The 72089-nt window shown below is 44.3% G+C and overlaps 2 protein-coding genes across 3 annotated transcripts; both read left to right on the top strand.

Moving 5' to 3' along the window:
* Positions 1-28739: 28739 nt before the first annotated feature.
* On the top strand, positions 28740-32249 carry LOC124412617 (septin-interacting protein 1). The gene is made up of 8 exons (XM_046892641.1): positions 28740-28959; positions 29053-29284; positions 29516-29696; positions 29779-30734; positions 30816-31012; positions 31138-31566; positions 31654-31811; positions 31905-32249. Exons 1-8 carry the CDS (start codon positions 28851-28853, stop codon positions 32151-32153), a joined length of 2511 nt encoding a protein of 836 aa, XP_046748597.1. The 5' UTR covers positions 28740-28850; the 3' UTR covers positions 32154-32249.
* Positions 32250-43412: 11163 nt separating this feature from the next.
* On the top strand, positions 43413-62149 carry LOC124412618. Of its 2 annotated transcripts, none has more exons than XM_046892643.1 (4): positions 43413-43676; positions 59208-59436; positions 59517-59660; positions 60002-62149. In XM_046892643.1, the coding sequence occupies exons 2-4, from the start codon at positions 59216-59218 to the stop codon at positions 61968-61970; spliced, it is 2334 nt and encodes a 777-aa protein (XP_046748599.1). In that variant the 5' UTR covers positions 43413-43676; positions 59208-59215; the 3' UTR covers positions 61971-62149. The 2 variants fall into 2 exon arrangements, with proteins under 2 accessions (XP_046748599.1, XP_046748598.1); XM_046892642.1 differs by lacking the exon at positions 43413-43676 and adding an exon at positions 56611-56773.
* The last annotated feature ends 9940 nt before the right edge of the window (positions 62150-72089 follow it).

Here is a 72089-nt window from a genome sequence, read left to right as displayed (position 1 = left end):
CATTTTTAGAGTAATTTGACCCCCAGGAACTCAGAAAACACATGAAAAAGAGCGTCAGACGAACAGGAAAGAAATGGCGTTCGAAATTCTCAGTTTTTCGGCCGTAACTTCTCAGCCATCGCTCGCAGCGTATTGGGACTGCGCTCAATCGATTTCTCTCGCAAAATTACGTCGGAATAGGGCGTGCTAAAATTTATTGCAGCTCTTCTCAGAATCGCCGAAATTTTCGCAAAAAATCCAAAGGGGTTAGCCTTACTTTTTTGGTCATTTTTGGAGCCCAGAAATTTTTGTCTCGGATTTGATTTGTATGACCATTTTTAGAGTAATCCGAACATCAGGAACTCAGAAAACACATGAAAAAGAGCGTCAGACGAACAGGAAAGAAATGGCGTTCGAAATTCTCAGTTTTTCGGCCGTAACTTCTCAGCTATCGCTCGCAGCGTACTGGGACTGCGCTCAATCGATTTCTCTCGCAAAATTACGTGGGAATAGGGCGTGCTAAAATTTATTGCAGCTCTTCTCAGAATCGCCGAAATTTTCGCAAAAAATCCAAAGGGGTTAGCCTTACTTTTTTGGTCGTTTTTGGAGCCGAGGAATTTTTGTCTCAGATTTGATTTGTATGACCATTTTTAGAGTAATTCGACCCCCAGGAACTCAGAAAACACGTGAAAAAGAGCGTCAGACGAACAGGAAAGAAATGGCGTTCGAAATTCTCAGTTTTTCGGCCGTAACTTCTCAGCCATCGCTCGCAGCGTATTGGGACTGCGCTCAATCGATTTCTCTCGCAAAATTACGTGGGAATAGGGCGTGCTAAAATTTATTGCAGCTCTTCTCAGAATCGCCGAAATTTTCGCAAAAAATCCAAAGGGGTTAGCCTTACTTTTTTGGTCGTTTTTGGAGCCGAGGAATTTTTGTCTCAGATTTGATTTGTATGACCATTTTTAGAGTAATTCGACCCCCAGGAACTCAGAAAACACGTGAAAAAGAGCGTCAGACGAACAGGAAAGAAATGGCGTTCGAAATTCTCAGTTTTTCGGCCGTAACTTCTCAGCCATCGCTCGCAGCGTATTGGGACTGCGCTCAATCGATTTCTCTCGCAAAATTACGTCGGAATAGGGCGTGCTCAAATTTATTGCAGCTCTTCTCAGAATCGCCGAAATTTTCGCAAAAAATCCAAAGGGGTTAGCCTTACTTTTTTGGTCATTTTTGGAGCCGAGAAATTTTTGTCTCGGATTTGATTTGTATGACCATTTTTAGAGTAATTCGACCCCCAGGAACTCAGAAAACAAATGAAAAAGAGCGTCAGACGAACAGGAAAGAAATGGCGTTTGAAATTCTCAGTTTTTCGGCCGTAACTTCTCAGCTATCGCTCGCAGCGTACTGGGACTGCGCTCAATCGATTTCTTTCGCAAAATTACGTAGGAATAGGGCGTGCTAAAATTTATTGCAGCTCTTCTCAGAATCGCCGAAATTTTCGCAAAAAATCCAAAGGGGTTAGCCTTACTTTTTTGGTCATTTTTGGAGCCGAGAAATTTTTGTCTCGGATTTGATTTGTATGACCATTTTGAGAGTAATTCGACCCCCAGGAACTCAGAAAACACATGAAAAAGAGCGTCAGAGGAACAGGAAAGAAATGGCGTTCGAAATTCTCAGTTTTTCGGCCGTAACTTCTCAGCTATCGCTCGCAGCGTACTGGGACTGCGCTCAATCGATTTCTCTCGCAAAATTACGTAGGAATAGGGCGTGCTAAAATTTATTGCAGCTCTTCTCAGAATCGCCGAAATTTTCGCAAAAAATCCAAAGGGGTTAGCCTTACTTTTTTGGTCATTTTTGGAGCCAAGAAATTTTTGTCTCGGATTTGATTTGTATGACCATTTTTAAAGTAATTCGACCCCCAGGAACTCAGAAAACACATGTAAAAGAGCGTCAGACGAACGGGAAAGAAATGGCGATCGAAATCCGCAGTTTTTCGGCCGTAACTTTTCAGCTATCGCTCGCAGCGTATTGGGACTGCGCTCAATCGATTTCTCTCGCAAAATTACGTCGGAATAGTGCATGCAAAAATTTATTGCAGCTCTTCTCAGAATCGCCGAAATTTTCGCAAAAAATCCAAAGGGGTTAGCCTTACTTTTTTGGTCATTTTTGAAGCCCAGAAATTTTTGTCTCGGATTTGGATTGTATGACCATTTTTAGAGTAATTCGACCCCCAGGAACTCAAAAAACACATGAAAAAGAGCGTCAGACGAACAGGAAAGAAATGGCGTTCAAAATTCTCAGTTTTTCGGCCGTAACTTTTCAGCTATCGCTCGCAGCGTATTGGAACTGCGCTCAATCGATTTCTCTCGCAAAATTACGTCGGAATAGTGCATGCAAAAATTTATTGCAGCTCTTCTTAGAATCGCCAAAATTTTCGCAAAAAATCCAAAGGGGTTAGCCTTACTTTTTTGGTCGTTTTTGGAGCCGAGGAATTTTTGTCTCAGATTTGATTTGTATGACCATTTCTAGAGTAATTCGACCCCCAGGAACTCAGAAAACACATGAAAAAGAGCGTCAGACGAACAGGAAAAAAATGGCGTTTGAAATTCTCAGTTTTTCGGCCGTAACTTCTCAGCCATCAGTCGCAGCGTATTGGGACTGCGCTCAATCGATTTCTCTCGCAAAATTACGTCGGAATAGGGCGTGCTAGAATTTATTGCAGCTCTTCTCAGAATCGCCGAAATTTTCGCAAAAAATCCAAAGGGGTTAGCCTTACTTTTTTGGTCATTTTTGGAGCCGAGAAATTTTTGTCTCGGATTCGATTTGTATGACCATTTTGAGAGTAATTCGACCCCCAGGAACTCAGAAAACACATGAAAAAGAGCGTCAGAGGAACAGGAAAGAAATGGCGTTCGAAATTCTCAGTTTTTCGGCCGTAACTTCTCAGCTATCGCTCGCAGCGTACTGGGACTGCGCTCAATCGATTTCTCTCGCAAAATTACGTAGGAATAGGGCGTGCTAAAATTTATTGCAGCTCTTCTCAGAATCGCCGAAATTTTCGCAAAAAATCCAAAGGGGTTAGCCTTACTTTTTTGGTCATTTTTGGAGCCAAGAAATTTTTGTCTCGGATTTGATTTGTATGACCATTTCTAAAGTAATTCGACCCCCAGGAACTCAGAAAACACATGTAAAAGAGCGTCAGACGAACAGGAAAGAAATGGCGATCGAAATCCGCAGTTTTTCGGCCGTAACTTTTCAGCTATCGCTCGCAGCGTATTGGGACTGCGCTCAATCGATTTCTCTCGCAAAATTACGTCGGAATAGTGCATGCAAAAATTTATCGCAGCTCTTCTCAGAATCGCCGAAATTTTCGCAAAAAATCCAAAGGGGTTAGCCTTACTTTTTTGGTCATTTTCGAAGCCCAGAAATTTTTGTCTCGGATTTGATTTGTATGACCATTTATAGAGTAATTCGACCCCCAGGAACTCAAAAAACACATGAAAAAGAGCGTCAGACGAACAGGAAAGAAATGGCGTTCAAAATTCTCAGTTTTTCGGCCGTAACTTTTCAGCTATCGCTCGCAGCGTATTGAAACTGCGCTCAATCGATTTCTCTCGCAAAATTACGTCGGAATAGTGCATGCAAAAATTTATTGCAGCTCTTCTTAGAATCGCCAAAATTTTCGCAAAAAATCCAAAGGGGTTAGCCTTACTTTTTTGGTCGTTTTTGGAGCCGAGGAATTTTTGTCTCAGATTTGATTTGTATGACCATTTCTAGAGTAATTCGACCCCCAGGAACTCAGAAAACACATGAAAAAGAGCGTCAGACGAACAGGAAAAAAATGGCGTTTGAAATTCTCAGTTTTCCGGCCGTAACTTCTCAGCCATCAGTCGCAGCGTATTGGGACTGCGCTCAATCGATTTCTCTCGCAAAATTACGTCGGAATAGGGCGTGCTAGAATTTATTGCAGCTCTTCTCAGAATCGCCGAAATTTTCGCAAAAAATCCAAAGGGGTTAGCCTTACTTTTTTGGTCATTTTTGGAGCCGAGAAATTTTTGTCTCGGATTCGATTTGTATGACCATTTTGAGAGTAATTCGACCCCCAGGAACTCAGAAAACACATGAAAAAGAGCGTCAGAGGAACAGGAAAGAAATGGCGTTCGAAATTCTCAGTTTTTCGGCCGTAACTTCTCAGCTATCGCTCGCAGCGTACTGGGACTGCGCTCAATCGATTTCTCTCGCAAAATTACGTAGGAATAGGGCGTGCTAAAATTTATTGCAGCTCTTCTCAGAATCGCCGAAATTTTCGCAAAAAATCCAAAGGGGTTAGCCTTACGTTTTTGGTCATTTTTGGAGCCAAGAAATTTTTGTCTCGGATTTGATTTGTATGACCATTTCTAAAGTAATTCGACCCCCAGGAACTCAGAAAACACATGTAAAAGAGCGTCAGACGAACAGGAAAGAAATAGCGATCGAAATCCGCAGTTTTTCGGCCGTAACTTTTCAGCTATCGCTCGCAGCGTATTGGGACTGCGCTCAATCGATTTCTCTCGCAAAATTACGTCGGAATAGTGCATGCAAAAATTTATTGCAGCTCTTCTCAGAATCGCCGAAATTTTCGCAAAAAATCCAAAGGGGTTAGCCTTACTTTTTTGGTCATTTTCGAAGCCCAGAAATTTTTGTCTCGGATTTGATTTGTATGACCATTTATAGAGTAATTCAACCCCCAGGAACTCAAAAAACACATGAAAAAGAGCGTCAGACGAACAGGAAAGAAATGGCGTTCAAAATTCTCAGTTTTTCGGCCGTAACTTTTCAGCTATCGCTCGCAGCGTATTGAAACTGCGCTCAATCGATTTCTCTCGCAAAATTACGTCGGAATAGTGCATGCAAAAATTTATTGCAGCTCTTCTCAGAATCGCCAAAATTTTCGCAAAAAATCCAAAGGGGTTAGCCTTACTTTTTTGGTCGTTTTTGGAGCCGAGGAATTTTTGTCTCGGATTTGATTTGTATGACCATTTTTAGAGTAATTCGACCCCCAGGAACTCAGAAAACACATGAAAAAGAGCGTCAGACGAACAGGAAAAAAATGGCGTTTGAAATTCTCAGTTTTTCGGCCGTAACTTCTCAGCCATCAGTCGCAGCGTATTGGGACTGCGCTCAATCGATTTCTCTCGCAAAATTACGTCGGAATAGGGCGTGCTAGAATTTATTGCAGCTCTTCTCAGAATCGCCGAAATTTTCGCAAAAAATCCAAAGGGGTTAGCCTTACTTTTTTGGTCATTTTTGGAGCCGAGAAATTTTTGTCTCGGATTCGATTTGTATGACCATTTTGAGAGTAATTCGACCCCCAGGAACTCAGAAAACACATGAAAAAGAGCGTCAGAGGAACAGGAAAGAAATGGCGTTCGAAATTCTCAGTTTTTCGGCCGTAACTTCTCAGCTATCGCTCGCAGCGTACTGGGACTGCGCTCAATCGATTTCTCTCGCAAAATTACGTAGGAATAGGGCGTGCTAAAATTTATTGCAGCTCTTCTCAGAATCGCCGAAATTTTCGCAAAAAATCCAAAGGGGTTAGCCTTACTTTTTTGGTCATTTTTGGAGCCAAGAAATTTTTGTCTCGGATTTGATTTGTATGACCATTTCTAAAGTAATTCGACCCCCAGGAACTCAGAAAACACATGTAAAAGAGCGTCAGACGAACAGGAAAGAAATGGCGATCGAAATCCGCAGTTTTTCGGCCGTAACTTTTCAGCTATCGCTCGCAGCGTATTGGGACTGCGCTCAATCGATTTCTCTCGCAAAATTACGTCGGAATAGTGCATGCAAAAATTTATTGCAGCTCTTCTCAGAATCGCCGAAATTTTCGCAAAAAATCCAAAGGGGTTAGCCTTACTTTTTTGGTCATGTTTGAAGCCCAGAAATTTTTGTCTCGGATTTGATTTGTATGACCATTTTTAGAGTAATTCGACCCCCAGGAACTCAAAAAACACATGAAAAAGAGCGTCAGACGAACAGGAAAGAAATGGCGTTTGAAATTCTCAGTTTTTCGGCCGTAACTTCTCAGCCATCAGTCGCAGCGTATTGGGACTGCGCTCAATCGATTTCTCTCGCAAAATTACGTCGGAATAGGGCGTGCTAGAACTTATTGCAGCTCTTCTCAGAATCGCTGAAATTTTCGCAAAAAATCCAAAGGGGTTAGCCTTACTTCTTTGGTCATTTTTGGAGCCGAGAAATTTTTGTCTCGGATTTGATTTGTATGACCATTTTGAGAGTAATTCGACCCCCAGGAACTCAGAAAACACATGAAAAAGAGCGTCAGAGGAACAGGAAAGAAATGGCGTTCGAAATTCTCAGTTTTTCGGCCGTAACTTCTCAGCTATCGCTCGCAGCGTACTGGGACTGCGCTCAATCGATTTCTCTCGCAAAATTACGTAGGAATAGGGCGTGCTAAAATTTATTGCAGCTCTTCTCAGAATCGCCGAAATTTTCGCAAAAAATCCAAAGGGGTTAGCCTTACTTTTTTGGTCATTTTTGGAGCCAAGAAATTTTTGTCTCGGATTTGATTTGTATGACCATTTTTGAAGTAATTCGACCCCCAGGAACTCAGAAAACACATGTAAAAGAGCGTCAGACGAACAGGAAAGAAATGGCGATCGAAATCCGCAGTTTTTCGGCCGTAACTTTTCAGCTATCGCTCGCAGCGTATTGGGACTGCGCTCAATCGATTTCTCTCGCAAAATTACGTCGGAATAGGGCATGCAAAAATTTATTGCAGCTCTTCTCAGAATCGCCGAAATTTTCGCAAAAAATCCAAAGGGGTTAGCCTTACTTTTTTGGTCATTTTCAAAGCCGAGAAATTTTTGTCTGGGATTTGATTTGTATGACCATTTATAGAGTAATTCGACCCCCAGGAACTCAGAAAACACATGAAAAAGAGCGTCAGACGAACAGGAAAGAAATAGCGTTCGAAATTCTCAGTTTTTCGGCCGTAACTTCTCAGCTATCGCTCGCAGCGTACTGGGACTGCGCTCAATCGATTTCTCTCCCAAATTACGTAGGAATAGGGCGTGCTAAAATTTATTGCAGCTCTTCTCAGAATCGCCGAAATTTTCGCAAAAAATCCAAAGGGGTTAGCCTTACTTTTTTGGTCATTTTTGGAGCCAAGAAATTTTTGTCTCGGATTTGATTTGTATGACCATTTCTAAAGTAATTCGACCCCCAGGAACTCAGAAAACACATGTAAAAGAGCGTCAGACGAACAGGAAAGAAATGGCGATCGAAATCCGCAGTTTTTCGGCCGTAACTTTTCAGCTATCGCTCGCAGCGTATTGGGACTGCGCTCAATCGATTTCTCTCGCAAAATTACGTCGGAATAGTGCATGCAAAAATTTATTGCAGCTCTTCTCAGAATCGCCGAAATTTTCGCAAAAAATCCAAAGCGGTTAGCCTTACTTTTTTGGTCATTTTCGAAGCCCAGAAATTTTTGTCTCGGATTTGATTTGTATGACCATTTATAGAGTAATTCGACCCCCAGGAACTCAAAAAACACATGAAAAAGAGCGTCAGACGAACAGGAAAGAAATGGCGTTCAAAATTCTCAGTTTTTCGGCCGTAACTTTTCAGCTATCGCTCGCAGCGTATTGAAACTGCGCTCAATCGATTTCTCTCGCAAAATTACGTCGGAATAGTGCATGCAAAAATTTATTGCAGCTCTTCTCAGAATCGCCAAAATTTTCGCAAAAAATCCAAAGGGGTTAGCCTTACTTTTTTGGTCGTTTTTGGAGCCGAGGAATTTTTGTCTCGGATTTGATTTGTATGACCATTTTTAGAGTAATTCGACCCCCAGGAACTCAGAAAACACATGAAAAAGAGCGTCAGACGAACAGGAAAGAAATGGCGTTCGAAGTTCTCAGTTTTTCGGCCGTAACTTCTCAGCTATCGCTCGCAGCGTACTGGGACTGCGCTCAATCGATTTCTCTCGCAAAATTACGTCGGAATAGGGCGTGCTAAAATTTATTGCAGCTCTTCTCAGAATCGCCAAAATTTTCGCAAAAAATCCAAAGGGGTTAGCCTTACTTTTTTGGTCATTTTTGGAGCCGAGAAATTTTTGTCTCGGATTTGATTTGTATGACCATTTTTAGAGTAATTTGACCCCCAGGAACTCAGAAAACACATGAAAAAGAGCGTCAGACGAACAGGAAAGAAATGGCGTTCGAAATTCTCAGTTTTTCGGCCGTAACTTCTCAGCCATCGCTCGCAGCGTATTGGGACTGCGCTCAATCGATTTCTCTCGCAAAATTACGTCGGAATAGGGCGTGCTAAAATTTATTGCAGCTCTTCTCAGAATCGCCGAAATTTTCGCAAAAAATCCAAAGGGGTTAGCCTTACTTTTTTGGTCATTTTTGGAGCCCAGAAATTTTTGTCTCGGATTTGATTTGTATGACCATTTTTAGAGTAATCCGAACATCAGGAACTCAGAAAACACATGAAAAAGAGCGTCAGACGAACAGGAAAGAAATGGCGTTCGAAATTCTCAGTTTTTCGGCCGTAACTTCTCAGCTATCGCTCGCAGCGTACTGGGACTGCGCTCAATCGATTTCTCTCGCAAAATTACGTGGGAATAGGGCGTGCTAAAATTTATTGCAGCTCTTCTCAGAATCGCCGAAATTTTCGCAAAAAATCCAAAGGGGTTAGCCTTACTTTTTTGGTCGTTTTTGGAGCCGAGGAATTTTTGTCTCAGATTTGATTTGTATGACCATTTTTAGAGTAATTCGACCCCCAGGAACTCAGAAAACACGTGAAAAAGAGCGTCAGACGAACAGGAAAGAAATGGCGTTCGAAATTCTCAGTTTTTCGGCCGTAACTTCTCAGCCATCGCTCGCAGCGTATTGGGACTGCGCTCAATCGATTTCTCTCGCAAAATTACGTGGGAATAGGGCGTGCTAAAATTTATTGCAGCTCTTCTCAGAATCGCCGAAATTTTCGCAAAAAATCCAAAGGGGTTAGCCTTACTTTTTTGGTCGTTTTTGGAGCCGAGGAATTTTTGTCTCAGATTTGATTTGTATGACCATTTTTAGAGTAATTCGACCCCCAGGAACTCAGAAAACACGTGAAAAAGAGCGTCAGACGAACAGGAAAGAAATGGCGTTCGAAATTCTCAGTTTTTCGGCCGTAACTTCTCAGCCATCGCTCGCAGCGTATTGGGACTGCGCTCAATCGATTTCTCTCGCAAAATTACGTCGGAATAGGGCGTGCTCAAATTTATTGCAGCTCTTCTCAGAATCGCCGAAATTTTCGCAAAAAATCCAAAGGGGTTAGCCTTACTTTTTTGGTCATTTTTGGAGCCGAGAAATTTTTGTCTCGGATTTGATTTGTATGACCATTTTTAGAGTAATTCGACCCCCAGGAACTCAGAAAACAAATGAAAAAGAGCGTCAGACGAACAGGAAAGAAATGGCGTTTGAAATTCTCAGTTTTTCGGCCGTAACTTCTCAGCTATCGCTCGCAGCGTACTGGGACTGCGCTCAATCGATTTCTTTCGCAAAATTACGTAGGAATAGGGCGTGCTAAAATTTATTGCAGCTCTTCTCAGAATCGCCGAAATTTTCGCAAAAAATCCAAAGGGGTTAGCCTTACTTTTTTGGTCATTTTTGGAGCCGAGAAATTTTTGTCTCGGATTTGATTTGTATGACCATTTTGAGAGTAATTCGACCCCCAGGAACTCAGAAAACACATGAAAAAGAGCGTCAGAGGAACAGGAAAGAAATGGCGTTCGAAATTCTCAGTTTTTCGGCCGTAACTTCTCAGCTATCGCTCGCAGCGTACTGGGACTGCGCTCAATCGATTTCTCTCGCAAAATTACGTAGGAATAGGGCGTGCTAAAATTTATTGCAGCTCTTCTCAGAATCGCCGAAATTTTCGCAAAAAATCCAAAGGGGTTAGCCTTACTTTTTTGGTCATTTTTGGAGCCAAGAAATTTTTGTCTCGGATTTGATTTGTATGACCATTTTTAAAGTAATTCGACCCCCAGGAACTCAGAAAACACATGTAGAAGAGCGTCAGACGAACGGGAAAGAAATGGCGATCGAAATCCGCAGTTTTTCGGCCGTAACTTTTCAGCTATCGCTCGCAGCGTATTGGGACTGCGCTCAATCGATTTCTCTCGCAAAATTACGTCGGAATAGTGCATGCAAAAATTTATTGCAGCTCTTCTCAGAATCGCCGAAATTTTCGCAAAAAATCCAAAGGGGTTAGCCTTACTTTTTTGGTCATTGTTGAAGCCCAGAAATTTTTGTCTCGGATTTGGATTGTATGACCATTTTTAGAGTAATTCGACCCCCAGGAACTCAAAAAACACATGAAAAAGAGCGTCAGACGAACAGGAAAGAAATGGCGTTCAAAATTCTCAGTTTTTCGGCCGTAACTTTTCAGCTATCGCTCGCAGCGTATTGGAACTGCGCTCAATCGATTTCGCTCGCAAAATTACGTCGGAATAGTGCATGCAAAAATTTATTGCAGCTCTTCTTAGAATCGCCAAAATTTTCGCAAAAAATCCAAAGGGGTTAGCCTTACTTTTTTGGTCGTTTTTGGAGCCGAGGAATTTTTGTCTCAGATTTGATTTGTATGACCATTTCTAGAGTAATTCGACCCCCAGGAACTCAGAAAACACATGAAAAAGAGCGTCAGACGAACAGGAAAAAAATGGCGTTTGAAATTCTCAGTTTTTCGGCCGTAACTTCTCAGCCATCAGTCGCAGCGTATTGGGACTGCGCTCAATCGATTTCTCTCGCAAAATTACGTCGGAATAGGGCGTGCTAGAATTTATTGCAGCTCTTCTCAGAATCGCCGAAATTTTCGCAAAAAATCCAAAGGGGTTAGCCTTACTTTTTTGGTCATTTTCGAAGCCCAGAAATTTTTGTCTCGGATTTGATTTGTATGACCATTTATAGAGTAATTCGACCCCCAGGAACTCAAAAAACACATGAAAAAGAGCGTCAGACGAACAGGAAAGAAATGGCGTTCAAAATTCTCAGTTTTTCGGCCGTAACTTTTCAGCTATCGCTCGCAGCGTATTGAAACTGCGCTCAATCGATTTCTCTCGCAAAATTACGTCGGAATAGTGCATGCAAAAATTTATTGCAGCTCTTCTTAGAATCGCCAAAATTTTCGCAAAAAATCCAAAGGGGTTAGCCTTACTTTTTTGGTCGTTTTTGGAGCCGAGGAATTTTTGTCTCAGATTTGATTTGTATGACCATTTCTAGAGTAATTCGACCCCCAGGAACTCAGAAAACACATGAAAAAGAGCGTCAGACGAACGGGAAAAAAATGGCGTTTGAAATTCTCAGTTTTCCGGCCGTAACTTCTCAGCCATCAGTCGCAGCGTATTGGGACTGCGCTCAATCGATTTCTCTCGCAAAATTACGTCGGAATAGGGCGTGCTAGAATTTATTGCAGCTCTTCTCAGAATCGCCGAAATTTTCGCAAAAAATCCAAAGGGGTTAGCCTTACTTTTTTGGTCATTTTTGGAGCCGAGAAATTTTTGTCTCGGATTCGATTTGTATGACCATTTTGAGAGTAATTCGACCCCCAGGAACTCAGAAAACACATGAAAAAGAGCGTCAGAGGAACAGGAAAGAAATGGCGTTCGAAATTCTCAGTTTTTCGGCCGTAACTTCTCAGCTATCGCTCGCAGCGTACTGGGACTGCGCTCAATCGATTTCTCTCGCAAAATTACGTAGGAATAGGGCGTGCTAAAATTTATTGCAGCTCTTCTCAGAATCGCCGAAATTTTCGCAAAAAATCCAAAGGGGTTAGCCTTACGTTTTTGGTCATTTTTGGAGCCAAGAAATTTTTGTCTCGGATTTGATTTGTATGACCATTTCTAAAGTAATTCGACCCCCAGGAACTCAGAAAACACATGTAAAAGAGCGTCAGACAAACAGGAAAGAAATAGCGATCGAAATCCGCAGTTTTTCGGCCGTAACTTTTCAGCTATCGCTCGCAGCGTATTGGGACTGCGCTCAATCGATTTCTCTCGCAAAATTACGTCGGAATAGTGCATGCAAAAATTTATTGCAGCTCTTCTCAGAATCGCCGAAATTTTCGCAAAAAATCCAAAGGGGTTAGCCTTACTTTTTTGGTCATTTTCGAAGCCCAGAAATTTTTGTCTCGGATTTGATTTGTATGACCATTTATAGAGTAATTCAACCCCCAGGAACTCAAAAAACACATGAAAAAGAGCGTCAGACGAACAGGAAAGAAATGGCGTTCAAAATTCTCAGTTTTTCGGCCGTAACTTTTCAGCTATCGCTCGCAGCGTATTGAAACTGCGCTCAATCGATTTCTCTCGCAAAATTACGTCGGAATAGTGCATGCAAAAATTTATTGCAGCTCTTCTCAAAATCGCCAAAATTTTCGCAAAAAATCCAAAGGGGTTAGCCTTACTTTTTTGGTCGTTTTTGGAGCCGAGGAATTTTTGTCTCGGATTTGATTTGTATGACCATTTTTAGAGTAATTCGACCCCCAGGAACTCAGAAAACACATGAAAAAGAGCGTCAGACGAACAGGAAAAAAATGGCGTTTGAAATTCTCAGTTTTTCGGCCGTAACTTCTCAGCCATCAGTCGCAGCGTATTGGGACTGCGCTCAATCGATTTCTCTCGCAAAATTACGTCGGAATAGGGCGTGCTAGAATTTATTGCAGCTCTTCTCAGAATCGCCGAAATTTTCGCAAAAAATCCAAAGGGGTTAGCCTTACTTTTTTGGTCATTTTTGGAGCCGAGAAATTTTTGTCTCGGATTCGATTTGTATGACCATTTTGAGAGTAATTCGACCCCCAGGAACTCAGAAAACACATGAAAAAGAGCGTCAGAGGAACAGGAAAGAAATGGCGTTCGAAATTCTCAGTTTTTCGGCCGTAACTTCTCAGCTATCGCTCGCAGCGTACTGGGACTGCGCTCAATCGATTTCTCTCGCAAAATTACGTAGGAATAGGGCGTGCTAAAATTTATTGCAGCTCTTCTCAGAATCGCCGAAATTTTCGCAAAAAATCCAAAGGGGTTAGCCTTACTTTTTTGGTCATTTTTGGAGCCAAGAAATTTTTGTCTCGGATTTGATTTGTATGACCATTTCTAAAGTAATTCGACCCCCAGGAACTCAGAAAACACATGTGAAAGAGCGTCAGACGAACAGGAAAGAAATGGCGATCGAAATCCGCAGTTTTTCGGCCGTAACTTTTCAGCTATCGCTCGCAGCGTATTGGGACTGCGCTCAATCGATTTCTCTCGCAAAATTACGTCGGAATAGTGCATGCAAAAATTTATTGCAGCTCTTCTCAGAATCGCCGAAATTTTCGCAAAAAATCCAAAGGGGTTAGCCTTACTTTTTTGGTCATGTTTGAAGCCCAGAAATTTTTGTCTCGGATTTGATTTGTATGACCATTTTTAGAGTAATTCGACCCCCAGGAACTCAAAAAACACATGAAAAAGAGCGTCAGACGAACAGGAAAGAAATGGCGTTTGAAATTCTCAGTTTTTCGGCCGTAACTTCTCAGCCATCAGTCGCAGCGTATTGGGACTGCGCTCAATCGATTTCTCTCGCAAAATTACGTCGGAATAGGGCGTGCTAGAACTTATTGCAGCTCTTCTCAGAATCGCTGAAATTTTCGCAAAAAATCCAAAGGGGTTAGCCTTACTTCTTTGGTCATTTTTGGAGCCGAGAAATTTTTGTCTCGGATTTGATTTGTATGACCATTTTGAGAGTAATTCGACCCCCAGGAACTCAGAAAACACATGAAAAAGAGCGTCAGAGGAACAGGAAAGAAATGGCGTTCGAAATTCTCAGTTTTTCGGCCGTAACTTCTCAGCTATCGCTCGCAGCGTACTGGGACTGCGCTCAATCGATTTCTCTCGCAAAATTACGTAGGAATAGGGCGTGCTAAAATTTATTGCAGCTCTTCTCAGAATCGCCGAAATTTTCGCAAAAAATCCAAAGGGGTTAGCCTTACTTTTTTGGTCATTTTTGGAGCCAAGAAATTTTTGTCTCGGATTTGATTTGTATGACCATTTTTGAAGTAATTCGACCCCCAGGAACTCAGAAAACACATGTAAAAGAGCGTCAGACGAACAGGAAAGAAATGGCGATCGAAATCCGCAGTTTTTCGGCCGTAACTTTTCAGCTATCGCTCGCAGCGTATTGGGACTGCGCTCAATCGATTTCTCTCGCAAAATTACGTCGGAATAGGGCATGCAAAAATTTATTGCAGCTCTTCTCAGAATCGCCGAAATTTTCGCAAAAAATCCAAAGGGGTTAGCCTTACTTTTTTGGTCATTTTCAAAGCCGAGAAATTTTTGTCTGGGATTTGATTTGTATGACCATTTATAGAGTAATTCGACCCCCAGGAACTCAGAAAACACATGAAAAAGAGCGTCAGACGAACAGGAAAGAAATAGCGTTCGAAATTCTCAGTTTTTCGGCCGTAACTTCTCAGCTATCGCTCGCAGCGTACTGGGACTGCGCTCAATCGATTTCTCTCCCAAATTACGTAGGAATAGGGCGTGCTAAAATTTATTGCAGCTCTTCTCAGAATCGCCGAAATTTTCGCAAAAAATCCAAAGGGGTTAGCCTTACTTTTTTGGTCATTTTTGGAGCCAAGAAATTTTTGTCTCGGATTTGATTTGTATGACCATTTCTAAAGTAATTCGACCCCCAGGAACTCAGAAAACACATGAAAAAGAGCGTCAGACGAACAGGAAAGAAATGGCGTTCGAAATTCTCAGTTTTTCGGCCGTAACTTCTCAGCCATCGCTCGCAGCGTATTGGGACTGCGCTCAATCGATTTCTCTCGCAAAATTACGTCGGAATAGGGCGTGCTAAAATTCATTGCAGCTCTTCTCAGAATCGCCGAAATTTTCGCAAAAAATCCAAAGGGGTTAGCCTTACTTTTTTGGTCATTTTTGGAGCCCAGAAATTTTTGTCTCGGATTTGATTTGTATGACCATTTTTAGAGTAATTCGAACATCAGGAACTCAGAAAACACATGAAAAAGAGCGTCAGACGAACAGGAAAGAAATGGCGTTCGAAATTCTCAGTTTTTCGGCCGTAACTTCTCAGCTATCGCTCGCAGCGTATTGGGACTGCGCTCAATCGATTTCTCTCGCAAAATTACGTGGGAATAGGGCGTGCTCAAATTTATTGCAGCTCTTCTCAGAATCGCCGAAATTTTCGCAAAAAATCCAAAGGGGTTAGCCTTACTTTTTTGGTCGTTTTTGGAGCCGAGGAATTTTTGTCTCAGATTTGATTTGTATGACCATTTTTAGAGTAATTCGACCCCCAGGAACTCAGAAAACACGTGAAAAAGAGCGTCAGACGAACAGGAAAGAAATGGCGTCCGAAATTCTCAGTTTTTCGGCCGTAACTTCTCAGCCATCGCTCGCAGCGTATTGGGACTGCGCTTAATCGATTTCTCTCGCAAAATTACGTCGGAATAGGGCGTGCTCAAATTTATTGCAGCTCTTCTCAGAATCGCCGAAATTTTCGCAAAAAATCCAAAGGGGTTAGCCTTACTTTTTTGGTCATTTTTGGAGCCGAGAAATTTTTGTCTCGGATTTGATTTGTATGACCATTTTGAGAGTAATTCGACCCCCAGGAACTCAGAAAACAAATGAAAAAGAGCGTCAGACGAACAGGAAAGAAATGGCGTTTGAAATTCTCAGTTTTTCGGCCGTAACTTCTCAGCTATCGCTCGCAGCGTACTGGGACTGCGCTCAATCGATTTCTCTCGCAAAATTACGTGGGAATAGGGCGTGCTCAAATTTATTGCAGCTCTTCTCAGAATCGCCGAAATTTTCGCAAAAAATCCAAAGGGGTTAGCCTTACTTTTTTGGTCGTTTTTGGAGCCGAGGAATTTTTGTCTCAGATTTGATTTGTATGACCATTTTTAGAGTAATTCGACCCCCAGGAACTCAGAAAACACGTGAAAAAGAGCGTCAGACGAACAGGAAAGAAATGGCGTCCGAAATTCTCAGTTTTTCGGCCGTAACTTCTCAGCCATTGCTCGCAGCGTATTGGGACTGCGCTCAATCGATTTCTCTCGCAAAATTACGTCGGAATAGGGCGTGCTCAAATTTATTGCAGCTCTTCTCAGAATCGCCGAAATTTTCGCAAAAAATCCAAAGGGGTTAGCCTTACTTTTTTGGTCATTTTTGGAGCCGAGAAATTTTTGTCTCGGATTTGATTTGTATGACCATTTTGAGAGTAATTCGACCCCCAGGAACTCAGAAAACAAATGAAAAAGAGCGTCAGACGAACAGGAAAGAAATGGCGTTTGAAATTCTCAGTTTTTCGGCCGTAACTTCTCAGCTATCGCTCGCAGCGTACTGGGACTGCGCTCAATCGATTTCTTTCGCAAAATTACGTAGGAATAGGGCGTGCTAAAATTTATTGCAGCTCTTCTCAGAATCGCCGAAATTTTCGCAAAAAATCCAAAGGGGTTAGCCTTACTTTTTTGGTCATTTTTGGAGCCGAGAAATTTTTGTCTCGGATTTGATTTGTATGACCATTTTCAGAGTAATTCGACCCCCAGGAACTCAGAAAACACATGTAAAAGAGCGTCAAACGAACAGGAAAGAAATGGCGATCGAAATCCGCAGTTTTTCGGCCGTAACTTTTCAGCTATCGCTCGCAGCGTACTGGGACTGCGCTCAATCGATTTCTCTCGCAAAATTACGTCGGAATAGTGCATGCAAAAATTTATTGCAGCTCTTCTTAGAATCGCCAAAATTTTCGCAAAAAATCCAAAGGGGTTAGCCTTACTTTTTTGGTCGTTTTTGGAGCCGAGGAATTTTTGTCTCAGATTTGATTTGTATGACCATTTTCAGAGTAATTCGACCCCCAGGAACTCAGAAAACACATGAAAAAGAGCGTCAGACAAACAGGAAAGAAATGGCGTTTGAAATTCTCAGTTTTTCGGCCGTAACTTCTCAGCCATCAGTCGCAGCGTATTGGGACTGCGCTCAATCGATTTCTCTCGCAAAATTACGTCGGAATAGGGCGTGCTAGAATTTATTGCAGCTCTTCTCAGAATCGCCGAAATTTTCGCAAAAAATCCAAAGGGGTTAGCCTTACTTTTTTGGTCATTTTTGGAGCCGAGAAATTTTTGTCTCGGATTTGATTTGTATGACCATTTTGAGAGTAATTCGACCCCCAGGAACTCAGAAAACACATGAAAAAGAGCGTCAGAGGAACAGGAAAGAAATGGCGTTCGAAATTCTCAGTTTTTCGGCCGTAACTTCTCAGCTATCGCTCGCAGCGTACTGGGACTGCGCTCAATCGATTTCTCTCGCAAAATTACGTAGGAGTAGGGCGTGCTAAAATTTATTGCAGCTCTTCTCAGAATGGCCGAAATTTTCGCAAAAAATCCAAAGGGGTTAGCCTTACTTTTTTGGTCATTTTTGGAGCCAAGAAATTTTTGTCTCGGATTTGATTTGTATGACCATTTTTAAAGTAATTCGACCCCCAGGAACTCAGAAAACACATGTAAAAGAGCGTCAGACGAACAGGAAAGAAATGGCGATCGAAATCCGCAGTTTTTCGGCCGTGACTTTTCAGCTATCGCTCGCAGCGTATTGGGACTGCGCTCAATCGATTTCTCTCGCAAAATTACGTCGGAATAGGGCATGCAAAAATTTATTGCAGCTCTTCTCAGAATCGCCGAAATTTTTGCAAAAAATCCAAAGGGGTTAGCCTTACTTTTTTGGTCATTTTTGGAGCCGAGAAATTTTTGTCTCGGATTTGATTTGTATGACCATTTTTAGAGTAATTCGACCCCCAGGAACTCAGAAAACACATGTAAAAAAGCGTCAGACGAACAGGAAAGAAATGGCGTTCGAAAATCTCAGTTTTACGGCCGTAACTTTTCAGCTATCGCTCGCAGCGTATTGGGACTGCGCTCAATCGATTTCTCTCGCAAAATTACGTCGGAATAGGGCATGCAAAAATTTATTGCAGCTCTTCTCAGAATCGCCGAAATTTTCGCAAAAAATCCAAAGGGGTTAGCCTTACTTTTTTGGTCATTTTTAAAGCCGAGAAATTTTTGTCTGTGATTTGATTTGTATGACCATCTCTAGAGTAATTCGACCCCCAGGAACTCAGAAAACACATGAAAAAGAGCGTCAGACGAACAGGAAAGAAATAGCGTTCGAAATTCTCAGTTTTTCGGCCGTAACTTCTCAGCTATCGCTCGCAGCGTATTGAGACTGTGCTCAATCGATTTTTCTCGCAAAATTACGTCGGAATAGGGCGTGCTAAAATTTATTGCAGCTCTTCTCAGAATCGCCGAAATTTTTGCAAAAAATCCAAAGGGGTTAGCCTTACTTTTTTGGTCATTTTTGGAGCCGAGAAATCTTTGTCTCGAATTTGATTTGTATGACCATTTATAGAGTATTTCGACCCCCAGGAACTCAGAAAACACATGAAAAAAAGCGTCAGACGAACAGGAAAGAAATGGCGTTCGAAATTCTCAGTTTTTTGGCCGTAACTCCTCAGCTATCGCTCGCAGCGTATTGTGACTGCGCTCAATCGATTTCTCACGCAAAATTACGTCGGAGTAGGGCGTGCTAAAATTTATTGCAGCTCTTCTCAGAATCGCCATAATTTTCGCAAAAAATCCAAAGAGGTTAGCCTTACTTTTTTGGTCATTTTTGGAGCCGAGAAATTTTTGTCTCGGATTTGATTTGTATGACCATTTTTAGAGTAATTAGACCCCCAGGAACGCAGAAAACACATGTAAAAGAGCGTCAGACGAACAGGAAAGAAATGGCGTTTAAAATTCTCAGTTTTTCGGCCGTAACTTCTCAGCTATCGCTCGCAGCGTACTGGGACTGCGCTCAATCGATTTCTTTCGCAAAATTACGTAGGAATGGGGCGTGCTAAAATTTATTGCAGCTCTTCTCAGAATCGCCGAAATTTTCGCAAAAAATCCAAAGGGGTTAGCCTTACTTTTTTGGTCATTTTTGGAGCCGAGAAATTTTTGTCTCGGATTTGATTTGTATGACCATTTTCAGAGTAATTCGACCCCTAGGAACTCAGAAAACACATGTAAAAGAGCGTCAAACGAACAGGAAAGAAATGGCGATCGAAATCCGCAGTTTTTCGGCCGTAACTTTTCAGCTATCGCTCGCAGCGTATTGGGACTGCGCTCAATCGATTTCTCTCGCAAAATTACGTCGGAATAGGGCATGCAAAAATTTATCGCAGCACTTCTCAGAATCGCCAAAATTTTCGCAGAAAATCCAAAGGGGTTAGCCTTACTTTTTTGGTCATTTTTGGAGCCAAGAAATTTTTGTCTCGGACTTGATTTGTATGACCATTTGAAGAGTAATTCGACCCCCAGGAACTCAGAAAACACATGAAAAAGAGCGTCAGACGAACAGGAAAGAAATGGCGTTTGAAATTCTCAGTTTTTCGGCCGTAACTTCTCAGCTATCGCTCGCAGCGTACTGGGACTGCGCTCAATCGATTTCTTTCGCAAAATTACGTAGGAATTGGGCGTGCTAAAATTTATTGCAGCTCTTCTCAGAATCGCCGAAATTTTCGCAAAAAATCCAAAGGGGTTAGCCTTACTTTTTTGGTCATTTTTGGAGCCGAGAAATTTTTGTCTCGGATTTGATTTGTATGACCATTTTCAGAGTAATTCGACCCCTAGGAACTCAGGAAACACATGTAAAAGAGCGTCAAACGAACAGGAAAGAAATGGCGATTGAAATCCGCAGTTTTTCGGCCGTAACTTTTCAGCTATCGCTCGCAGCGTATTGGGACTGCGCTCAATCGATTTCTCTCGCAAAATTACGTCGGAATAGGGCATGCAAAAATTTATTGCAGCTCTTCTCAGAATCGCCGAAATTCTCGCAAAAAATCCAAAGGGGTTAGCCTTACTTTTTTGGTCATTTTCAGAGTCGAGAAATTTTTGTCTCGGATTTGATTTGTATGACCATTTTGAGAGTAATTCGACCCCCAGGAACTCAGAAAACACATGAAAAAGAGCGTCAGAGGAACAGGAAAGAAATGGCGTTCGAAATTCTCAGTTTTTCGGCCGTAACTTCTCAGCTATCGCTCGCAGCGTACTGGGACTGCGCTCAATCGATTTCTCTCGCAAAATTACGTAGGAGTAGGGCGTGCTAAAATTTATTGCAGCTCTTCTCAGAATGGCCGAAATTTTCGCAAAAAATCCAAAGGGGTTAGCCTTACTTTTTTGGTCATTTTTGGAGCCAAGAAATTTTTGTCTCGGATTTGATTTGTATGACCATTTTTAAAGTAATTCGACCCCCAGGAACTCAGAAAACACATGTAAAAGAGCGTCAGACGAACAGGAAAGAAATGGCGATCGAAATCCGCAGTTTTTCGGCCGTAACTTTTCAGCTATCGCTCGCAGCGTATTGGGACTGCGCTCAATCGATTTCTCTCGCAAAATTACGTCGGAATAGGGCATGCAAAAATTTATTGCAGCTCTTCTCAGAATCGCCGAAATTTTTGCAAAAAATCCAAAGGGGTTAGCCTTACTTTTTTGGTCATTTTTGGAGCCGAGAAATTTTTGTCTCGGATTTGATTTGTATGACCATTTTTAGAGTAATTCGACCCCCAGGAACTCAGAAAACACATGTAAAAAAGCGTCAGACGAACAGGAAAGAAATGGCGTTCGAAAATCTCAGTTTTACGGCCGTAACTTTTTAGCTATCGCTCGCAGCGTATTGGGACTGCGCTCAATCGATTTCTCTCGCAAAATTACGTCGGAATAGGGCATGCAAAAATTTATTGCAGCTCTTCTCAGAATCGCCGAAATTTTCGCAAAAAATCCAAAGGGGTTAGCCTTACTTTTTTGGTCATTTTTAAAGCCGAGAAATTTTTGTCTGGGATTTGATTTGTATGACCATCTCTAGAGTAATTCGACCCCCAGGAACTCAGAAAACACATGAAAAAGAGCGTCAGACGAACAGGAAAGAAATAGCGTTCGAAATTCTCAGTTTTTCGGCCGTAACTTCTCAGCTATCGCTCGCAGCGTATTGAGACTGTGCTCAATCGATTTTTCTCGCAAAATTACGTCGGAATAGGGCGTGCTAAAATTTATTGCAGCTCTTCTCAGAATCGCCGAAATTTTTGCAAAAAATCCAAAGGGGTTAGCCTTACTTTTTTGGTCATTTTTGGAGCCGAGAAATCTTTGTCTCGAATTTGATTTGTATGACCATTTATAGAGTATTTCGACCCCCAGGAACTCAGAAAACACATGAAAAAAAGCGTCAGACGAACAGGAAAGAAATGGCGTTCGAAATTCTCAGTTTTTTGGCCGTAACTCCTCAGCTATCGCTCGCAGCGTATTGTGACTGCGCTCAATCGATTTCTCACGCAAAATTACGTCGGAGTAGGGCGTGCTAAAATTTATTGCAGCTCTTCTCAGAATCGCCATAATTTTCGCAAAAAATCCAAAGAGGTTAGCCTTACTTTTTTGGTCATTTTTGGAGCCGAGAAATTTTTGTCTCGGATTTGATTTGTATGACCATTTTTAGAGTAATTAGACCCCCAGGAACGCAGAAAACACATGTAAAAGAGCGTCAGACGAACAGGAAAGAAATGGCGTTTAAAATTCTCAGTTTTTCGGCCGTAACTTCTCAGCTATCGCTCGCAGCGTACTGGGACTGCGCTCAATCGATTTCTTTCGCAAAATTACGTAGGAATGGGGCGTGCTAAAATTTATTGCAGCTCTTCTCAGAATCGCCGAAATTTTCGCAAAAAATCCAAAGGGGTTAGCCTTACTTTCTTGGTCATTTTTGGAGCCGAGAAATTTTTGTCTCGGATTTGATTTGTATGACCATTTTCAGAGTAATTCGACCCCTAGGAACTCAGAAAACACATGTAAAAGAGCGTCAAACGAACAGGAAAGAAATGGCGATCGAAATCCGCAGTTTTTCGGCCGTAACTTTTCAGCTATCGCTCGCAGCGTATTGGGACTGCGCTCAATCGATTTCTCTCGCAAAATTACGTCGGAATAGGGCATGCAAAAATTTATCGCAGCACTTATCAGAATCGCCAAAATTTTCGCAGAAAATCCAAAGGGGTTAGCCTTACTTTTTTGGTCATTTTTGGAGCCAAGAAATTTTTGTCTCGGATTTGATTTGTATGACCATTTGAAGAGTAATTCGACCCCCAGGAACTCAGAAAACACATGAAAAAGAGCGTCAGACGAACAGGAAAGAAATGGCGTTTGAAATTCTCAGTTTTTCGGCCGTAACTTCTCAGCTATCGCTCGCAGCGTACTGGGACTGCGCTCAATCGATTTCTTTCGCAAAATTACGTAGGAATTGGGCGTGCTAAAATTTATTGCAGCTCTTCTCAGAATCGCCGAAATTTTCGCAAAAAATCCAAAGGGGTTAGCCTTACTTTTTTGGTCATTTTTGGAGCCGAGAAATTTTTGTCTCGGATTTGATTTGTATGACCATTTTCAGAGTAATTCGACCCCTAGGAACTCAGGAAACACATGTAAAAGAGCGTCAAACGAACAGGAAAGAAATGGCGATTGAAATCCGCAGTTTTTCGGCCGTAACTTTTCAGCTATCGCTCGCAGCGTATTGGGACTGCGCTCAATCGATTTCTCTCGCAAAATTACGTCGGAATAGGGCATGCAAAAATTTATTGCAGCTCTTCTCAGAATCGCCGAAATTCTCGCAAAAAATCCAAAGGGGTTAGCCTTACTTTTTTGGTCATTTTCAGAGTCGAGAAATTTTTGTCTCGGATTTGATTTGTATGACCATTTTTAGAGTAATTCGACCCCCAGGAACTCAGAAAACACATGAAAAAGAGCGTCAGACGAACAGGAAAGAAATGGCGTTCGAAATTCTCAGTTTTTCGGCCGTAACTTCTCAGCTATCGCTCGCAGCGTACTGGGACTGCGCTCAATCGATTTCTCTCGCAAAATTACGTGGGAATAGGGCGTGCTAAAATTTATTGCAGCTCTTCTCAGAATCGCCGAAATTTTCGCAAAAAATCCAAAGGGGTTAGCCTTACTTTTTTGGTCATTTTTGGAGCCAAGAAATTTTTGTCTCGGATTTGATTTGTATGACCATTTATAGAGTAATTCGACCCCCAGGAACTCAGAAAACACATGAAAAAGAGCGTCAGACGAACAGGAAAGAAATGGCGTTCGAAATTCTCAGTTTTTCGGCCGTAACTCCTCAGCTATCGCTCGCAGCGTATTGTGACTGCGCTCAATCGATTTCTCACGCAAAATTACGTCGGAATAGGGCGTGCTAAAATTTATTGCAGCTCTTCTCAGAATCGCCAAAATTTTCGCAGAAAATCCAAAGAGGTTAGCCTTACTTTTCTGGTCATTTTTGGAGCTGAGAAATTTTTGTCTTGGATTTGATTTGTATGACCATTTTTAGAGTAATTCGACCCCCAGGAACTCAGAAAACACATGAAAAAAAGCGTCAGACGAACAGGAAAGAAATGGCGTTCAAAATTCTCAGTTTTTCGGCCGTAACTTTTCAGCTATCGCTCGCAGCGTATTGGGACTGCGCTCAATCGATTTCTCTCGCAAAATTACGTCGGAATAGGGGGTGCTAAAATTTATTGCAGCTCTTCTCAGAATCGCCGAAATTTTCGCAAAAAATCCAAAGGGGTTAGCCTTACTTTTTTGGTCATTTTTGGAGCCAAGAAATTTTTGTCTCGGATTTGATTTGTATGACCATTTGAAGAGTAATTCGACCCCCAGGAACTCAGAAAACACATGAAAAAGAGCGTCAGACGAACAGGAAAGAAATGGCGTTCAAAATTCTCAGTTTTTCGGCCGTAACTTCTCAGCTATCGCTCGCAGCGTATTGGGACTGCGCTCAATCGATTTCTCTCGCAAAATTACGTCGGAATAGTGCATGCAAAAATTTATTGCAGCTCTTCTCAGAATCGCCGAAATTTTCGCAAAAAATCCAAAGGGGTTAGCCTTACTTTTTTGGTCGTTTTTGGAGCCGAGGAATTTTTGTCTCAGATTTGATTTGTATGACCATTTTTAGAGTAATTCGACCCCCAGGAACTCAGAAAACACATGAAAAAGAGCGTCAGACGAACAGGAAAGAAATGGCGTTCGAAATTCTCAGTTTTTCGGCCGTAACTTCTCAGCCATCGCTCGCAGCGTATTGGGACTGCGCTCAATCGATTTCTCTCGCAAAATTACGTCGGAATAGGGCGTGCTAAAATTTATTGCAGCTCTTCTCAGAATCGCCGAAATTTTCGCAAAAAATCCAAAGGGGTTAGCCTTACTTTTTTGGTCATTTTTGGAGCCCAGAAATTTTTGTCCCGGATTTGATTTGTATGACCATTTCTAGAGTAATTCGAACATCAGGAACTCAGAAAACACATGAAAAAGAGCGTCAGACGAACAGGAAAGAAATGGCGTTCGAAATTCTCAGTTTTTCGGCCGTAACTTCTCAGCTATCGCTCGCAGCGTACTGGGACTGCGCTCAATCGATTTCTCTCGCAAAATTACGTGGGAATAGGGCGTGCTAAAATTTATTGCAGCTCTTCTCAGAATCGCCGAAATTTTCGCAAAAAATCCAAAGGGGTTAGCCTTACTTTTTTGGTCGTTTTTGGAGCCGAGGAATTTTTGTCTCAGATTTGATTTGTATGACCATTTTTAGAGTAATTCGACCCCCAGGAACTCAGAAAACACGTGAAAAAGAGCGTCAGACGAACAGGAAAGAAATGGCGTTCGAAATTCTCAGTTTTTCGGCCGTAACTTCTCAGCCATCGCTCGCAGCGTATTGGGACTGCGCTCAATCGATTTCTCTCGCAAAATTACGTCGGAATAGGGCGTGCTCAAATTTATTGCAGCTCTTCTCAGAATCGCCGAAATTTTCGCAAAAAATCCAAAGGGGTTAGCCTTACTTTTTTGGTCATTTTTGGAGCCGAGAAATTTTTGTCTTGGATTTGATATGTATGACCATTTTTAGAGTAATTCGACCCCCAGGAACTCAGAAAACAAATGAAAAAGAGCGTCAGACGAACAGGAAAGAAATGGCGTTTGAAATTCTCAGTTTTTCGGCCGTAACTTCTCAGCTATCGCTCGCAGCGTACTGGGACTGCGCTCAATCGATTTCTTTCGCAAAATTACGTAGGAATGGGGCGTGCTAAAATTTATTGCAGCTCTTCTCAGAATCGCCGAAATTTTCGCAAAAAATCCAAAGGGGTTAGCCTTACTTTTTTGGTCATTTTTGGAGCCGAGAAATTTTTGTCTCGGATTTGATTTGTATGACCATTTTCAGAGTAATTCGACCCCTAGGAACTCAGAAAACACATGTAAAAGAGCGTCAAACGAACAGGAAAGAAATGGCGATCGAAATCCGCAGTTTTTCGGCCGTAACTTTTCAGCTATCGCTTGCAGCGTATTGGGACTGCGCTCAATCGATTTCTCTCGCAAAATTACGTCGGAATAGGGCATGCAAAAATTTATTGCAGCTCTTCTCAGAATCGCCGAAATTTTCGCAAAAAATCCAAAGGGGTTAGCCTTACTTTTTTGGTCATTTTCAGAGCCGAGAAATTTTTGTCTCGGATTTGATTTGTATGACCATTTTTAGAGTAATTCGACCCCCAGGAACTCAGAAAACACATGAAAAAGAGCGTCAGACGAACAGGAAAGAAATGGCGTTCGAAATTCTCAGTTTTTCGGCCGTAACTTCTCAGCTATCGCTCGCAGCGTACTGGGACTGCGCTCAATCGATTTCTCTCGCAAAGTTACGTGGGAATAGGGCGTGCTAAAATTTATTGCAGCTCTTCTCAGAATCGCCGAAATTTTCGCAAAAAATCCAAAGGGGTTAGCCTTACTTTTCTGGTCATTTTTGGAGCGAAGAAATTTTTGTCTCGGATTTGATTTGTATGACCATTTATAGAGTAATTCGACCCCCAGGAACTCAGAAAACACATGAAAAAGAGCGTCAGACGAACAGGAAAGAAATGGCGTTCGAAATTCTCAGTTTTTCGGCCGTAACTCCTCAGCTATCGCTCGCAGCGTATTGTGACTGCGCTCAATCGATTTCTCACGCAAAATTACGTCGGAATAGGGCGTGCTAAAATTTATTGCAGCTCTTCTCAGAATCGCCAAAATTTTCGCAAAAAATCCAAAGAGGTTAGCCTTACTTTTTTGGTCATTTTTGGAGCCGAGAAATTTTTGTCTCGGATTTGATTTGTATGACCATTTTTAGAGTAATTCGACCCCCAGGAACTCAGAAAACACATGAAAAAAAGCGTCAGACGAACAGGAAAGAAATGGCGTTCAAAATTCTCAGTTTTTCGGCCGTAACTTTTCAGCTATCGCTCGCAGCGTATTGGGACTGCGCTCAATCGATTTCTCTCGCAAAATTACGTCGGAATAGGGGGTGCTAAAATTTATTGCAGCTCTTCTCAGAATCGCCGAAATTTTCGCAAAAAATCCAAAGGGGTTAGCCTTACTTTTTTGGTCATTTTTAGAGCCGAGAAATTTTTGTCTCGGATTTGATTTGTGTGACCATTTTTAGAGTAATTCGACCCCCAGGAACTCAGAAAACACATGAAAAAGAGCGTCAGACGAACAGGAAAGAAATGGCGTTCAAAATTCTCAGTTTTTCGGCCGTAACTTTTCAGCTATCGCTCGCAGCGTATTGGGACTGCGCTCAATCGATTTCTCTCGCAAAATCACGTCGGAATAGTGCATACAAAATGTTATTGCAGCTCTTCTCAGAATCGCCGAAATTTTCGCAAAAAATCCAAAGGGGTTAGCCTTACTTTTTTGGTCATTTTCGGAGCCGAGAAATTTTTGTCTCGGATTTGATTTGTATGACCATTTTTAGAGTAATTCGACCCCCAGCAACTCAGAAAACACATGAAAAAGAGCGTCAGACGAACAGGAAAGAAATGGCGTTCGAAATTCTCAGTTTTTCGGCCGTAACTCCTCAGCTATCGCTCGCAGCGTACTGGGACTGCGCTCAATCGATTTCTCTCGCAAAATTACGTAGGAATAGGGCGTGCCAAAATTTATTGCAGCTCTTCTCAGAATCGCCGAAATTTTCGCAAAAAATCCAAAGGGGTTAGCCTTACTTTTTTGGTCATTTTTGGAGCCGACAATTTTCCGTCTTGGATTTGATTTGTATGACCATTTTTAGAGTAATTCGACCCCCAGGAACTCAGAAAACACATGTAAAAGAGCGTCAGACGAACAGGAAAGAAATGGCGATCGAAATCCGCAGTTTTTCGGCCGTAACTTTTCAGCTATTGCTCGCAGCGTATTGGGACTGCGCTCAATCGATTTCTCTCGCAAAATTACGTCGGAATAGGGCATGCAAAAATTTATTGCAGCTTTTCTCAGAATCGCCGAAATTTTCGCAAAAAATCCAAATGGGTTAGCCTTACTTTTTTGGTCATTTTCAGAGCCGAGAAATTTTTGTCTCGGATTTGATTTGTATGACCATTTTTAGAGTAATTCGACCCCCAGGAACTCAGAAAACACATGAAAAAGAGCGTCAGACGAACAGGAAAGAAATGGCGTCCGAAATTCTCAGTTTTTTGGCCGTAACTTTTCAGCTATCGCTCGCAGCGTATTGGGACTGCGCTCAATCGATTTCTCTCGCAAAATTACGTCGGAATAGGGCGTGCTAAAATTTATTGCAGCTCTTCTCAGAATCGCCAAAATTTTCGCAAAAAATCCAAAGGGGTTAGCCTTACTTTTTTGGTCATTTTTGGAGCCGAGAAATTTTTGTCTCGGATTTGATTTGTATGACCATTTGAAGAGTAATTCGACCCCCAGGAACTCAGAAAACACATGAAAAAGAGCGTCAGACGAACAGGAAAGAAATGGCGTTCGAAATTCTCAGTTTTTCGGCCGTAACTTCTCAGCTATCGCTCGCAGCGTATTGGGACTGCGCTCAATCGATTTCTCTCGCAAAATTACGTCGGAATAGGGCGTGCTAAAATTTATCGCAGCTCTTCTCAAAATCGCCAAAATTTTCGCAAAAAATCCAAAGGGGTTAGCCTTACTTTTTTGGTCATTTTTGGAGCCGACAATTTTCCGTCACGGATTCGATTAGTATGACCATCTCCAGAGTAATTCGACCCCCAGGAACTCAGAAAACACATGGAAAAGAGCGTTAGACGAACAGGAAAGAAATGGCGATCGAAATCCTCAGTTTTTCGGCCGTAACTTTTCAGCTATCGCTCGCTGCGTATTGGGACTGCGCTCAATCGATTTCTCTCGCAAAATTACGTCGGAATAGTGCATGCAAAAATTTATTGCAGCTCTTCTCAGAATCGTCGAAATTTTTGCAAAAAATCCAAAGGTTTTAGCCTCACATTTTTGGTCATTTTTGGAGCTGAGACGTGTAGAAATATTTTTCTTTCCACTCCGTATCCTTTAGGGAACCCCATAAATTTCAGTCTGATATGACTCCTCTGTTGTGTGCTGGAAGCAATTCCTACGTCGATATAGCAGTATTCCCCGTCGTCGATACCTTACCCAGCGTCATCGGCATTATAGAAATCATACGTTACCAGCCTCTAATATAACTCAACTCATATATACTCAACTGCACTAAACCAATCGACATGAGTCGGTTAGTCAGCTACAGAATTACGTATGTTTAGCATCGTTGTTTACAATTTGATATTTTGTAACAGTGGGATGATTTGAACGTGAAATTAATTCGTGTACAATATACACACATCACAAGTGTTACTTCAAATTCATCTGTAATATCGGATAAATTCGCATCGACCCCAGCTACGTGGTCACGCTCAGAAAACACATAAGGCACTTAGTTAACCTCAAATTTCTAGTCTGCCGATCTGAGACATTCTTTTGATCTCATAATGTCCGAGGACGAAGTCGAAAGTTTCGAAATAACAGACTATGATTTGGACAATGAATTCAACATCAATCGTCCTCGCCGAAAAATGTCCAAAAAACAACAGATGCTTGGTAAGTAATAATCTTTCGTTTCTTACTTGTTTGAGAATTCTCATAACTCTTTTACTTTAACATATTGCTCTCTTTGCCAAATGTAATTATTAGGAATATGGGCTGATGACAGCGATGAAGAAGAAGTGCCGGCACGACCCTCCTTTAAATCATCAAATCGTGGCCCAAAGAATTACACTGCACCAGTCAGTTTTGTTGCTGGTGGTATTCAGCAGGCGGGACAACCCAAGGATGACAAGAAGGAGTCTGATGGAGACAAAGATGATGACGACGAAGGAGGTCGGCCGAGGCGAGGAGATGCTGATTATGTTCCCAATAGTTCTAGGTATTCTTTTTATATATTTCATTACTTCATTGGTCACCAATCATAAATCACTATAGTATTATGAAATATCTGTTTATTGTACAATTTCCTATCCTCATAACATTTCAACTCATAGTGTCATTAATACGAAATAGCTTCAACAAATTTTAAGCTCCACAGTTATCTTTCTACAGCTATTGCTGGCAATTTTACGGCTATTTACAATCTATTTCCTATTCCTTCCCATTCCAGTGACTCAGATGACGAAGGACCGAGCTTTGCTAGAGCAAAGCCATCATTTTCATTGAATCTAGACGGTGACATAGCTGGCCTGAGAAAAAAAAGAACACCAGTTAACCCAGTACTTATGAAATCAGGGGTCGGAAGTTGGGAAATGCATACCAAAGGAATTGGAGCGAAACTCTTGCTTCAAGCAAGTATATGGTTTGGTTATTATCTAGCAATGAAATGATATTTACCTGCGATGAACAGTGTGTCTGATTTTCGTGTTACAGATGGGTTTTGAACCCGGTAAAGGTCTTGGTAAGAAGCTGCAAGGTATAATGGCTCCGGTAGAGGCTCATCTCCGCAAAGGCAGAGGAGCGATAGGTGCTTACGGTCCAGAGAAATTGGTCAAGGTGCCTGAAAAGAAAAAAGACGAGGATGTAGAGGAGGAAAAAGAGTTCAAAGCAAAATTATCGCAATGGCGAAAGGGGGAGACGGTCAGTAAGAAGAAAGTGAGATATTGCTATAAGAGCGTTGACCAGGTTCTGGAGGATGGCAAGTTAAGACCGAACAGAAGAGTCCAACTGAACAGTGACATGAGCAAAGTCAAAGTCATCGACATGACAGGACCTGAACAACGAGTATTAAGCGGCTATCATGCGATCGGTAGTGGACAACAACGGCCTGACGAGACTGTGACGCCGGTCGACGTAAAGAGGACGGGCGTGAATTTCGCCCTCCCTGAACTCCGCCATAATCTCAATTTACTAGTCGATTTGTGCGAGCAAGACATTATACAGAACGATCGCCGAACTCGTCATATGTCTGACAGGGTCGTAGCTCTTGAGGCAGAAAGATCAAACCTATCTAAGATAGTAGACCAGCATGAACAGCTAATGGACACTCTGGAAAATGTTCTATCTATCGTCGATCAGCTCATGGACCAATCCAACGATCTGTCTCTAGAGGAAACTGCTGTTGCTTTTAAAGATCTTCAAGAGAAATATTACGAAGAGTATAAAATGTACGAATTAGGCGAACTTGCCACAGGCCTGGTCGGTCCCAAAGTCAAGGAATTCTTAGCCACTTGGAATCCATTGACTAATCCTACACTCCCCATTCCGCTGTTCAAGCAGTGGAAAAATATTCTTGAAACTGGTAGAAGCACCCTGCAAAACGGAGCTCTCGAACCTTACGATCAACTTGTATGGAACTCTTGGATGCCATCGATCCGAGGCGCTGTACAGTGAGTAATTTTCTCTTCAGAAAATTACATTGTCACATATCTGCTGATGAATGGAACTAACGTATTTGTTAATTCTTCCAGACAGTGGGCTTGTCGGCAACCTGATCCCCTAGTCGATCTTCTAGAGCAATGGATTCCTCTTCTGCCAGGATGGATACTAGAAAATATACTCGATTTATTGGTTCTCCCCAAATTGACGCTGGAAGTTGAGGAGTGGAATCCGCTCACTGACACAGTGCCAATTCATACGTGGATTCATCCCTGGTTACCGTTGATAGGTAAGATTAACTGCTGAAATTTGAATAAAAAAATTGTGAAGGATTCGGAGACAAGGGATGAATTATTCAACTTTGATTCAATACGTTCTATTACTTTTCTTATCTCAATCCATGATGTTCCATAGGTAATCGCTTAGATACCGCAGTGTATCCGATCATTCGCCGTAAGTTGGGCTCAGCGCTGGGAGGATGGCATCCTTCGGACAGATCAGCGAGACTGATGCTGCAGCCGTGGTCCCTGGTGTTCAAAAAGGGGGACATGGAAGCTTTCCTGGTAAAGAACATCATTCCAAAACTGCAAGTGGTTTTAGCCGAGTTTGTGATCAACCCGCACCAGCAGCACCTGGACCAGTGGAACTGGGTATTTGAATGGAACGAAATGCTTCCGATTCACACGATGGCGGGTCTACTGGATAAATTCTTTTTCCCGAAATGGCTTCAAGTCTTGGCTCTCTGGTTGAATCATTCTCCCAATTACGATCAAGTCACCAACTGGTATATGGGATGGAAGGGAATGCTGAGTGACAAACTGCTGGCAGAGCCGCAAATAAAGGGCGAGTATCTGTCAAGTTTTTTTCTCACATAAAGTACGTGTCGCAATGAAACCTAAACGTGCTCATGAAAATATTTCGAACTTGCAGAATACTTCAAGAAGGCGTTGGACATGATGAACAGAGCGGTAGCGGCACCTCAGGGACACCAACCCGGGGCAATGGAACAAGTATCATACCTCACAAATCTCGAAAGAACTCAAGCCACTCTTCCTCCGTCTGCGCCAGTCGCTCAGCCCAGAATGGAGGTGAGAACAAAAGAAGAGATTTTATTTTATTCTTTATCGCTCGATGTTAACGCAGATATCTATAATGACGAGATTCTACGTTTCCCACTTCAGAGAATTGCCGAGGCTGTACGTACCGCGTCGCAAATTCCACAAGGCTTCAAGGATCTCATACAAAAGCGGTGCGAGGAAAGAGGCATCCTCTTTATGCCTGTGCCAAACAGATACAGGGAAGGGAAACAAGTTTATAAAGTCGGTAACGTTCAGGCTTACATCGATAGAAACGTCGTCTTTGTTTGCCACAACGGATCCACATGGGCTCCGACTCACTTGAACGCGTTACTGGATATGGCCGAGATATAGGATTGTAAATACCATTGTACATACTTGCGATTAAGTCTTAGACTTTAGATAAATTAAATATACTCACACATGGTAAAATGATTTAACGTATTTTAATTACGCGGTTCACCATGACCCCTTACTCCATCCTGTTTAAAAAATTATATCGGAGATCCCTCATATTAATATAGTTGTCCAATAAACACGTCATTTTAGGCAAATTGCACATATGTTTGTTGCGTGGCATTGAGCATGCGTACAGAGAGAAAGATTTAGGACTTTTATTATTGAATACGACTCGGAATATTAAATTTCATAAGGTCAGATGACGTCTCATGAGAATCCCGGTGGGAATCAGACGCAAGCAGAAAACGATGTTGGATTCGTCATAAAACGAGGCGGACCTGAATAATTAACACTGTAAATATACCTCCAGTGTATACCTATTTTAACGGTATCTACAAAGCACAAGCAGGCAGCTCAATACGTCAGTGTACTTGGGCGGTTTGTTTGTTTGTTTAATTCCATATACTTCATTCGATTCCAGGCGTATCATGCGATTCAACGGGTTAAAACCCGGAAAGATGAGGGAGCAAATAAATGGGGGAAGCATACGCGGAGGCATAAATCGGCGAGGCAGCAATAACGAAAATTAATGCCTTAGAGAGGCAGGCAGGCAGCAGCAGCAGCAGCAGCTGTGGAGGTAGGGAAGGTTCTCCACCTCTATTTAGCTGTCTCGCGTCGAAGGCGTGTAGGCGCCCCTGGTTATCCCACCACTAAGGTGCAGCTTTAAAACTTCTCGATATGGAAAGTTGTATAGTTGATTCCCGCGGAGACGAGGTCTGGCTACGGGCAGCCAACACCGACGCGACTTCGGCCGCGTTGAATGGGCATCTTTCGCCCACGCCTCATGATCCGCGACATCCGCGACGTCCTTCCCCCCCCCCCCCCCCCCTCCCCCCGCCGCCTCACTCCTCTTCGAAGCCACCGACGAAGGGCATCGCATCGCAGCGACTCTGCACGGACTCCTCAGCGTTTCCTCTTGCAGCGGCTACGAACGCGTCTCGCGGTGTCGGGAAATTTGCATCCCGGCAAGATGCGAGAGTGCCTGGTAACCGTCTATCTCCGCGAAGCCTCTTCCCCCCTCTCTCTCTCTCTTTCTGTTACTCTCCCTCTCGGGCTCCTCTCCGGAGTCTCCGGGACCTGGAAACTCCGACGCTGCAGCCTCTCGGCTCCGAGGCACATTGTCTGATGCCGATCCTTATACTCTATGCGCAACAAGGAACTCGCGTCACCCGCTATGCGAAGTACATATTGTATCACGTGTACCTACTCTTGTACACCCGTATATACCTAAGCTATCCTACAACCTTATACACATAACGTAATTTATGTTGGCGTAAATTGCGGAACGCTGATACACGCGTGTAGCGCAGCTATCGCTGGGACTCTCGTGATACCTACGCCTGTTGTGCACGAATTCACGTGCAGTATAGGATCGAGATACCATTTGGTCGTGCGGATTTCTATCTATCTATCTATCTATCTTTCTGATTAAAGATCATTTACTGCTCTAAAAAATCGTATTTCATCACTATTGTCATTCCTCTTTGTACTTGCAAAAACTCATTGATCAGCTGTTTGGTCGTTTCAATTCCATCAAATCTGATAATCTAAATATCTCGAACTCTCTGTCAATTATTTATTATTACCAGTTGACCGTGATTTACATGAACTGTTCTTTAAACGATCGGTGGGTATGTTTAAATGCGATGGTAAACATGAGTATGCATCGTGGTTACTCATCATTCATCAGATGATCCTCCGAGGAAGTGGCGTTTTTCCACAGCTGCTGAATAATCTGGATATAATATGCTGTGTTCGACGAAGTCTGGTATTTAATTCAGAGAACAAGTGGCCATAAAACCTGGGTAATTCTTCACATGAAGGATATACGTATAGTACAGTTTGTATGAAGAGCGTTTGGAGCGGCGCTGAGCGTGCGGTTAACAGAGTCTGTTATATTCCGACTTTCGCCTTATCCAGATCAGGATCTGAGATCCCTCCAGAGTTTCTGCAGCATTTGCATCGCACATTACGGATACATCGAAAGGCTCTACTGAAACTGGTATACATGTAGAAAATTCTCGACAACGGATATTTATACGTGTCCTACACAGGCGCATCGATGGGCAGCCGTTTTTTGTCGAATAAAAGCGATACAATCGCAACCCAGTCGACGTGACGGAAAGTGAATTTCGTGAATACAATACCAGATAACGTGCACTTCACCCTGCAGAACAGCGAGCGTGGAACAGAAGTATTGAATTATACACGGATTGTCGAATAAAAATCGAGTTGTTTCGTGCAATAAATTTTGGCAAACAATTTTGCTGTGCTGCTTTGCAGGGTGAGGAATGCACGTATTTTCTAGCCGCTGTTACGATTGCAGACCTCTTATTATTGGGATTGCGATTTGAAATCACTTTTAAATATTCCTCAAAATCTGTTTCCTTTTTAAACCTAATCCCAATGTACCTTGCGTTCGTACATGAATTTTTTTTCCGCCGCTAGCCGCTTTGACAGAAACGTAAAGGCACACAGCAGCTACTCACAATCAGAAGTACGTGTGCGTATAATCGACACAGCTTAGAGCAAGCTAGGGAACGCCAGGGGAAATTTGATCTTTCGATCGCGTATAGTCCGCGCGCTGACCTTTAAGCGCAGCACGTCGTTTCTTATGAGTTAATCTTTATGTATACAGAGTCGAGGATGGGGTCAGCGAACTTGAAGCATGTACGTGAGTACACGTATTACACCCTTTTTTTAAAGGTGGAATGTGTAAGGCGAGGACCGGATGTCAAATAAATGGCTGAAAACTCTGTGGTAAAAAATGGTTTAATTAAAAAGTACTGCCTGATGGGCAGGTATCGAGATATTGCGCTGCAGGTGCATGCGTGCGTATAACGCACATTTACTCGATGGGGAGAAGCAGAGGCAGGCTGCAGCGGCTCGAGGAGAGTGAGTGCAATGCTGCGAAATTCTGCAAGGCGGATCTGAATTGAATTCGTGATGAGATTCGAAGCGTGGATCCTCCGCGGTCCCGATCGTTCCGAGAATCGCAATCTCTTAATAGTCGGTAATCGCGTTCCACTTATACTGCCTGGCAATAATCTCTCGAGATAAACGCGGTATTTGCATAGAATTGACGTGCAATTCCGCAGCCGATCGTAACCGCTTGCACGTTATACGTATGTACGTACATACCTACGGTCTACGTTAAAGCGCAGAGTGCCCTGTACCTACATTGGTTGCATATCTATTTATCCCGATCCTCGCTCTATAAACGCTCGATATGTTAAACTGGTGCAAATATGTCCGCAATCGAGTATTTACTCACTAAACTATCAAGGAATTGCAGCCCTGCACTGACGTCCCGCTGCACGGCTAGAGACTATATATACATACCTATCCTGCAGGCAGGCTGCAGCGCTGCAGCTGCAGATCAACTCCGCTGTAAAGAGAAATAAAAAGATGAGAATACTGACGGAGAAGAGGAAACGGGAGAAGAACCTCTTCTTATATCCTTTAAGTTTTAATTTACTGGTCTGAGGAATCGTTTTCGCCAGCATCGTCGTAAACAACCGCGATGCAGGAATTTATGCGCACACCGCGTCTAGGCGCGCAAAGAAGTTTGCAGGTATCGAGTATCCAGGACTGCAGATCTTCCTGCGCGCGCTCTCCGTCTTCGGAAACTCGTTACATCTGTAAGGAAGTTTGCGCCGGTGCCAGTAACTTATTTCACGCCTTTACAAATCGAGAGAGCGAACGAACGAACGAACGAACGAACTATCCGACGTACATACCTACCTTCGTACGTAGGTGCAACGTGGCCTGGTGCAGCTTAAGCTGCGGATTGCAGAGTTGCAGACAAGTTTGCACAAATTCTATAAATAGACTAACGCTTCGTTGCGCACCGGTCCGCGCGCAACAGCTTGCCGTGTCAATGCGCAAGCTGCGTGGCAACTTGTTAACAATTTTTTTCTCCTTTCACCTCGGTCTTATCGTACCTTTGCTTCGTTTCTTATTTCTTCTTTATAAGATCCTTATACCTGTTCGCGACAAGAAAACTCGCCGAGTTTATTACACGGATTAAGTATATTCGTTAAATTCGTTCAGCGAGTTGGACCGACGACACAGCCTAACATCCCGCGACGTAAACACCGACGGTCTTCTTCCACTTTTTATCATGACGGAAAATTGGATCTTACCGTTTGTCGATCGTCTCGAATAGAGCTAAGATCGTCGTAATTGTAATTCACTCGCGTAAGGTGTGCGTCATTTGGCCCTCGATCCAAACCGTGGACTTGCAGCGAGCCCGCGGTGCGTGCAGTAACATGTTTTCAGCAAAATGCCATCGCACCCAAACATTCCAAGCCCACGCAAAACGAGGGTCCCTATACCCGCCTAACTTGGCCGAACCCCTTCGAGCCATACCTATACATCTGTAAAGGAGTTGCGGGTATGAGGTAACATGAATATCCATTTACACAGGCAAATTCTGATACCGGTAGGCATATTAAATACCGCAACGGAGATAGAGAAATCCGTATGCGGGAAACGAGGCGAGATACCTCGTATATAAGGTAGCCGTATCGTACTTATACCTGTAAGACTGCTGTGATTCGACTCATGTTTAAAAAATAAGGAAATACTAGTTCCCGAATCCGTCCGAATGGATAGCAGCGCGAAGAAGGCTTATCGGCATAATTCATGGACTGCAGCCAGTGAGGAAAGTTACACGCCGAAAGTTGCCTGCTGCAAGTTTCCACAGAGCCGCGGCGTGCACGGCGGGTCGGACAATCTCCCGAGTGGAAAAGGCGAGCCTCTGGAAATTAATAATCGAAAATGGAAGGCCCCGGGTCTTCATTCACGTCACGTTAACAAGCCGGGTTTCGATAACGCTGCACGCCCGGTGCGGTAGGTATTGTTTTACTAATGGGCTGCGCGCAGATAGGCAGGTACCTGCACCAGCGGCTCCAACGTGGTCCAGGCAATGCTACATGGCGAACAAACGACAGTCTCTTTAAAGTGCTTCACAATGGCAGCGATAACTCTTCGTTTCTTTTCCATCCGCGCTCTTACATATACACGCATTCTTACGGCACATGAACACTCCACGCGTTCAGCCCACATCCATACCTGCAGTGTATTTATAATTTATACTTTCATACGACCATTCATAATCCACCGGTCCTTAGCCTACGCTGCTGCTGCCGCTCTTACGAACATGGAAGCTGCACGCTCGACGCTTCGCAAAAATACTTCATACGTAGCCGCAGAGTATTTCTTTGTACAGCTGCTGTTGCTGCAATAGAAGAGAAATCGGCAGTGAATAGGTTTGGAAAATGCGCTAGATACAACCCCAATCGTGGTCCTCGTCGTTACTGCAAGCTACAAGCTCCTGGAAGTAACTCCCGGGATTGAAGCAAGAACAGGGATCAGCCTGATCAGACTTCATTCTCATTTGCAGTATGGCTTTCGTTTCATCGACTGTGAAGTTGCGATTTGTAATTGGAAGTAAAATGATGCAGTCAACACGTGAAGAAGATGTGAATTCCCGTCCAGATATGGTCGATATGGTCGATCGCGTTTCCAGAAAACTCTTTCACCCTGGTCTATTCAACACGCGAGATACCAAATTGAGGAGTTAGGAAACGTAACATTCAAGATGCGCGTCTCCTCGAGTTGGTAATTGGGACGGCGCTAAGAGTTTGGGCGAGCAACTGGCGCGCCCACGAGCTGTCAAATCCGAGCCTCGTGCGATAGATATAGGCTCTTGATAACCCGCGACGTCGTCGACGTCGACGTGGTTGAACGGTCTCGAGATAGCCGTCCGAACGATTTGACAGCGGGGATAAATTAGCCGGCAGACTTCCTAATTGCGAGATAATTTGACTCACTTTCCAGCCGGTGATCGCATGCCGCGCGTTGCGTGGATGTATTCCTTTCTCTCTTTCCGCCTGTCACTTTTGCTCCTCTTTCAATTACTCTTTCGCTGTTTTTTTCTTCTCTCCTTACGTACTTCCGGTCTCGTCGGTCAAAAAATGTCTTGAATAAAGGTACAAAATCGGAGGTAAATCCAAGACGATTTGGGACCGCAGTTCGCGGGCTTGATAATAATTATTTGGGCAACCTATCGTCAATAATCGTTAATATAACGGCGTCGTCGTGGCCGAGTCTACGAGTCGAGAGGCATTAATGTCTCGGACGTGGGCGAGCGCCAGTCAACGAGGCGTGAGAGCGAAGCATTCTCCATATAAACTTGTAACTTTTAACTTTGAACCCGTAATCCCGGATTCCCCTATAATCAACGGACTTTCATAGCCAAGACCATGAGAATGAAATAATGAAATGAAAATATTTGGGGCCGAATCATATTTCTAAACAGCCCTCCATTCTCCGCCATCGTCTAACGATACTGGCACGTAATCAGGTCAAGTATTGGGATGGAAATGACCGACCGAGCGGAGCAAGTTGTGGAAAAAGTGAAGGTAATAGTGAGCCGATGGGTGATCGATCCCGAGTCGGAAGGAGTCGCTGGTTGAAAATTGCACTCTTTAAGATGTCCGCTGCAGGCCTGAGTGAGCAGCTCGCATTTCCAGCGTATGTCAAGATTTCATGAACTCCGGCAGTCCTCTGTGGACCTTCTTCGATCCACCGAGCTGTCCAATTACAGCGTGTCTCCCCGAGCGACGTGGGCACATGTATACGACGTGATATATCAATCTCTTTGACTCGTTACCCAAGCGACACCAAATGCAACAACAATACCTCTCCTCCTGCGTCATGGCGTTGCATGTGCATGGCGGCGGTAAGAAACGTCCGGGACTCGATGCTCGGCGTCTCTCTATTATCTATCCTCGAGTCTCGAACACCGGGAACCGACTGTAAGCCGGGAAGAAAGTGACTCGCTTTAAATCGAGTTTGCCCGCAAAGCAAAGCGGGAAAGTCAGGCAATTTCGGTGATTCGATGCAGCGCGTGTGGGAGAGAGAATTGGCGTGACTAAGCCAAATGCGGTTGGGAACAATCGTCGAGATCGCTTTCAGGGAATCCCTAAAGTGGCACGCATATGTCATGTGGTAGTGACGAAGCCTGGGATTATTTGTACGAACCGACCACAGCTACTGCGGAATTGCGTCGTGATTCATTGATCTGGTCCTCGATCGTTTGAATCGCCCTCAGGGAATCCGCAGGGGCAAACGTGCGATTCGGCGTTGCGAAACGGGACGTATGTCGAAACCGGAAGTTAAACGCTAAGGCGAATTGAACGGACCAAAAAGATTTCAGCTGCGGTCGTAAATCATGTTAAGAAACGCGTTAGCGCAATAGTGAGATTCTTATATTTGCCTTCCAAGTATCCTACGCAACGGATCTCTATAAAGCAGTCCGCGTTTTTATTTACGCTCGAAAATACGCACTCACTCCCACAAGTTGATCACCCGTCTTAATTAGGAATGGCACGTAGGACGTGCAGGCAGTTGCAGCTTGGCGATGCGTTCAAAAAATTCTGCCTCTTACATAATTGACGCGGTCTTATTTTCCACGGACAAAAGCGTCCGAAGGTGCGATTATCGTACCTCCCTACGAGTTTCTTTCTCTCTCTCTCCCTCTCTCTCTGTCTCTGTACAAGTTTTAATTGGTTGCTTAATCGGTTTAGACAGAGCAAGTCGGTCGCCCGTCTCGAGTTAAACGAACTTGAAATTTGCTATCCGGTAATTAATGCCAATCTTGGAGTTCGTTGAGCGGTACACCGTGGCTCAATTATACCGTTTAAGTCAACCAATGGGCGGAGTAGCCAATTTTCTCCGTCTTTCTCCATCCTCGTACATCTCTCGAGTCTCCCGTATCGTATCCCGTATCCCGTCGTCCGTGTCTTCTCTCCTCCCGTCCTTCCGAGGGCCGAACGGTTCCCATAAAGAGCGATATTTATGTTATCGCTCTCTCGCGCCGTTTCCAGGGCGTCGAACAGGAATACATCCCGTAAATCATAGAGCTTACACGGTCCAGGATATATCGACGTGTCTAGTTTCGCGGGAGTTTACCGTTGGCCACGCACGTTACACTCGAGGAGGACTCATCGCGTTCGAGATAAAACGCGTCAGACCCAGAGAAGCCGGTTATCGCGACGCCGCGCCGGTTAGTCACAGCGGCGGAGTGGAAGGAACGAATTATGACGGCATTGCACAGTTTTCGCGTTCGAGCGGTGATGAGTCATAGGCAAAAAGCCGCGGTGCCATGGTATGTCACGGGTGAACGATTTCGAGTCCGCGTTGCCGGGGCGGGAGCAACAGGTGCGAGCTGAATTGTTCTCCGCTCGAGTGGTCCCACGTCGGCTGGACCAGGAACAGCACTTTCATGGCGCATGGGCTTATGGGTACCTCTACATGCCTACATGCTCACTGCAAAGAGGTTTCAGCCCGAGCGTATTCATCTCGGCCGCGACGATCCGCAAGCGGAGCATAAATCCAGCCGCAGTCGTAATTGGCTGGTCCCGATTATATCCTAATCCGAGTCATGAGAAAGCTGTAATCTTGCAATCGAATGAATTACGCGTGTGTAATTTGTGCAGTGCGACAGACTTTCTCGATTATTATTGATGGGCGTCGTTAAATTTAGACCGGATAACGACATTGGTTCGAGTGCTACTCGGCGAACGAGTCAACGATAGATTACGGCCAGTCTTATAAACTCGCTCTTTCAATAGTATCTATATACCATATACCTACATGTATAACTTCTATGGGTACTGTACGTGCGGATGCTGATTGTGAACCGAGATACCGCATGACGTTGTCGCTTCCTATGGACAAGACAGCTCGTTTTATCGCCTCGTGTGTTTTCTGTCGCGTTGCGAACGATCGTTGACGTCCCTGACCAATGGTACCAGTCTATTTCAGAAGCCTGAACTTGGTTCGATCTTCGCACTCGATCTCGTCCCCTGCAGTCCGAGTATAATCATGGTACTCCGTTGGACAGTTTCAATCGACTTCGTCAGGTTCCACGAACCACGTTCAGCTCTCAAAAGAAACACTTTGAAAAAGATCAGATCAGGTGTAAAAATGAGACACATGCATGTGTAAGACTTTTACAGGACTTTCATGATACAGATCATCGATCCCTGATCGCCGTCCATGGACAATGAACAACAACGATTAGCGTTGATCGTAGCGTGGTGAACGTAACGAACGTCTTGAACACGTTACAGACCCTAAAAGCGTGGGCTTTACGAGATTGCAATTGCCTTTTACACCTTTTTTAAGGAAGAACTTTGTTTCATTTGAGTTTGGCGCATGGGTAGATTTGATATTCGAGAACGTAAGGAAAGTTCTCGATGCAGCCACGACGTGCACTACGCAATCACGCAGCCTGCAGACCGAGGTGCACACGAGGATGGCCTGCGGACTGATTGTGAGAACGTAATGAGGAATGACGCGTTGCAGCAAGGGCGTGCCTGCAGGTCCCACGCGGTCTCTGCCTTGCGGTATACACGCATGAACGCACCTCACGTGCGTGTGAACCGACGGAACATCTGCTTTCGGATGTGTGCATGCATACTGACTAACTGGCAGGCTGGGTAGACGGCCAGAGTCAAGCCTGCAGGAATCTCATCCTCAAGTCTTACGCGGCGGTTTTCAACGCTCGTTATTGGAAACGGAGAGTTACATCAGATACGTGGAAATAACGTAAATTTGATAAGAGATAAGGGCTGCATTGTTTTACCCGATGTTCGAGGTGATCACCAAACGTGATCGTTGGAGCTTGATGCCTGGAACGCGTGCCCATTTATTATGCGTGCATCACGATATCTTTTGACTCTGCAGGCAATGTATGTATACTGCGTGGCTGCAATCATCGCAGACGACGGTAGTGATCGTAATTGATATTAATGAGAGTAATTTGACTGACTCAACCGCTCGATCCGTTCTTTGGATCGCGCGTGGCAGATGAAAAGGAATTTTTTTCTTCCTATTGCTCCTTTCTAACTGGACGCTGACAATTGATTTCGACTAATTCGAATCGCAGTCGCATATAATGCAGGGATATATCTTTTAATCGCTATTCAGCCAGCTGGATCTTTCCTCCCGAATCGCGACTTGTGTAAAATCATGCAATAAAAAATCTATACACCGACGACGCGGACACAGCAACGAAAACCGATAAATACTCATTCTCCGGTGATCAAAGATCAAGGAAATTCGGTTCACGTGAAACTTATGAGCCACCTATGTGTATATACCGCGCAAAATCTCGGAACTGCAGATGAACGCATCATAGCCAAATCCTTCAAAAATAATCGTTGACTAATAAAACCCGTACACGCACATAAATATGCATGTATATCCGAGAAGCCTCGGTAATCGATGACTAATTTCGAACGGAACATTCGACAGATTCGGTTCCTCTTTTCTCCCTTCTCTGCACACCGAGGAGACGCGGATCTTTCGAACAACGAAATGAATCAATGATATTAGAAAAATGTCCGAAAACAAGCCTAGCAAGGAGGATATTGACCGAGGAGTATGCGAACGTGAGAGGAGCTTTACGAGCGTGATGAAACGAGTCACGACGCCGAGGAGCGTCTGTGAAAAATCAGTTTTTCTTCGCAGCGTCCGGCTGGACCAATGGCAGAAGACTGAGGCTGGTCGGGCGGCTCGGCGATGTTCGGCGATGTTCGGTTAAAATCGTGGGGGTTCGGCTTCCCGCGTTCCCTCCGCTGCCCCCCGTCAGGTTTGCTTTTGCCGCGGCTCGTCAACTCGACAACACAATTCAACACAATTCGAACGTCCCTCGTTTCTTGCCGGACGCAAAACTACCGGCCTCTCCGCTGCGTTTGCGCCTGACGCGCACAGCCTCCGCCGCCACGCTGATCTTCCTCGTTGTCATCCGCGTGTGACGACACGATATCGCGCTGTTTTTACACGGGATAGAAGATAATCTGAAGTCGCGACGTGATAATGCGGATAACGTCCGACGGATAAGCCTTCGATTTTTAAATAAAAAACAGTTTAACAAGCCGATGGATACTCGACGGACCGCTGATTAAACAATTAAGCGATAACGGGTACTGTAAATAATATTCTCGGCTGGTTGCAAACAAGTGCTGCGACGTTGGATAAAACACGCGTTTTTTAAATTTCGAACGATGCGCCGCGCGATCCGAATTTCGGCCTTGATCACACGACGTTGACGCGAATGTATAATGATCCTCGGGAGCTCGACATTGGCGAGCTGCTGCCGTTGCCAGTGGATCTTACAATTAATGCAGTGCTCGTTCCTAAGTGATTAATGTTGTTCATCTCCGTTGCACTTTACGTTATTACAATGGTGATTTTAAAGCGCATTTTACGCTAGTGATACACACACCCGCAGTTTGCGATCGATATTTCACGATCGAGCGCGCGGAGTTTGAAAATATAATATCGTTATTCCGTCAACCAAGCTGCCCAGCGTTACCCGGCATGGATGGAACCAACCCAATGGTAAGTCATGAAACGCTGCGTATAATTCTCTAATCAGTTTTGCGGTAAATAAATTCACCGAGTTTTAGAAGTCCGCAGAAAATTGTCTGTCATATGCCATGTTTAAAACGAACGAGATTCGAAAATTGCCCGGCTTAAAGCACCTGCGTGTCTTTATTCGTCTACTTCAAGAACTGCAGTTTGAAGTTTTATCTCTCTCTCCCTCTCTCGCTCTCTCCGGCAGTCTCGTCGCGAAGCGAATGATAGTGAACGAGCCGGGAATTCCAGCAGCAGTGAGTTTAAAAACTAGTGTTGCACGCACGTAAGGCCGAAAGTATCAAGGCTGCCTTTATATTCTACGCAGCTACGTCCAAAAGTGGAATAATTAGGTAGACCGGGCGTGCGTGTACAGCACAATTGAGGATTTTTAAGTGAACTGGCCCGCCGTCTGTACGCGAAGATTCGAACCGAGCGAGAGCTGCAACGCAATTGGCGCGCGCAGTTTTCCGTAATATAATATGAAATAATACACGCGATATATATCCTGAGTCACATGCAACGATTGTTAAATCGAGCAACGCTGCGAGTTTCGCGTGTATTATACCTATATCATATTATAATATGTATACATATATATGTATTATGCAATGTAATAATACACCTTTCGTTTGACACAATCGCTCTGCACAGCTTGCAGTCACGTAAGCTTCGATCGGTGCTGACGATGGAATACTGTGACATTTTCCTTTATATACGATATTTCCTGGTGGATAAGAGAACGGAATTGTTAGAGCAAAAGATCGCGACCCGGCTTTTCGCATTTCATCTCGGATAATTTCACATCGTAACGTTTATAACGTGTATACTTATACCTACCAGCAGCTTAAGCGCGATTACGCAGGATCGCTGCATATTACAACGTTGTAATTAATACCTAATTCTATGTGAATACATGCATCCACACTTTCTCACGAAATAAATTTTTCATCTTTTCGTTCTACACACGTTTCTCATAGGTATGTACGCGTGGTTGTTGAGATTATGTGTAATATTTATGCATATTTTACCTATTTTTATTTACACACACACTCACACATACGAGTAGGTATATTACTAGTTTACGAAAGACGTATGTTATAGGTATACAAGTATAATAACACACCGGCGAAAACTTGTTTCTTCTGCTTCTTCTTCTTCTTCTCTCGGCACACTTACTTGTACCCTGAATCAACGACGACACCGCGGCATATTGCGTATATACATATACATATAATACCTGCATCACACAAATACGCACGTACTTACGCATGACACAGGCACACACGGGCGCATTACGAATAATTTCTACATAAATTATCATCTAGTCATATTCTAATTCATATGCGTGGGTAATTTTATTATTGCAGTTATACGTACACGCCGTAGATACTGGCACAGGTATAGGTATACAAGCACGGATCGCATCGCCGAACACCCCGATGCATGGCCAAGCTTTGAGCTCGGCAAAGGTATTAAAATATCACGCTACTTCTCTCTACCATATGCGGCCTGCACTGCACAGTACGTATACCTACGTCTGGCGTATCGAAGTTACGCACCTCGGCCGTCTCGTGTGACAGGGATCCACACCCGGATCCGAATTTACGGTTTTAATACCTGCCGCCTCCCAACTTCTCTGTTATAGGTATAATATATAAGCTCTTCCGGTCTACAATTTGACAAGTTTTGTCCTCGCGCAAGCGCGATGTCACCGCCTAATTACTCGAAACGCACCAATTATCTCTATACTTTTTTTTTTCTCTCTTTCTCTCTCTCCCCCCTTATATCCTCTTTACACTGTTTGTTTCGTAAACTACGACGACGAAGACGACGACGAGGACGAGACTAGAGTATACACTACATGTGGAGCACGCCATGGGGCTTTTGCTCGGCCATTAGACTCCGGGAGCCTCCCACACATCTTGAATGAATCGATGCGATAAGAAGCTGCCCTGTGCTCGGCACGGTACGTGCTTGCTATCATGTACGTATATGTACATAAATCTCATTCCAAACACACACACACACATGCACACCTCCAATTTCCATTAGTGGTACCCGTCATTTGTGGAGTTGATTTCTAAATCTCCGCGATTGACTCACTGCAGTTAAATGACAGGATTGAATTTTTGGCCGTTATTCATTCTCGGTTGGCTAAATTTTCGCTCGTTACAGGTATACTTTATACTATATACATACATTACGTGTGCCATGCATGCGTGCGGTATGAACACGTCGCCGAAATTACATTTTGGTTATTCAATAATTTAGTTGGTCTGTATATATATATATATGCGGTGATAATTTAACGGCGGATGAACCCCGGGCTGCATATTCGGGTTGAATCGGCGTAGGTGAGGTAGATTGTTATTCAAATTTAGTGAAAACATGTTAGACATGCATAGGCATGAGGTGCCTATTGCCACAAGGCGGCGCCGCTGAGTAATCATTCCATGAAAATTGATATACCATGCTGGGCACGATGGGTATATGTGTACGAGCATAGAAGCTCCTCCGCACGCCGCGAGTATAATGTAATTACCGAATTCAAGACTCCCCTCGTATTTCCCCTCGTGCTGCCCGAAAGTTTAATGGTTATGATTAAATTAGTAGCTTGTGCAGTGATGTTACTGATTTTTTTTCGGCTTCTTTCTCATTTTTTCAGTAATTTTTTTACCATTTTAAATGCCACTGATATCGTTACGCAATCTTCTATCAGTTTATTTTTCTATTTATTTTTTTCTCTTCAAATTAGCCAAGTCACTGTGTCGGGATAAATTTCTAGCGGGAGATTCGAAATTTCATAAGCGCTTCGTAAGGTCTCTGGTGAAAAATTGATGATTTGTGTGGTAACTCGTTGACAGACATCGTATTGAAATCTGTAAATCTCTGTTGAACTTGTTTACCGTTTTGAAAATTGATTCGATGTATAATAATCGCATTGCCTTAATTAATGATAGATAAAATCGCGATAAAGAAGGTGTTTAATTTAAATGTATAGGAAAAAAATGTCACCATTGACACAGATCGACAGAGCAGCGTGGCTGAGGAATAATTTTCAATAAAATTCAGCTCACACTCGTGTATAAAGGTGTAGGTAAAATACATAATATATCTCGAGGCGTTAGAAGGCGCGATACGCGGACGATTTGTATGCGACGTATAACAGGGTTCGTTAGCGACGAGAAATAGTTTGTGGAATAAAAATTCCTGCGTCAGGTGCATGTATGTATGTATCTATACGTACGATATGTAGGTTTGTATCGCGCGGCAGGTGTACGTAAGTATAAGTGTAAGTAAATAATACCGGTGCAGACGTGCGCGCCTAGCTGTTTTCCGAATAGAAATAAAAGCGGGTAAACCGCAGTAAACTAGATTCCTCCAAGGGGGGATGCGAGCGCCGTGGCGCTTAGGACGATCGGATTCCCGGAGCTGCCGGCTGCTGGAATAGCAGGAGCCTCAATCACGATCAGCGCATCCTGCGGAGGGACAACGAGTTTCCATGTTTCCGCCTTCGATGGTCGACGACGGTGCGGCGGCCGGCGTCCAGGGTAAAAAGTTGGAATAACGCGGCAGGTCGGCGGTACGCTTCGTCGCCGAGCGCTATTTAACAATGGTGATCACGTGTGCGAGCCGCCGGTTCCCTTACAGGGGGTTCTCTCCTCCGACTCGAGGGGCCCCGACGGGCCCCGACGGGCCCCGCGCTCCATGAATGAGAGTTTCATTCATGTGCATTCTGCGCCAGCTCAACCTGCAACCGCACACCCAGCATACCGCCGCAGACTGCATCGTCGATTCCATGCCCTCCGGCTTATCGTTAGCTACGCCGTCGTCGTGAGCTGCACACCTCTCCCGATGGCATTCCTCCCGTCGTCGACTCCAGGAATCGAGTGCCGACCTCCTCGTGTCACCCTCGCTTAGCTTATTCACCCCCACCCTGGAGGATTTAGTCGAGGATTTAGTGTCGGCGAAACGATACCCCGCACACCCTCTGCGAGACGAACAACATCCTGAAATGATTGCAGCCGGTCATCGTAAGGCACGGCTTTACCTACACTTCCGGGGAAGAGTTGTTACAGGAACGTTGTTATCTTCTTCGTCGGATGACCGTCGCTTACACAATGTCTTCACCCTCCTTATCAACGACTCATCCCCATGAATTTAACCCCCTCTATGCTGCTTATTGTACATCCGACTTTTCAAACCTTGTAATGGTGATGGTTTTGAATCAATAAAAAGAAAAGTTACAGTTATACGAAAAGACAATTTCGGTTATTTTTTACACTTATTTTCCAACTCACATTTCTCTCGTCACATCTGAGGACTGTGCAGGAATTTCATAACCAGCGGAACGAATGAAGAATGAAGAGAGAGGACGTGTAATCGAAAATGAGCGCCGTCCATTATAGAATGGCGAAGCTTGTCTACGACAATTATTTAAAAAATTGTTGGCTCGACGGCGAGCTAAAACTGTACGCGTAACCTGTCGCGAGATGATCAAAGGTCCGAGACGTCTCGACGACACGCGAGTTTTGTTTGAGGTGGAGAGACGGCGTGTACATGGGCACAGGAACGCATAAACGCAGGATCTTATAAATCAAGCCTCATTGTGTCACGAGGATCGTGGGAGAGAATCATCGCTTCGCGCGTGTTGCGCGCACACGCACAAGCCTTGACTCGCTATCCGACGATCAGATGCAGTCTCTCTACAAACTGCACTCATATTGTTGTAACGTCTCGCGACTACTCTGACGGATCGCGTCACCAAATTTACGGGGAGGAAATCCTGTGGCAGGAGTTAAAAAAAATTCCGCTACGCCCCTCGCGGCTTCGCCAAAGTCGAAATAGCGCTAAGATTGATGACGAAACACGAGTACCTGTAACAAGGAGGCAAGATTTATCAAAGATAAATATATCGCCCGAGATTGGAGATGGCACGATCGTTTATAAAACGTCTAATTTTATTCGAGAGGAATAGGGAGAAGGGAGTAAGACTGATGGGCTGAAATTGCTGGGAGATCTGCTCAGGCTCTTGTAGTTTCTCTTCCTCGATTCCTAGATTCGCAATTCCGCTATAGATACTGCATAGATCATACTTTTTCGCACTCGTTGCTACGCCCACTTGGGCAGTCAGAGTTGCCGTTTCGCTCGTCACGTCGTTCGGGAGTTGACGGAGACCTGACACCGCCAAGTTTAACTCGAAGAACTTCCGTCAGCTTTGAATGATAATTACAGGGGTGGAAACGGTTCGACGGATTCCGGACCACTCGTTTCTACTTGCGTATATTATAATGTCGACGTGGGTGTCTTTCTACCTCGGTAACAAATTAACCGCACCGCCTGCAACTACCGATGGCCAAAATCGCCGGCGGCGGATTTTCGTTACGAAAATATAAAGCTAAAACAGGTGTGGTCGGACGGTGAATACGACTCGAGAATAGAACAGGTAGCTTCGTGAATTGGCCAGACAACAGGCGGTTACGTCACTCGACTGACAACCTCTCGTCGTGGTGAAAAATCTGCTTGCATAACGCACGCCCCTGATGCCTAGAAAATTAGAGAGGATCTTCAGCTTTGCTCCATTTTCGACAAGCGTTAAAAGAAGTGAAATGCGGACGAATCACGCCACGAGTTTTTACTTTTTATCGTTTCTGAGTATTCGTATAGACATTTTGAACAACAAAATGGACTTGGAATGACCTACTTATCCTGGTGGCTGACTTTTGGATTGACTTTGAGATTTCATTTCGAGACGCGATGTCGCTGTCCACTTCCGTTGACGAGGCGAGCATTGCGCCACCGGGAACCTCGGGATTGTGGGAACGGAATGTCAAACGATATAATGGCCGAGTCTTCTTTGCACCGGACTGTCTTTGGCCGAATTTGAATAAACGTCGAAAGGCTGGTAGAACAGTCTTCCGTCTTCCTCTTCCTCTTCCTCTTCCTCTTCCTCTTACTCTTCACACTTCGCTGACCAACACGAATTTCAACGATCCGCACATCGAGTAATAAAAATGACTTGCCCATCCAGCTTTGCATTCATCCCGCTGACTTCTGGGCTTGCACCAACATTGAACGTCCTACTTCGTCCATCATTCTTAATTAAGACAGCTGGCATGACAATCCCATTTGCCTATCTCATCTCGAGATCTCACAACCATCCTGGCAGGCCCGCAGCTTCCGCGGTCCACGGAGCTGTGATAAAAAATTTATTCATTGAGAAATAAAAAGGCTCAGGATATTCCAGGCACGAAAGTGTTAACGATTTTAAAAAAGGGGGTCTCTGCAATGCTTTCGACGCAGCAATCAGCTCCCGCACATCCAATTAACCACTAAGTTCAGATTAAACAATTTAATCGGAAACACGGATCTAACAATGGGCTGAAACCGAAGTGTTTATCTAGAATCTTAATTCATCACCAGCTTTCTATACAGGCGTCCTCGTCTAGCGTGGCAGCAGGTTGTGAACACGATGGATAACCGATATCACAATGGACCGAGCTTGCGGTATACGATGCAAGAGGCTGATTGTACCGTTCTAACCGAAACAACAGATCACGGACGTAATTCATCAACGGGAAATGCCGTGCAACTCAAGATCTCGTTACAGAGCAGAGTTTCACATTCACTCATCTGCGATCGTTATATGAGCTTTGCTCGCCACATGCGACTGCTGGATGTTTAGTCACGCAGCGAGCTAATGCATATTAAATGAGCTCTAGAACGTATTTGTCTGTACGGAGACGTTTTTTGCCTTAGATACGTTCCTTTGTGACTATACTCGTTCAGATTTGAGAACTTGACGGGTTAGGTAGTCACATGCTTACCTAAGATTCTCGTCATTTGTTACTAGTGGAGCTGAACAGCAATGCACGAACTACGAATTACATTGTTCTGTCCTCGATGTGTAACACTGATCATATGAAACGATATGTTTTGAAAAAAACGAACGAAAACTCGTTATTTTCAGAATAAAATAACGAAACTGGTGGTGTAAAAAATACTTGAAACGTTGCGCCTCAGTAATTCCGCGATTTGGAAAATAGTTTTCATTATGTAACAGGCAAGGAAGTTTGACGAAAGAAAAAATATACAGAATCATTATAAATCGCATGCATAACTAACTGGAGAACAGTTCGCACAGACAGTCAATGCATATTTATGAAAAAGTTTATCAACCGAGAGATTCGCGTTTCAGTATAGATTGCAGCGGGGTTTTATAATTGCGGAGGAAACAGGAAACCGGAAGTGTTGCAACAGCCAGCGGGGCTCCGAGAGAATGTACGGCTGCTGTGCAGCGAAGGTAATCTATTAACTCCCGTGGAGTTAATAAAGATTGACAAAGCTCGATATTAGACGTGTTCAGGTACTCGAGGACAGATCGGGATACATAATGGAAAGAGAAAGTTGGTCGCAGGCGGCGGGTTAGGGAAAAAATATGATCCGTTGGTGGAGGAAAAGGTGGAGGAGGGGGAGGAGGAGAGGCGCTGGATCGATTGGTAAAACAGCTAGCGATTCGGCTCGGCTCTTTTGGATCAGCCCAGCATCCCGTCGCGATCGCAGCCGCACTTCCACTTCTGTTTCTGCTCCCGCGGTTGCGTGGGTGTATTTTCGTATTTTCGTTCCAACCTAATTCAGTAGTTCTAGGGTTACACGATGGCATCCTAAATATAAAATCTAGCGCACGCTTCGCTATAAAATTATACACACAAGCGCACGTCCCTCGTCTCTGTAATTCGTTTCGGTGTCCCTTTTATTTTACCTAAACTATACAAAGCATGTATGTATGTGCGTGTATAGTTCCCCTCTTGTCTAACCTGCAGGGAGGAAACACATTGTGGTAATAATTACAAATTTCCGATCTCGCGCATGAAGCCCCGAAACTTTTTCGAAAACCGGATATCTAATTCTAGAAACCCGTGACACGCTGCCTTGGAAGAATGCTTGCTTCCTGTCTGCGGCAAGTCGAGATATGCCTTTTCGAATCCAAGAACGAAAGCCTTGCCGAAGGAACTTTTGCAACTATATATAGTCTATTGTTGAAAAAAATCTTTTTCCCTCATATTCAAAAAAGATTGTTTACCGTTCTTCTCGCCAAGCGGGTTCAAAAAATAACCGATATTTTTCCCCGTACTCACAGCGGTTCACCGGTTACGTATGTTACATTTACGGACTTTCGACTACCCGAGGTGGCAGGAATAGATTCTTGAGAATGATTATTTTTAAATTGCACAAATGAGTAAGTGAGTATCCCGCCGGTTTCCGTGATCCGTTACGTAAAATCCAACAAAAAATTCGTTTCTCAATTTTGTTTTTGTTTTTTTTTTTTGTGCGAAAGATTATGCGCCTCAGTTGCATTGCGGAATTTACTGTTTTTTGAGTTTTTAACGGTCTATTAATACAACGCACGCTCAGGTATTATACACGCCTCGTTTACTGCACATATTATAAGCTGAGTGAATGTTTCGCGCAGACAAACAGAAACCCTGGCACAAGTCCAGCATTTTCATCTGCGCTAATTCTTAAACGATGCTTCAAATTGGATGATATAAAAGAAAAACAAAATCTGCTCGATGAATGAATCGTAATTATGTATAAAAAGTTTTAAGCAGAATGGCATCTGGATGCAGGGATACGCGTGCAAGTGCAATGCTCGAAACTTCGTAAGGCATGTATAGTAATCCGCGTAAACCCCCCTCTCCCGACCCACGTGCCCCCCACGATCACTCGATCAATCAATCAAAGATCAGCTCAGCCTCCTGATTGGCGGAATAGTCCTCCTCTCTTATCCCAAACGCCGGCGAAATCCCCCCGCGAGAACAATCTCCTCCCGCCTTTCCACGATCTCGTACCAATCTCCCTGCATGGCGCATGTACAGAGATATCGGTCGTTCTAGATATAAGATGCAGAAACTCTTTTGCCTCAGAGTTCTGAATCCCAGACCACAAATGCGTGGAATATGGCGGCCTCGACGAGTCAAATATCGGAATTTTTCTTCTGAATCCGAGAATTTGTCTCAGATCTAAATACAAAATTCAAATGCGTCAAAACTTCGCTATTTAAATTCAAAGATGGACCAAATAATTCAGTTTCGACTTAAACGTTAGATTTTTGAACTCGGTGAAAAACGAATTTTAGTCGGAAAAGTTCGAGCGCTGCTCGAGAGAAAAGAGATTTCTTTTTAGGAAAGTCTTGGGAATGAAAAGTTTCGTTGGTTCATTGTATGTTACCGAGATGATTTATCACTCGAGAAACGCAACCATTCTTCCGCTGAGTCGGATGATATTTCGTACGAATCATATTTGATCGGCGTACTTGGTAAAGTCGACGGTTCTTTTCACTGCGTGTTATGTACGATAGTTTCGTATAATGTTTGTAAAACTTTTCCGAAAGTGCAGAGCATTGTTTACCCTGAAAGAAAAATGTGTGTTTCAAGTTTCGCCCGGGTCGTGTCGAAGGGATAAAACGGATGACGGAGTAATAAATATTTATCACTTTATGTAATAAAAAATGTATTAAGCACAGGGTCATGGCTATAACGTGTAACGTATACGCTCGGTATATTTATGACGGTTTAATGAAGCGATGCTGATGAAAATGGTCTATTAAATGTTGATAAATTGGACCGTAATTTTTACACCTTACTCACATATAATTTCCCTGTTTTCCCCCCAAAACCAGCAGTAATAAATATTCATTATCCTTTAATTAAATTAGCCTCCTTCTTTTGTGAGATTAGTAATTGCGCCGCGAAGTATTATTTGGGTTGCTGATTTTCGTCCCGAGATAAGGAAAGCAAATGGAAAAGGAAACCGCGATAGGAAAAGTCTAAACACGCTGTATAATAAAACACGTAAATAATCTCGTAATTCTATTAAAAATTCCCAACTTCTAGTAATTGCGCTGAAACGTACCATATGTCGAATATGAAATGATAATTGTTGTGCAAAAAATTTCGCCGCAAGGGTTCACGCAATTCAACCCGTCAATCTAGTTTCTATCTAAAGAATCTCGGAGGCAATTAGAGATTGAAAACAAAATCGAATCCACGTACAAATGCAAGGCTAGAATAGAATTTTCTGATGAAGTAATTAAAAACATCGTCAGCTGTACCTTTGCGTGAATGACGTTCTGGAAAAAAGTTATTATTGATCATTGACGTAAAGGATTTCTGAGAAGACAGAAAAACCATCGTGCCTACGCTGCGCTATTTTTTCCCCAGTAAATTAATTATCAACAGCAATTAACAACGGATCGCTGAGTCGAGTCAACACGACAATGAGACTGACAAAAATACATCACCATTAATTCATGCAAATCAAACAAAGCTACGCGGCGAAGTTCCTCGAGAGTTTTCAGAGGTTACAAAATATCGCGCATGCAGGAACGAACGTGACGATGATGATGATTGCGGAGTTGCGTGGGCGAAGGCACACCGCTTGAACGGTCTACATAAAGAATTTTTTTTTGTCCGAGTGTTTATTTCTTTTTTCTCATACGCTGATCGAGGCTAACTGCTCTGCTCGCGAATGCCAAATCAATTTCTGCCCAAAATCGTGTCCCACGGATTCGTTCCAAAATCTACAGAAGCCTCGAGCCTCGCGTCGATTCCATCGGACCAGCTTGGACTCAATAATTCACCCGGATGTACCCCCCCTAAATTTTCACGTTGTCTGAAAAACCCCCGACTTATCTCAGGCTCGAGAAAATCTTGATCTTCATACCCTTCTCGGTTCCGAAGGAAATGGAAATAATTAGCGTCAAATTGTAGAAAAAAATTCCCGCCATAGCGAGCATCAGACCTGCACGTAGATACGCGGTCTGTGCGTGAGGTGATGTGTGTACACGCGTGTTTCAACGCACCGTGAGGGAGAGTTAGGTAGGTACTGCGCTGCGCACCGGTTCGCGGAGGCGTACCCACATTATATTCCTTATAGGTAGAGCCAACCCGCCCACGAGATGTGTCCCAATACCTGAGACTGCGATATGTCAACAACTGGCTTTCCATTCGTGGATTTTGATTTTATCGCCTGAATACGCATAAGCGGCCCAAAGGGGCCCGGAACGGTGTCAAGAAATCGAACTCGCCGATATGACAGCAGCCGCGCGCGATATCGACGAGGTTTCTACGCCCCGTGACGCAAATTGTATCGCGAAATAATTCGCTCGAGAGGAAACGGACCACACATCATGAGAAAGCCTACTGATTTCGTTTACACGAACGGTGACGTGGTATAATATACAAGCTAGATCTGCTAATTAGCCTGAAGTGTTGACGGACAACGCGAATTATCTGACGTGAGTGGGCTTCGCTTCGCTTCATCGTTGAACAACGTCGATGCACGATTTTTCTCACCTTTATAATTTCCTTTTTTTCCACGCGATCGTTTCAATGTCTTCTTGGTATCTGCTTTTACGTTGTGATATTTTTTTACACGATTTCGAGAATCGAGCAGTGAGACTTGAACAATAATGTTTCGCCGAAATCACGCTGTCTAACATAATTCCACCGTTTTGATTCGTCAGCGTCGCTGCAGAGCTTGGACACAAGTTTGACGGTATAAAGTGTGTTGGTAAGATGGCGAAGTGTACCTCGAGGAAACATTGCGGTAATTTTAGAGCTTATTTGGCGCGGGTGCCCGGCGCATTTGCATCTCTCGACGACGACGAAATGCTTGTCCGCAGAAGCTGTAACAACTTTTGCTATTATTAGGGATAACCGCGGAGCTTAAGCGGCCGAAAAGACGCTGCAAAAACAGGATTGGCGTATAACAACTTTGCATGTACCGCTGCAGTAGGATCAAATTTTCGTCCATATCGCGAACGAGTCTCGAAGCGTGTCCGTCCCACACTTGATTCCTACCGGAGACGAACTTTCCCAAGATTTATGCTTATTTTAACGCCCATGGGCTCGTCCGTTCTCCATGCGCTATGCATGGCTATTCTTACATCTGGTCTTCATTCAAAACCGTAGATCTTCGGCGGGTCCGTTTTCCTCAGTAAAAGCTTCGCTGTGGCTGTGAAGCTGAAGATAGAAAATAATTTATCCCAAAAAGGCATTATTTTCTACATTCGAACTTAGATACTTTAGCGGTTGAATAAAGTAGTTTTTTGGTAAAAAGAAGAGAAAAAAAAAAGTGGTTCCCACTAGGCAACGAGACCCGTCATCCTCCGGAGGGTGTAAGCTGACACCCGGAATAGGCGATATAGGTCGGTTCCTCCAAAAAGTTTCAGAGCAAAAAGGCATTAATGCCATTTCGGAGGCGAGCGCGAAGTTTCGTCGAGCGCGTGCGCCGAAGCCGGTGTTTAAATATAATACGACGGAGGTTAGGCGAGCTGCGCGGCTCGCGGCTGGTATAGGCAAACGGGGTTTCTCTGCCGTTACAAGACTACCGCGAACACCTCCGCCGCGACGCCTTGCGTACCTCCCGATATGGGGCAATCTCGAATTTCCAACCGCCCAAATTGAGAATTTACTCCCGCGCCTCGCGCGAGCGCCGCGCGCCGCGCGTCTCGACGAACCTCGACGTCGACGAAGACGGAGACGGAGACGGAGACGTCGAGAGCGTCGTGACGCCGGCCAGGGTTGGTGGTCGCTGCGCCCGCCCCGAGGCTCGAGCATTACAGTGCCAAATGTGCTCCAAAAGCCTCCGGTCCGTATAAGCGCACTTTGTTGCTACCTCGGAAGATAAGATCCACGTGGATCTCACCTGAGCGCCGCCGATTGGCGGGTGATTTAACACCGAGCGTGAGGATAATCCCCGCAATCCAGGGGCGGGATTTACTGCGATAAATAATAATATTGTTCATCTTGCTGCGACGTTCGGAGACTCGGTTTGATTTTCGATACTGTGATAATGATAAATTTTATACTCTAAAGGAATGGTGATTTAAACGTAGAGTTTGCTGTGTCTTGGTATAATACTTTCGCGGTTAAACACAAGTTTTCTAACGATCGTTCTGACGTATATGGTTCGATTTTTTCCCCATCCACGATCATTCTGTTGGAAAGTATATCGTTGACAAACGTGAGAAGACATCGTTTTCATGTTGCCTGAAAGTAATTTTCCTGTAACAGGTAAGCAAAATGAAAATATACGAAACAGTTTGGTCGTAATATTTCTCGGTTCGAAATCGGGTGAAATCTATGATGTCATTCTCTGATCATTTGGTCACTTCATCTGGATCGTAGATCCACGCTGGTGATTAGGATTACAAATTCAGGTTGCAGTGAGGTTATATTTATTCGGCGAGAATCCACCCTGAAAATTATCTTTTTCATCTATCACCCATCCCGGTATTACGATCGGTGTAATTAGCGCTTTTGACACTTGATAAACAATACGGTTTTCTGTTTGTTCACAGTACAATTAAGCTATTAACGCTATTAGCGTATAATATCGGGTTATCAAATTTTCCCGGTTTATAATTACAGCGATATGGGATTGGCTGTATCCTTGCTTGTTTCGCAGTAGCGGTTGTGTAAACACGGCGATGGATTTCAAAGCATCATAATTCCAAATATGGAGTGAGAAATTTGAGAGAGAGCCGAAAATAGTGGCGCTACGCCAAGCACTAAAAATAGCCAAAAAATAAATCGTAGTTACGTGCGCCTGCATCATTTCGGTTCTTGTAATAATATCCTGTATAATCTGCAAGTATTAATGAGACCTGAAACGAGGGAGTTGGATGCGAGTTTTAGCGGTGAAAATAATGAGAAAAAAGTGAAATTTCTCCTCTTGTATCAAATCGAAAACTGCATATGCGTCCGCAGTTCATCATAACATATATATATTTACTAATCGTCCTCCACTTTTCTCTATATAGTAAAGTTTGTACGCAACGTCGTATGTCTACAAGCCAAATATATATAACAAAAAAACACTTGTCAAAGCTCGAAACGCAGTTCAATTAAAGTTGCTTTGATCTTTGATCGCGTCGCGCAGCGTATCATCATCTCATTGGCGTTTATTCAGAGCCAAAGAGAGACATTGAGTACATAAATAAGCGATCGGTAATCACGTGGCTGATTTGTTGCTAGTATAAATACTACCTACTCCGTTTATGCGATAAGGAATTTAAAACCACCGTTCAGAATTCAAGCCATCAGCACCAAGGCGCTTATACACATCCCAACGACTAATTATATCCCAACCGTTTCAAAAATATCTCCCCTTACATAAGATTCTGTTCAACACAAAGATCCACTCATAATTATTGCACAACAGACGCCATGAGTATCAGCGATAATTGATAATAAGCGATAGAAAAGTGGGGTCAGCGTCATGGATCATAAGGGGAAACGGAATCAAACACAGTCTCGAAAGTATGATGTAACATCAATGAATCAAACGAAAACACTCATCGTCTGCTGATTTTCGAAAATCCTGTCGATAAAAACGGGGACCAACTGTGAGAGCGTAAAAACAAAGTCTGAAACCCGATTAAAGAAGTACCAATTAAGGTGTCCGAGTTGCGGGTGTGATGTTGCCGTTGCCGTTGCAGGTTTCTCGGGCACGCGCAAGTAGGTACGTTTCGTCTTGTACGTCCGAAGGATAGTGGCTTATGGAGAACAGTGTGTGACCGGTCTATTTTAGACGGTTGAATATTTTTATCCGTCAGAGTGTCGAGGAGGAGGAGGAGGAGGAGGAGGAGGAGGAGGAAGAGGAGGAGTGGCAATGCCTTCTTCCTCGGGCCGACTGTATGATGCCGTCTTTGTCTCCCCCCGGTTTCTGTAAGTTTTTCCTCGATTTGCGACGACAGAGAAGATCGGCATATCAAGCTTCACGAGGAAGTCTCGTTCATTCACCTTGACTGTCGTTTTGGCGACTAACCGGCCATCCCGCACCGTCAAACTTCACCTGGCTTACACGCTCCCGTAATCCTCTTCACTGATCCGGATTAATTACTCTGCAAACCCGTGTAATCCTTAACTGACTTGACGCGGACGGTTGAGCCATTCAAACAGCTGTCCTTGCGGATAACTCTCGGCTTACACTGCACCACTGGCTCAAACATCTTCGCTGTCATGTGTCGTTCGGAACGAAGACCAAACTCCCCCCACGTCGATGATGAGGTACAGGTAGTTGATGTTACCAAATCTTGGGACATAGTTAATGGGTGAAGGAGTTGGAAAGGTTCTTACTTGACGATGGCGATGGTTACGAATTGATACATGTCATAAGCTGGTCACACTTGCACCATATTTTTCTATTTTCAAAAAACTTGGTTGATTTTACCGAAACTGTCGAATATCAACACCATGCTACCGACGATGTTGTACGTATTGGTATCCCATATGCACACTTGCAGTAGTCAATGGTGCAATTCTTAATAACAGTTCTACTATTGCGTGGTTACCGTACCGTTACGACTATAGTTTCCTCGATCGTTGGCTCGATTTTTACCCAGCGTTAGTCTTACCGCGTTTATCATAAGGTGAAATGTTCGATTAGACAGATCTCGATGTCGTAAATGTAAAAGGGATAATGAGGAGTTCGTTACGATTTCAGGGGGCATTATGCAGACCGAGGAAGTCGTCCCTCGAGCAACGTCTGCGGGGATAGACACGGGTAGCCCGACGGAGGAAATATCCCAGCAGCAAACCCAGCTCCGGCTGCAGCGTCAGCACTCGTTGCCGTTGCAGCGGCTCCCGAGCCCCGTGGAATCGTTGACGAGCCAGATGGCGGTGAAGCAGGAGCCACAGGATGAGGAGGAGCATCAAGGAAGGACCTCGTCCAGGTGAGTCGAAGGCCCTCGCGGTCAATCCACCGCGGTTTTCCGCCATCGAGCAACGTCTTCTAACGAGTCGACTCTCGCAGTCCCCAGGTCGAGGCGCACGCCGTTCAAACCGGGCTGCCCAACGGGGGGCCGGGGCAAGTCCAGGTCCTGCAGAACCAGGCGACGATGGGGAGAGCGGAGGGTCAACCCGCCCAGGACTGCACAGGCGGCAGGGCGAGGCCCAGGTGAGATTGCCGCTTTCATTCTTGCCCGTAGGATCGGCTCGGCTCCACGTTGATTGATTCGACCGGTTCGATCGTCGACGGTCACGTGACACGTGGTGTATATAAGACACGCCGCTGTTCCACCAACCGACCGGTTGTTTACCCGGTTTACGTACGGTCTCTTCGCGCCGTTCGTCACCGGTTCTCTCTTTTTGTCATCGTTGCCCTGGGGGCCGGGGCCGGACGTATATTGCGCAATTATCTCGTTCGGCGGAATAATTATACCAAGCCGAGTCGCATTCCGATTAATTGTAACCCAGAGCAGTTCCAGGAGAAACCTTTTGTTTTGTTTGAAATTTCAGCCGGGGAAGGAGGAAGTCCCGATGGAAGCTCAAGTTCCACCACCAGGCCCTGCCGCCCGAGTACCTCGACCACTACGAGGCCGCGCTCGCTCAGGAGGCTCTCAACTCCCCGCCGACCCCCGTCCACGACTCCATGGCGTCCAGTCCGGCGCCCACGACCTCGACGTCGACCCCGAGCCCCGTAGCCGACGTCCACGGCTGGCTGCAGCGGATAGCCGCGATGCAGCAGGAACTCTGTCCCCCGGTGATCGCCCGAAATCCGGTCGCCTCAAGCCCCCAGACGCCGGGACTTCGGCGTTCGGTCATCACCTCGACGCCCCACCCCCACCACCACGTGGCTCACCCCCAGCACCACCCTCAATCGGGTCACCACCACCCCGCGCAGCAGGCGCAGCCGGCGCCGAGGCCCCCGATGAAGTACTCCGACCTGCCGTACATGGGGGAGATAACCCTGGACAACAGCAAGCCGAGACGGGGCAGGAAGCCGAAGAAGGCCGACATCTGTCACCTGATATACAAAAACTACGGTACAATACTCCCGGGAACGCCGGGGCTGGAGGAACGAAAGCAGCTCGGAAGTCCGCGCATAAAGGTGGAGATGAACAGGGAGCAACCGGCCCAGGTATCCTTCCAGCGTACCGACATTCAGAACAGGATAAGCAGCCTCTTGGAGAAGCGGCTTACCCAGGAGTCCCGGAGGAATCACTCGGCGGCGCACGGCCCAAAGACGACGGAGCAGGAGGAGCCGCTTAACCTGTGCATAAGGGACCTGAATCAGCTCAAGATCCGACTATTACGGAAGCACGGGAACGTCTACGAGTCCGGGCAGGTGAAGAGCGAGGGATCGAGCGACGGCGAGGAGGTCGAGTGTCTGGGGGCCGGTTCGCCGACGGAGTTAGGGCCCGACGGAGTCCCGGTCAGCAACGGGGGCGGGGGTGGGAACAGCACCCTACCGGGGGAGTCCGTAATCCCAGCGAACCCGGGGTTCGTCTACTGGCCCAACGCCGGGGTCTTTATCCACCCGATGGCGCTGCAGTCCCAGTTTCTCTACTACCAGAAGATGGCGCAGGGCGAAGGGGGCCCGGGGTTCCCGCCACCGATGCAGGAGCCCCCGCCTAAGGAGCAGAAGATCGTTCCAAAGTCGATATACTCGATGCTGGAGAGCAAGTCTCCCGCCCCCGCGGCCGTCCCACCACCCCCTACAACCCCGACGCCCCAGCATCCCGTTGTGGCGGCTGCGGCCGAATCGCCGCGGGCGAAACGGAGCGGACCGACCGGCGGTCACGGGCAACCTACAAAGCGGAAGCGATCGGCGATCTTCATCCCCCCGATGCCGACCGAGAACAACAACAACCCGGCGACCGAGGTCAGCATATGTAAATTCAAGTTCACGGGGGGTGCGAAGCCGAGCCTGCAGGAGAAGAAGAGCCTCTCCGTCGACTCGGGAGGGAATTTTCGGTACTACAGCGGGACCGGGGACAAAAGCATGCGGGGCTACGAATTCTTTCCACGCGAGGCGCTACAGCAGCCTGCCGGACAGGCCGGATCCTCGGCCGGAGCGTTTTTGAACGCTGCTGGCGAGCGGATCCCGCCGCCAGGACAACGTCCCCCGGTCCCGGAGGATGGCCGGCGGAAACGGAAGACGAGGAAGTCGCTTCAGCGAGAGAAACTGGAGCAGACCTTCAAGGAGAAGGGTTTCCTCATCCAGACCCAACAGCTCGAGTCCGCCGAGGGTGCGACGTACTGCAAGTTCAGGCAGCTCAGGAAGTTCACGAGATATCTCTTCCGCAGCTGGAAGGACTACTTGCCCGGCAATGTTCGCGAACTCACGGGTGCCGAGGGTGAACCCGAGGTCGAAGGCGAGGCTGACCGCGAGTCCCCAGTCATCAGGCCCCAAGTCGGGCCCCCCGGCATAGCCGAGCTCCCTCCCGCCATTATGGATGAACCGCAGCCCCTGCCGCTGACGTGAAGAAGGGCAGCTACGAGGCGCCGAGTTTTGGTAACGCCTCTTTTTATACTTTTTTTTTGCATGGTAATGCTGCTGATGAAACAGCCGCAGCCGAGGCAGAATTCATTGCAGAGATTACAGAACAGGAATTAGATAGAAGGAAAGAAAGAAGTTGTAGGTATTCGTAACTAAAGAAGACGTACACTGCCGCCGCTGTTGAAAGCGTCCATTCGTGGACTTGAGGGAACCACGTGGACATCTGCGAAAGTGAGAACTATAATTATAATGCGAAAAATGTAACCGTATTTTTTTTTTTTTTTTTTTTTTAAATACTTTTTTCTTCATATGTAAATACGTGGAGTAGCTTGCATAATAGATATATATATATATATATATATATTATGGTAGTCCGTCACATTCATTGTGTCACGGATGAATCACGGTTATTTATGTATCGTTAGCTGATGTATAATGCATTTAACGAAAGGGAAGGAATAATTGTTGTATACTATTTCAATGAACTAAACGACGTGCTATATTTATTATTTCATTAATCCGTTTATGCCGATCACCTTTATACGGAAATTGTATTTCATTTTATACTCTTTCAATGTTGTCAGATATTGAAACTAAATGAATGAATAAGAGATATAAAAAAAAGTAAGTAAGTAAAACAGAGAGAGAAAAAAAAAAAAAAAACAACAACAACTCTGCTACGAATCAAACGTAGTATTGTGCCAAAGATAGGAGACTCAATGCATGCAGGGTGCACTGCGTGTAGGTTATGTTATGATTATGTAACTACAACGCGTACGTGGGGTAGTGATTATATATTCATTCGATATGAGAGGAATGTGTTGGGGGTTCATCAAATCATGAATAGTTAGGGAGGAAATTTTCTTTTGGGCTTTCAGCTTTCAGATGTAATTTTCTTTGTTAATATCGAGTGATTCACGTCGTTGATTGATCATACAATCATATAGCATATATGATGTGAATATGATACATAATTACGTACGTAGCAATCGTGACACGGGGGTGAAAATTAAATTTATGTATATAGTGTATACAGATGCGTAAAGCGCGTAATTGTGCATTTGTGAGAATGAAGAGTGAGGTTGAATTAATTACATTGTTATCTGATTTTTTTCATTTTCTTTTTTGTAAATTATGTTAATTATTTAATGTACCGTCTAACGAGATCTAGTCTTATTTATACTCTTGTTGAATCAAACATATGTTCTATTATCATTATACAAATTTTTATTATTATTACGATGATTATTATTGTCACCGATATTGATTGGTACTCTCGTACCATTTCGATGCGTAACGATAAGTAATGATCAGGTCTCTGAAGCTTCGGCTCCACTATTATTTTTATAAAAAAAAAAAACGTATATCACTCGAGGAACACAAACGATTTTGGTCGTTCGATTGATCAATCGATATCTGAATCAAGGTTCGTACATGTATGTGAGAATTTCACTCGAGTTCGAGGGTAATTTTTTCTATAATCTTGCCACGTTGATAAATATGTAATAAAATTTCAACGAAAAATGAAAAACAACAATCACATCATCGGACACCATTGTGCAAAGAATATATATGTATAAATAATATCACAAAAAAACCGTCCCGTACTGGTAATAAACTATAAAATATTTTTTATCTAGTTATCTTCCTAGCATCGTCTCGCATTACACCTACACACATTACTCATGCTCATACATACTCTGAAGAGAGATCATATGATAAAATTGTTTATAGCGCAAACAATAAAACTATATTGTTATTAATAGTTGGCCGTTAATTGTGTCGATTCTCTGATTATTATTACCGTTCCCTTTATCCCTCGGGCCAAGCGATACTTTACAGAATTACAACACAATTGAGAAGAAAGGCTCGTCTCACTCTTCGCGATACGAAGGCTGGGAGTTTTGTCTGCTGTTCTCCAGACCGCGGATATTCGTTATGCAAGCGAGCATAACTTGTGGAATTATCGCCGACGCTTCGTGGGTCGCCCCCGCCTGCAACTAAGCCTCGGTTGTTCAATGCTGATTATTATACAATTCCACCACCGTTGTTATTATAATTCAATATCCCGACTGTACAACGCCTTTCATTTCAGCAAGTAGAATAGAGAAACGGTTTCCAACACCGCATCAACGATTCGTAAGAATTTATCTCGGTTATTTTAACACAATTATTATACGACGAACAAACACTTGGATAATTACGAAATCCCATTCCATCGAGATCCGATCGAGGTGCGGATAATCATTTTATTATACCTGCGTCTCCGTGTAATATACAAGAGTGCAGAGGATAGTCATTGAGCGAAAAGCCGCTTGCGAGAGGCATCGACAGACAGACACCTTCGGTGAAAGGGGCATTCGTGACTGACTGAGTAATTTCTTCATTCCCAAACGATAAGAAAAATGCCGCCGCATGTTGGTACAAAATGCGAGCTTCGAATGACTCAATCGCGTCTTACGTATCAACCGATTTGAAATTCCCACCCGTAAGTGATCAGCCTAATATCATTTTATCTCCGAGCTGTACAAACTTCATCTTAACACTCCGTGGGTAGAATTGATTCCCATCGGAACCGTATTGAAGAGAAGTTATCTTGGACCGGAGCGGTAAAGATCTCTCGTATTAGCGATACAAAGAGGGTCTGACGTGCCGAAAAAAGATGATCGAAACGGTTGCGCGTACAAAATGCCGAAGGAATATGGGACGGTCCCACGCCTAGAAAAATAAGTGCCCGCATGTATAGGTGCCAATTAAATTAATCGACGATCGATAAACCGCGTAACAGCTGTTGTATAAGTTTTATACATCATCATACGTAGATGATACGAATTCGGTGGGATAAGAACTTTTTGTCGCAGAGTGTATAAGAGGTACGTGTGTATTATAATCCCTCCAAAAAGGTGTGAAAAAAGAATTGAAAATAAAACTGCAGAGTGCATGCGATTGGCGATAAGGAAATAGAAGGTGACGGATCGAGAATCGGAGCCGGAGCTGACGTAAGAAGAGATGGATCGATTTCTTTGGTACCGTCTATTAGTTAGAGCATCGAGGTCTTCGGCCAGCGGATATAATTAAGCGTTTCACATCGCGCTCTTTTGGCTCCATTGATGCTCCGTTGAAGCTGGTGTAGTATAAGGCCGAGACGCGGTCGTGCCGCGACTCCAAACGCACCCGGTGCGTAAGGGCCCATTCATGCATACGCCCATTCACGCACTCACCTCTCACGGAGCAGGCTCACCTTGACGAGTTTTTATCCCCCCGTTGCAACCGCCGCGTCTAAGAGTTGAGGACGTCGACGACGCGCGTCGAACCCGGATTAGAATGACCGATCACCCCCGAATAATAGTCGGTGAAGCGAAGATCTCACCCTCGGATCGATCGACACTTGAAGCGTGTTTTTTCCGCGAGAATATAAAAACGTGATGTATTTTTTTTTAAATTATATCATTTAGGTATATATATAAGATACATATATTTAGGGTGGTTTTCGTTTTCGAATCTTCCGAATTTTGACTTAAGCCGCTTCTCCAAATTGGTTCTAAATAAATGAGTAAAACTGTCCTCTTATGTCACAGATCTTTTAAATTTATACGTTTTTACTACAGTTTCGGTATGTATTCCATCACAGGAAGAATTGATGGCAAAAAATGTGAAAAATCAGTGAGCATTGATTCTAATGTCAAATAAAAAAATCAGTACCAATTAGAATTTAACTTTTTCGTAAGTTTAATATCAGCGGAGAATTGACGTAAAATCCTCCATTGATGATGCTGATATTTTGATCAAATAGTAGAATCAATGCTGATTGATTTATTACACTCGTAGATTTTTTGCTAATAGTAAATTCCACGATTAAATATATATGAGTGTACCGAAAGTTTCACCAAACTTCACAGAGCTTGCGAGAAGTTTCGTACTTGAGACAGAGACCAGCGCTTTTGAGGATGTTCCGATTTTTTTATTTGGAATCAATTTAGGGGGCATTTCGTTCAGATTTAAAAAAACTTCAAAATGAGGCCCTGCAGCCTAATCTCCACGTATGACATTGATTGTGGCGAGGATCGATCAACCCGTCGCGAATCTTTATCCATCGTGAGGTGTTTTATTTTCCCTTCCCTTCATTTGTTAGATCCTTTATTTTCGCTCACCGGTATATTCGTCGACGAGGGGAGACCGTCGGTCGGTATCTCTACCTACAATGACTCCAGGTTTCCTAATACGGCCTCACGGCGGAGAGTCGCAAGAAAAAAGAGGTATTTTGGCGAGCACGAGGGGCCCACGGAGGGCCTGGCAGGGCCTGGGAAGTTAAGGATCGCGCGTTAGACGATCGTCCAAAAAAGCCTCGTCAATTTTATTATTTTTCAACCAGCAGCTACCGCTGCTGCAGCGGTGATTTTTCGCTGAACGCGTGACGGAGAACACCCGATTCTCCGCCTGCAGTGTGCACGCCAAGTACCTGCGATATATCCCATATATACCTTCGTGGGTATATGTATTCGAACAAAGCTAACTAATGGCGAGAGTCCCCGTGCGTAAGGCAAGATTTATTCTAAGCTATGTGTGTATATATACGTTATATTAAATATATATGCGTGTACTTATACAGCATATGTGTATACACACGCGTGTAACGTATAATGTATGTACGTATCTTGAGGCGTAAATTCCTCCGCAGTCGCACTCCAGTCATACTAGACCTGCTCGCCCTCGATAGAACCGTTTTAATAACGTCGGTATAATTAAAATCGCGCCTCGTTCCGTGTGGGCATCTTCAATTAATTCAATTAATTCGCTTATGCTTATCTGCGTCAAAGAGACGCGCGATCATCAACGTATACAATGCAAGCAAATCTCATATACTTATAACTTATTGTTATCTTAAAAAATTTGAAAGTCAAGTCACTCTTTTGGTATTCAAAACAGGACGAGAGAAAACTCCGAACGGTATATAAGATTGTTGGAAAAATTCTGACTCAAATGGACTTTCCAAGACCAAGTCCAAGTCTTTTTTTTCTCGCGACACTGATTGCTCTAAATTTCTATCACCAATGGCGTTCTTTATCTCCGTAATTTTCTTCGTTACTACAAGTGAACCGAGATATTGAAATGATCTTCTGGTCCAGAAAGAGGCTGGAGGCTGCAGGAGAGCGAAGAGTGGGCAAACAGGATCGTGCGGGAGAGACGGTATCAGGACGAGGAGGACAGGCGGAGGTGGAGGAGCTAGACGGGGTCGTGGACCACGGCGGACAGGTTCGTCGTTGAAAAAGTTCAATTTGTCTCGCGCTGAGACTATCGTGAAACCAGGATCTTAGCGCGGGCTCTACATTCTATGCGGCGGGAGGTTCGCAGACTCCTATTTACGGCGAGTCTGTGATGCGTTTTGAATAACCGAGCCGAGAAATGGCCGCAGGGATCGCGTCGACGTTGAAAATCAGCCCAAGACAAGGCGGAGGTTGACCATTATGCGAATCTAGTCGGCGCGTATATTTCCCTCGCGATTTATACCGAGGTGGAATTCCTTGCCGGTATAACAACGGTTTCACCACCTTCATTTGCATAACTAATTGTCGAGCAGCAGCAGCAGCAGCAGCAGCAACAACAGCAGCAGCACTCCAAGAACGTAACATGGTGCAATTAACAGCTGTCCAATACGATTTCCATTTCGCGTCAAGGCAAGTTTCAATTCGTTATTAATTAATAGTCGCGATGACGTTGATCGATGTGCAGCATCCTGCGATTATTGCATAAACTGTATAATAAGTAGAGGGCGTAATGAAACGCGCCATTTTTATTTATCTACAAGATTTTTAATCCTTTGCGAGTGGGGGTCAAAAAAAAAAAAAAAAAAAAACAAATAAAGAAAAACAGAGTGGAAAGATAAATTTCCACTAATTCGACCGTTTCATCGATTTATGCTACTCGCATCCCGCGGGCTGCACCGGTAAGAAGTTGCGAGATGTGGGGCCGCCGCGGGGAGTGAGTGAGATTAAACTAACCCAACTTAACATAACGTGATCCGACGTCGACTGACATTCATTACAATGAATGGCCGCCGACAAACGATATTCTCTTCGAAGAAGTCACTCGATCTCTCGGTACGATTATTGGCGTATCAGTCCGCGCCGATTCCCCTTCTTTCCTCTTTGCGTACTGATTTTATTTTTCCCCTACTTCGCCGTCACCAGATGCCTGCCTGCCTGCCTGCCCCCCTTGAGAGAAAAGAGAAGACAAGGAATAGAAAGAGAGAAAGAAAGAGAAAGACGAAACGGTCGTTACTATCTCGACAAGCGGTTATCCGATAGTAACGAGATTCCTTCTAGTTCGTTGCCACTGGAAAAGTGCAAATCCGCCCCCCTCCCCCTGGACGACGAATCGCGGGGGGCAAGAACGTCGACTTAGTGAATGAACTCGAGCGGCGTTCCGCGAGGAAAAGATCTCTTCTTCTTCTTTCATCGCTATTTATTTACTTATTTTATTTATTTTTTTTTTTTTTTCTCCAACTCGAGTAAACTGGAATCGACACAATGCGGCTGGAATACCGGATCGTTTCTAGGCAGCGGCACGGCGTGCGGCTGTAATTCCGCGTCGCGGAAGACATTGAGAAAACGATAAATAAGAGAACCGGAGGTGAGTGGAGTAGTAAAGCTGAGGCTGATTGTGTTGTGGTGTGGTGAAAATAATGAAGACGCGGAAGGTATAAAAGAAGTGTAAAGTAAGTGTACAGCTACCCGCCGAGCCGATCACGCCGCGGATGCGGGACTGAAATTAATCAAAAGACCGGTTGCGGTCGGTATAATTCACTGTATGTATATATAATCTCATCCGCGTATTAAAACCCGCGGAACGATCGGGATCGCGACATAATCGACTTACTGTCGTAATCTGCATAGAAAATCTCGGTATTTAGGTAATCGAAAATCGGATGCTACATTCTGCGGCTGCAGATCTATCGCCGAAAAGATGTAGAAGAAGAATAAGAGGAAGAAGAAGTGAAGGGGAGGAGATGAAACTGCGGAGCAAGAAGAGATGGAGGTGGGGGATGAGGAGGATGGGGAGGATGGGGAGGAGGAGAGACGCCACCGGAAGGCATCATTCTCGGGCGGCGTTTTAATCGCAGAAACCGGAATCCGTCGGCGGCGCGCGCCTCGACTAACAATAAGCCGGTCCGTCGACCGGATCGGGATGAAATCACGAGCCGACCACCGGGCAACGTTCATCAATGGATCCCTGGCGTCGCGCCTCGAGTTTCGCGGCCGGCCCGGAGTCTCCTTCGCCGTTGATTAATTAAATGCAATTAAGCCGGCGCGTCTTTCAGCGCTGCATTCCGCTTCTTACGCTCATCCCGTGTCTCCTTGTAGACGAACTCTCGGCATCCTTTCGCCAGCTCCTATCTCCAGGATCCGGACGCGGAGGTACGCGCCTGCCACCCTCGTCCTTCCGTCGTCCTGCGCTTATCGAACCTCAAGTATTCACGGTAGAAGAAAGCAAGAAAGGAGGGAAGGAAGGAAGGAAGGAAGGAAAGAAAGAAGGAAGGAGCAATGCGAATCGTCCCGTCCTTCCAGCATCCTTTGCTTCTTCTTCTTACCCGCGGGACCACCGACGCTATCGACATTTTCGCATTCATCCTTTGATTTATCGTCGGAGGTACACGTGCTCCGATACCCCGGGCTGCGTGCCCTCATCAAGAATCTCAGCTTGATTCGAATCACCGCAGAAAGAAGCGGCAGCACGAGCTCCGACTTCTTTATATTTTATGCTCGATCGGCTACTTATATGCCGCAAAGATTGCGCCGCGTGCGTTGCGCAAACTGATGATTTGTAACGTCCGCAAATGAGAAAATTTATCACTCGTGGAATCTGAGGAATTTGGCGTCAGGAGACCGGAGAGACATCTGTGTTTTATTATTAATTCAATATTCCCGATTATCTGTCATTTGTAAATCTAGATTTTTGAATTTGCGAGTTCATTCGTTCGACATTCGCTTTAAAACGTGTTAAAAATACTTGAAACTCATAACTCGCAGAAACTTTAAACGTAACACCAACTTGATTTGACCTTTACTTACAAACAAAATTCAGGCCACCCTTGGTGATCGAAATCGGGGAATCGATAGTCGAGTAAATTGAAAAGTGAATTACGAAATTACGAGATAGATACGCAAGGACTATTAAACTGCAGCCTACTTAAACTAGCGGTATACATATACGCAGGCACATAAAATATCATCACAGTTGGAAAGTCGCGTTGAGACTTGCACAGCGGCATTTAGACCGAATGATTTTAATTACGGGACATAACTCATCGCTAAGGTCTATCAGGGATTACGTAAATGAATCGTTCGATTTTAATTAACCACTTTCCAATAATGTTCCCAAACAACCTCCGGCGACTGGTAGAGGGTCGCCCGCAACCGCACAGGTGCGATCATATAAACATCAATCTTGAATAAATCTAACCTCGGTAGAGATTTATCATTTCTTAAACAGCAATTTGTATAACAGAATCTATAATTCTTGTACCCGAAGCTGGCACATAATAGAACCCTTTGCCACCGCATAGATACGACGCGCGCCCAGCTTCGTTTGAATATTCCTGCATGTAACACGCACGTTAAAAAAATGTGTGTGTAAATCGATTTTAACTATCTCTGACCAACATCAGACACGTTACGAGCCTTTCGTAACAGATTTTGCGTAATTGCGCCTGTGACGCGATTGCCGTATAATAATTATCCGACCAGTCGCGGTGCAGCTGCAGTTAAACGTTGATACACGTCAAAGAATCGGCTGGTGTACAACCATCCGCGTACGTAGGTACGGATATCAAGCCGAGCTCGTAACTCGTTAGGAGAACGCAACGTGAAACTGCACCGTAGGCTGTGTAATATTCGAGGAAGTACAAAGAAGCGTGGGCGAAGGGGACCGAGCAGTGCATTAGTAGGAACAGGCCGCGGGGCCCAAAGCCAGCTAATGATTGGACACGTGATGATTTCGTGACAAATTGACCCCGCAGCAAGAACTTTCCTTGAGACGAGTCGACGCGAGGTTCTTTCACCGAGTTCGAGCTGCTCTTACGCTCGATTGTCAGCTTGAGCTTGACCATTGGCTCAACTCTTTCGAGCTCCGCGGGAGGCTGGAGTTTTGACGTGACCCAAGACCCTGATTTGCGTTTCAATGCCCGCCGAGGAAATATCACAGCGTTCATTTTTGACGCACCGTGTGGACTGCGGCAATTGAAAATAAAAAATAACAATACCATAATGAGCCATGGAGTTGCCTCGTTCGTTGTAATTGTCGTTTATGTGCATCAAATAAATATACATATATATATACGAGCAGGCGAGATATGCCACACTCTCTTTCTCTCGCCCCTTTCTCTCTGTTCCACATAATATTTCGTCTAGAAGAGTCCGCGAATCATTCCAGCTGACTGTCCTCATCTCATGCACTCATTCACTCGATCGGTTTCGATTCATACTATTGTCGTCCAGGCACTGTTCACTGTTGCATCAGCTACTGTTCATTTATCATTCAATCGTTACTTCATTTCCATCTTCACCGAGATTGATCTCTCTTTAATCGATCAAGTTACCTTTTTATCAAATTAACAACACTTTTGTTATGTGACATTCTTCGACTATCGAGATTTTTTTCTACAGTATCCCGACAGCGATTAGTTCAGTATATCCTTCTGCCGCGAGGTATTGGCATGTCAAATTTTACTTTTCTCTCAACTTCTATACATGAAACCAAATTGATACGAACTAAGGAGCTTTTTATTGCGTGTGATCATCCATCACCGCAGAGACTTGAAATAAATTTCAAATCACGGATATCAATGATGCAGCTTTGATATCCATCGTATATAAGAGAAATACTTGAGGCCTAGAAATATTCCAGTTTTAAAAAAGTCGTTCAACAGCTCGATCCTCCTTTACTTTCCAGTCCCCGAAATTCACGTTCGTTTGTTTGTTAAAGTTTTGCGAAGTCTCGGTAGAATCACGAGAAGACTCGTAATTTCCGTCAATAATCCCTGGGGATTTGACTTTGCGGTTTTTGTTCCGCAGAGCTGAATTCGCGGTTCGAATCAGTCCCGAGATC

The sequence above is a fragment of the Diprion similis genome, chromosome 11 (assembly GCF_021155765.1).
Source record: "Diprion similis isolate iyDipSimi1 chromosome 11, iyDipSimi1.1, whole genome shotgun sequence".
NCBI lineage: Eukaryota > Metazoa > Arthropoda > Insecta > Hymenoptera > Diprionidae > Diprion > Diprion similis.
Note: the sequence above shows the minus strand (reverse complement) of the source record. Positions and strands in the feature narration are given on the sequence as shown.

Excerpts from the sequence above, each read along its gene's own strand:
- LOC124412617 (XM_046892641.1), top strand. The coding sequence starts at position 28,851 with ATGTCCGAGGACGAAGTCGAAAGTTTCGAAATAACAGACTATGATTTG. Across the intron at positions 30,735-30,815 it reads TCGATCCGAGGCGCTGTACA|ACAGTGGGCTTGTCGGCAAC; the intron begins GTGAGTAATTTT and ends TAATTCTTCCAG. Across the intron at positions 31,567-31,653 it reads GGCAGAGCCGCAAATAAAGG|AATACTTCAAGAAGGCGTTG; the intron begins GCGAGTATCTGT and ends TCGAACTTGCAG.
- LOC124412618 (XM_046892642.1), top strand. The coding sequence starts at position 56,743 with ATGTTGCCTGAAAGTAATTTTCCTGTAACAG. Across the intron at positions 56,774-59,207 it reads AAGTAATTTTCCTGTAACAG|GGGGCATTATGCAGACCGAG; the intron begins GTAAGCAAAATG and ends TTACGATTTCAG. Across the intron at positions 59,661-60,001 it reads GGCGGCAGGGCGAGGCCCAG|CCGGGGAAGGAGGAAGTCCC; the intron begins GTGAGATTGCCG and ends TTGAAATTTCAG.